Source organism: Vicugna pacos, chromosome 6, assembly GCF_048564905.1.
Source record: "Vicugna pacos chromosome 6, VicPac4, whole genome shotgun sequence".
NCBI classification, from domain to species: Eukaryota; Metazoa; Chordata; class Mammalia; order Artiodactyla; family Camelidae; genus Vicugna; species Vicugna pacos.
In genome coordinates, this window is record NC_132992.1 from 88,937,520 (window position 1) to 89,009,608 (window position 72,089).

At 46.5% G+C, this 72,089-nt stretch overlaps 2 long non-coding RNA genes across 2 annotated transcripts; one reads left to right on the top strand and one right to left on the bottom strand.

The window, feature by feature from the left end:
* The first annotated feature begins 21,299 nt into the window (after positions 1 to 21,299).
* On the top strand, positions 21,300 to 23,830 carry LOC140697191 (uncharacterized). Its single transcript, XR_012074038.1, has 2 exons — positions 21,300 to 21,438; positions 23,496 to 23,830. It is a non-coding gene; the product is annotated as an uncharacterized lncRNA (long non-coding RNA).
* Positions 23,831 to 42,722: 18,892 nt separating this feature from the next.
* Positions 42,723 to 48,384, bottom strand: LOC140697192 (uncharacterized). Its single transcript, XR_012074039.1, has 3 exons — positions 47,954 to 48,384; positions 46,666 to 46,864; positions 42,723 to 43,041 (listed from the first exon to the last, which is right to left on the bottom strand). It is a non-coding gene; the product is annotated as an uncharacterized lncRNA (long non-coding RNA).
* Between the last annotated feature and the right edge of the window lie 23,705 nt (positions 48,385 to 72,089).

Consider the following 72,089-nt stretch of genomic DNA (forward strand, 5'->3'; position numbering starts at 1 on the left):
TTGGCCAATATAACATGAGCAAGAGGGATGTCTCTTTCTTCTGAGCAGAAGCTAAAGACCATTCCATGAAGCTGCCGTGCTCTCTTTTCCCATTACCAGGGGAACGGTATCCTCCGAGAGGAGTTCCAGAGTGAAGAGACACATACATGGAACTGAGGCACAGACCCTCAGCTCGTAAGTAATAGGAAAAAATCTACCTTTGTGGTGTGTTTACCATAACATAGCCTCAGAAAGCTGAAATATGCACGCTGAGTTTATGAGGTACATTTTGGACAATCACGCAGCATCCTGTCAAGTCCCAAAGCGTCATCTCAGGTTTAGAAGTGGTCCTTCCTTCCATCATCCACCTTTGCTGTTCTTCCATTTTTGATTGAGACGAGATCCCCGCAACTTCCTTTATACTGGTTCTCAACTGCAGGAAAGTAAAAGCCATAAGCTTCTGTGATGTCTTGGGGAGCAAAAGAGCCTCAAAACCAAAATGAGGGAGACATAGAAGTTCTGGAATGTGAAAAAGTCAGGAATGGGCATGACCCCTTCCCTGGGACTTCTGACTCCTCCTGAGACTGTCACCTGTGGCCCCTCACTGCTGTGAGATGGCCTTCTATGTTCTCACTCCTTCCTTTAGAATAAGCAGCGTTCACCGGCTCCTACTCTGTGCGAGCTGGACTCCTCTTGACCTGCTTTCTCTCATATCCCACATCTATTCCACTTCCCACATCAAGCCCTCTCTGTCTCCTGCATCCCCACCACTTCTGTTGAAGCCACCAGGATCTTCCACCTGCCCTACTGCCAGAGCCTCCTAACGAGTCTTTCTGTCTCAGCTTTTATCCCCAGGCCCCTACGATGCACGTGTGCAAAACTTCCAAATGAATGCGTGGTCAGGCTTTGTGTCAGGCCTGTAGCACTGTGTTATTATAGAGGATACAGACCCTAAGCATATAATTACACAAATAGATTAATTTCAAATTGTTCTCAAGTTCAGGTCCAGTGTTCACCACTTGAAAGCCATTACTTGAGAGGCAAGTGTTAGTAGAAAGGAAAGTTTGCTTTATTGTGGAGGCTGACAACCAGAGAAAGTGGACTCACGTCCAAAGGCCAATTTCCTACTGCAGATCAGAGGGCAAGAGCTTTTAAAGGGGAGTTTCAGGGGTGCACAGGACAGGGAGGTGCCTACATGCATAACAGGACAGTCAGTTCTGACAGTCATCTTGAAATTAGTCACGTGGCAGTCTGCTCAGTGTCATCTTGATTGCTGTAAGTACAGTTAACCTTCAGCTCCAGGGTCGGTTTGTCCCATTTCCTTTAGGCCAGTTCTTAGAATTGCGGCAGCTTATGTCATGGTTACAGTTGGTCGTCGTGCAGTTAACTCCTTCCACCTGGTGGGTGTTTCAGTCTCTACAAACCAGCTCACAGGACATGGCTCAGAATATGACCTGTGGCCCTTGAGGAGGAGCTAAAGGTCCTTGGCTTTGTTTAATGTGTCAACTATGATTGTTTGGTCTTGTTTGACTGCTTTCCTTTGCTTCTGCATTTTTTCACTTCTGTGATTAAATTTGTTCTTTGGCTAAATTTTTTGTATAGATGAAAGGCAAGCTGAGGACATGGGGGTGGCTGGCCCTATCCTGAGAAAGCCGCATAGGGTCCTGATCCATTTCAAAGGTACAGAAGAAACAAATGAGGGGTTGGGTGGAAAGGAGGGAGCTGTTTTAAATAGAGGTAGGGGACTTCTCCAAGGGGGGTCACATTCAAGTGGAGATGACAGTGCAGAGAAGGGAGGCAGGGCCTGACCAGCAATGCAATAGGAATCTAAGAGCCAGATAGGGCAGATCGACCATTGAGAAATGCTCTCTCCCGTGGCCTGACAGATGCATCACTGACAAAGGACATTTGGCTGGCGATGTCCGGTGACTCCCTGCCATGTGATTCCTCTCCAGCTTGCTCCCTGGAATGGAAGCTTTGTATTCCGGGTCACTGTTGAGAACATTGGTCTTTTTGGTTGCTCAGCTGGACTTCTGACCACCAGAGATGTGAGCTGATACCTGGGTGTTGTTTTAAGTCCCTAGGTCGTGGTGGTTGGTTACACAGCCTAGAAAAATGAATACCTTCGGATGAACCATGGAACACAAATGCCCTCATTTTGCAGATGAAGAAACTGAGGCCCAGCATGGCTGGTCATCTTGCCCAAGATCAGCCTGTCGGTGTCAGGGAAGGGACTTAACTGAATCCTGCTAAGCTCCCTGTCTATTGCCTTTTTGTGCCACACAACCATGTGTTTTTAAATAAAAGAGCCCTGGGTACGTATTTCTTATTCAGATTACTCAACCATTTGATCCATTTAGTTATTTAAAGGTGAAGAAATTGCTTAAATCATGGCAAAAGGAGCATACATGATTACGGCCTTCCTCAGCCCTTAATGGACGAGCTGAGCTGAAGCTTGCGTGTTATGTGGTTAATGACGTGACAGCCAGTCTGCAAGGTCCCATGTCTTTGGTCCTCCTTACAGTTGCAAAGGTGACAAGCTCTATGGATTATTGATACCTAACTCTCATTATGATAACAGACCCTAGTAAATTGCAAGGAAATGCCAAAAGCAAAATGATGATCACATCTACACCACTAATGTCCTTGTGTTCCTAAAGCTGCCTTCCTTACATGACTTGTGATTTCAGAATGAATTGGAGTCACAGCCCAGGAATAATTCAGCCCTCCCCCATCTGGACCTGCGTTTGAGTCAACAGCACATGACACACATTGAGCTTGTGGCTTTATTGTTGAAATTCCGTAATCTAGGAGGCACTCTTGGTCAGAAGTAGCTCATTATTAAAATGTACTATTACGTTCACGTGTGATTATTATTTTAATTCAGCGCTTTGTTGACTTACACAAGGAGCCCCCAACTCTTCCAGGCGCCACACTCCATTTTCCTACAGTAAAGTTAATTTATACCACGATGATAAAAAATTTGATTTATTTTACAACAGATCAGTAATTGTGCTCTACAAATAAGTTCGTAATGATAATCAACAGCATTTTCAACATAATTTAATTTGTCTTCTCCCGAGAGGTAGTTAAATGCAGTAATAATAACACCAGTGTTATGGACTCCGTAGCAGTTAATCATGGTCTGAATATGCAGACAGCACCAATATTGTATTGACAGAAATTAAATTAACCATCAGCTTGGGCAATCAGTGGCTATACAGCTATTAAAAGCAATAAAGGCAACAAACCCCAACCATCGCCAATTACATTTTGACGTATACAAGGGACAGGAAAGATGCTTTCGATGGGAGGTTTTTATTTCAGTGGAAGTAAGACAGGAGAGAGAGAACCTTGAACTTTCTGAGCCCCTTCTCCCAGCTTTGCTGAGCAGGGATGCCCTCTCACGTGCGGCCTCTTTTTGTTAAGAGACGAAACTGAGTGACCAGGATTCATAGTTTGTTCAATTTTGAGACATCTCTCTAATCCACCTTGTGTCCTGGTGCGCCCACCACAGTTTTCTACTTTTTTTGTTCTCATGCTGTGACCTCTGACACAGGTACATTATGAGGACTTGATTTTAAGGGAGCAGGTTAGGCAGAAGGGAAAAGAAAGTAGAGGAAAGAGAAATTGAGTATTTTTGTGCTTAAAAATTTTTTTTATTGAAATACAGTCAATGACAATGTGTTAATTTCTGGTGTACGGCACAATGTCCCAGGCAAGCATAAACATACAGATATTCACTGTTTTTGCACGTATAAAGATTCTCATTTAATAAGTGCAGTGTATCAAGACAGTGTTGTACCGTTATCGGGGCGGATTCTGGGCTGGTTTAATTCAGTGCCCAACCTGACACAAACAATGGGCAGGTGGGAGGTCTTTGTTTTTTTTTTTTTCTATTGTTTCCTCTTTTTCTTCCTTCTTTCCCTCTGTCCTTGTTCATGGTGCCACCCTCCTAATTGGGGGGGGGGTGTCAATCATCCTCAGCCTTTGAGGTTGAAGGTTGTGCATATGAGGTTGGTTGTATGAGGACCCTGGATGAACTCCAGGCTCCAGGTGGGTTTACCCCACTGAACGGTCACCGGGTAACATATTGGGTGTGGCTGATAAGAATACGTTCCTATCGGGCATCAAGTGGCAGACACACCAATGAGGCTGCTGCTCACTAACATTGGGAGAGTACCCTCAGCTGGGGACTGGACCGTCTGTGGATCTAGATGTGGCTCTCATGCAGCTCTGTGGTTCTGGGAACAGACAAGATCTCAGGTTGAGGCTGGATGGGATCTGGATGCCAATGTGATCTGTCTAAACTATTTCCCTGAGTCCCGCGGACCTCTCTTTCCCTTGTGATCTGCTGCGTCTCCTCCTGGAGAATATTTGAGGTTGGCAAAGTTGTTTGGCTCTGTGGTAGACAAAATTTTGATACCCTCTTTCCCCAAAAATGTCTGCATCCTTATACCAGGAACCAGTGGCTATATTATCTTTCGTGGTGAAAGGGACTTTGTGGATATGATTAAAGATCTTGAGATGGGGAGGGTATCCTACATTGTCTGGATGGACCCAGCGTCATTCAGAGGTCTTTATGAGGGAGAGGGAAGAGTTGCAGAGAGGAGGGGGCTGGAAGCAGAGGGAGAGCAGGAGATGTGATGATGGTCAGAATCAGAGAGAGATTTGAAGATGCTACCCTGCTGACTTTGAATATGGAGGATGGGGCCATGTGCCAAGGGATGTAAGTGGCCTCTACAAGCTGGAAAATGCAAGAAATGGAGTCTCTCCTAGATCCTCCAGGTGACCACAGGCTTGACGAATTCTTGAGTTCAGCCCAGTGCAACCCACGTCAGGCTTGTGACCTCCAAACTATAAGGTAACAAATTTATTCTGTTCTAAGTCATTAAGTTTGTGATAATTTGTTATGGGAGAAACAGGAAATGAAATGAATACAGCTTATCTTTTTAAAAACTTATTATTTACAAAATGCAGACTTGCCTCAATTCATGGCACTGTGCAGATACTGCGTTTTTTACAAATTTGAGGATTGTGGTAAGCCTGTGCTGTAAGATGATGGTTAACATATTTTAGCAATAAAGTATTTTTAAATTAAGGCAGGTACATTGTATTTTTGGACATAATGCTGTTGACACTTAATTGACTATAGTTTAGTGTAACATGAGTCTTATAGGCGATAGGAAACCAAAAAATTTCATCATTTATTTTGATATTCCCTTTATCCCCATGGTCTGGAATGCACTCTGCGATATCGTGAGATCTGCCTGTGTGTTGCACAGATGGAGTCTTTCGTGCCTTTGGCATTTTAAACCCCAAAGCTCAGGTGCTTGCAAATCCCAGGCGTTGGCTTTTGAAACAGGCCAGTGGTTTCTCTGATTTCCTGCCATGTAACCTTCACCTGAGTGGACGGAAGCCCCTGATAGGATGGCAGAAAGGACAAACAAAACATGGAAAAGAAAATTCAGCCCACTTCTCAAAATGTCATTCTGGAGCGACGTCACAGCATAGTTCTGGGTAAAATATACTGTGATATCTGGGTGTTCCCTGCTCCCAAAGATACTAAGTCCCAACCCGTCCTGCTGGTGACTTGATGCAGGGCTGTGCCCTCCCAGATGCACAGAGAAATGGTCTGGTTTGGCCACAGGCAGGGCCACCAACTCAGTCCAGTGTGCCTGTGACTCCCCTGGCCTTAGCACTGAAAGCCCTGTGTCCCCAGAACTTCCTCAGTCCCTGGTAAGCTGGGACCGTTGGACATCCCAGCCACAGATCATAAAAATCACCATTATGCATATGGGGAAACAGGAGTGACAGGGGTTGGTGACTGGGGAAGAGTCCAGCCCACAGCCTTGTCCATGTGCATGCAGCCCCTGTCCCTCTGCCCAAGCTCTGCATTCCTGTGACTCTTCAGCCAGCTGGTCTAACTCTCGCCATGCTCCAAAACCTCGTGGGAAACAGGGGTTCAGTTGCCGGCCCCTGAGCCTGCAGGAGGTGGGTGGTCACTGTCGTCCCTTCTGGTGAAGAGCACTCAAGATAGTTTCCTCCCAGATCACCCCACTTAGAAACTCTGCTGTAAGACGGGTAGTGTCTCTGGGCATGTTAAGCCTATTTCACTTATGCCTTTGCTACCAGTTAAGCTCCTGGATGCTGGGGCAGGCAGAGAAGGGAGAAGGAATTGTCCTTTGGGAGCATTTCATTTAAATGTTTTTCAGAAGCGCACACCTCCACGCACGAAAAGTACACTGGCGAGAGTTTCGGTCCCGTATCAGGGAGGTTATAACCTAAAGGAGGGACATCATGACAGACAAACACAGATAACGGGATGTTCACACCCCAGACAGCAGAGCTGGAAGGCGGTTTCTGAAGCTGTCCAAAGTTTATCCTTCAAAGCACTGACTGGCCTACACACAGCAACACCACCGTCACCTAACCCAAAGAGCTTTTCCCAAGGACTGGGTCAGGGGACTGTGCTTGGTTTGCACATGTGGTTATTGCCTTAATTCCAATGTTATTTTTTCTCCATATACAATCAAATAATTAAAGCCATATCACAAGGATGTAGTAATGAGGCTATCTTTGTTAAGCATAATTCTCACCACTCTTACTCTAAATGGGATACTAAATTGAATAAAAGTCATGACTGTTGTCTCTAATTCTGTGTAATAATATTAAATAAAAAATCAATATTGAATATATTTGAATAGATAATGTTTAATTAAAAAAAAAAAAGGACCCCAGAGGAAGGTCATCAGGTTGGTTTTGGACCAGGTGGAGAGGTCATGGAAGGCTTCTCAAAGGGGGCTGAGACTAAAGACCTGGAAGAATAAGCTGGACAAAGAGGGTTGCCATCCACTGGGATTATCCCGCCACAAGCCTGGGAGAGGGTGGCTGTTCAATAAAAGAATGCCCCCTTTAATTCTAATTCGAAAAGATACATGTGCCCCAATGTTCACAGCAGCACTGTTTACAACCTAAATGTCCATCGATGGATGACTGGATAAAGAAGTTGTATACACACACACACACACACACACACATACATACACACACACTGGAATACTACGCAGCCACAAAAAGGAATAAATTATGCCATTTGCAGCAACATGGATGCACCTGGAGATCATCATTCTAAGGGAACTAAGCCAGAAAGAGAAAGACAAATATCCTATGATACCATTTGCATGTGCAATGTTAAAAAAATGACACAAATGAACTTCTTTACGAAATAGAAACAGACTCACAGACATGGAAAACTAACTTACGGTTACTGAGGGGAAAGAGGGTGGGAAGGGATAAACTGGGAGTCTGAGATTTGTAGATACTAACTACTATATATGAACAAGAAACAAGTTTCTTGTGTATATGAAAAAGAATATGAAAAGGAATATATGCATGTATACATATGACTGAACCATTATGTTGTACACCAGAAACTGACACAACATTGTACACTGACTATACTTCAATTTAAAAAAAAACATGTGGGGGCAAAAAAAAGAATGTTCCTTTTAGTGGATAAACACACTTGACCCCAGAGACTTTCAAAGGCTTGCTCCAAGTCTCCAAGCTTTCTAGTGGTGGATTCTGATCAGAACACAGATCTTTTTGTTCCAAATCCAACACTCTTTCCACTTTGGGAGAGGTGGACTCTGTCTCTTCAAGAGGGCACTGGATGGGCAAAAGGAAGGTGGCGCCGCTGGGTCCCTTGAGGACCAAGTCAACAGCTCTTGAATGGCAGTGACTTTACGTCTCAAACTACTTTTCCCTGCTTTGAAGCTGAGAGAATTCCCACCCATGTTTCCTGGCTCAGTTTGAGATTATTTGGAAGGTCCTATCACCAGGGGAGGGGGCATCTCTGACACTGTTTGGATTTTGCTGCAGGATTATTTCAAAATAAGGCCAACGTTCGATCTCTTTAAACGAATCCCACTTGCATTTTGTTTATTACGTACATTTATGTGTCTATAGAAATTGACTACACATTATGATTTGGTCTGAGTTTCTCCAGAGTTCTTGACTTAGAGAAAAAATGGTTATGATTTCAATTCCAGGCATTGCTCATCTACAGGGGTTAAGGTCTTATTTGAAAAATGACCTTAACATGGAAATTTTATTTAGAAAGGGGAATTCAAGTGATTTATGACCTCTGAATTTATGAGCATTAAAAGCATACATCCGGCAGAAGCTACCCAGGTTGGAGTTAGTATCGGACTTGAAATTTAACTCGTGAATCAGCTTGGAGTTCTGAGTCGAAGAATATAATCTTCTATCTTTCTTTTGCAAAGCCGTGTGGACTTGACATTAAATCATTTCAGCTTCTTATGATTTATGAAAGAACAATCAACTAAAACCTTAAAGAAAATAAAAACGTTTGTGACATTTATAGAATTATTGGTAGAACTCGGTTTGAGCTTTAATTCAAGGGATTACTTGGATTCATATATTATAGAAACATGACAATAGTGCAAGTATTTGTCAGTAATAAAATGCGTTTTAAGACAATATATTGGACCCTGAAGAATATCAATAGGGTGTAAAGTGAGGGGCCGGCATTGGGGCGGTAGTTTTTTATGGCCCCTTGGCTTGCCCTGATGAAGGGGTCAGTGTGTGGAGGTAAAGCCATGAATTGATCTGGGAAGACATTTTCTAGATTATGGAGACCTTCAGGATCAAGGAACATAACTCTTTCTTTCAGCAGATAAAGCATATGAAACTCAAAGAGGGTAGATGACATGTCTGGCGCTGCACAGATGATTCAAGAAACTGATGTCAAGAGCAGTTTTCAGACAGCCTATGGTGGTACCCAATCTGGGAAGATCTTCTAGACCACGCGGAGCAATTACTTCGATTTATTTTTCCAGTCAATACTGAACCCCTACCATGTGCCTAAATGTGCCAGGCTCAGAAGAGGTCGGGATGAATTAACACAGCCATACCTGATGTCAGGAAGGCTGCAGTTTGGTTGGCTTATGTCCCATCTATAATTGTGAAACAGAAAAAGAAATCATTGTGAGTCTGTCAGGTTTGGGGGTGCGGTTCCGTGGAAGGAGAGAGAGTCTGTCTATTTGGAGATAATGGGTTTGGGTAAATACAAATTCAGCGCACGTCAACTGCTTTTGAGAGAAGTCTGAAGGCCAGTGAGGGTTTTGAAAGGAGACACAGGAGGTGATATTCCTGGCAAAGGACCGGAGGGACCAAAGTACAGAGTTTTCAAATTAGAGACGTGAGTTTAGGAAGAACCCACTGTGCTGTGTGGGAGTGGAGGAGATGTGGAAGCAGGTGGGGAGTGTGGGAATTAATCCTTGATTAACGGGTCCTTGAGTGTCATGAGGAAGACTCTGGATTTAGGTATTAGATCAGGGGTGGTAGGCTATGGCTTGTGGTCCAAATCTGGCCCACCACCTGCTTTTATGAATAAAGTTTTATTGGAACACAGACATGCCTATTAACTTCAGTATTGTCCATGGCTGTGTTCATAATACAATGGCAGAGTTAAATAGTTGTGATGGAGACCTTGTGCCCAGCCAAGCCTGAAATGTTTGCTACCTGGTCTTTAAAGAAAAAACTTGCTGCCTCCTTTGTCAGTCGTCGGGGAGCCGGGTGGAAGTTTTGAGTGGAAAGATGGATCTGTGGTTCTCTCCAGGGGGAGGTACTGTGTGGGGAGAGATCAGACGACCATTTTCCTCTTACTTTCTGCTCCTTTTTCCTTCTTCTCTCTGGTGCCAGAGGTGCGTTGTCAAATGTTTAACAATCTGCTCTTTGTTGAAGGGGAGCTCACATCTGACTTACAGAGTTTGTAGATTTCGATGGTGTGAATATTCTCATCAGAGCTGCTTTTAAACTACGCGTATGAGGTCGCTGAACGCATGTCTGGAAGAGATGCATACAGTCAGCCTGGCATCCTCTGTAGAGAAACCCGGTTATTCAGCCAACAAACCTGGAAACCTCACAGAGATAAGGTTCAACATGAAACTCTCACTTTCTCGGTGTCCCTGGTAGGGGCACTATCACTTTTCTGGTCAGAGAGCCTGTTACCAGCAACAGACGTGACCCTAAGTGACACAGCAGAAGAGCAATGTGTAGAAAGCACAGGGGAGGGTCTGCAGGGAGGAAAGGATGAATGACCGATTTTCTGGAAAGATCAGAAATGGAGTCACACTGAGGACTTATCCAGAAGGACCCAACAGATTGTCTCCTTGTCTGGAAGGCCACCAGGCAATGCTAATGGAGGCTGTCAGGTGAGACCCTTTGTGTGGGACTTTATTTGAGCAGCATCCTGGCTAAGTGATTTGCCAAGCTGAATACTATGAATGGATTAGGTTAAATCCGGTATCCAGCACCTGTCACAGAAGTGCTTACTGTGTGCTAGGCACTGTCCTGGGCACAGGGTTACAAATATAAGCAAAAAACAAATGCTACCCTCAAGACCTTGAAAATTGAGGAAGGAGAAAGGCAAATGTTCAGGCAACTGCAGTTCAGGGTGGTGGTGGACAGGGCTGTACACTGTATGGTGCTGCCAGCCCAGAGCCCAGAGTCCATGACCTACCATTCTCACAGATACACCTTCTGACATCTACATTTTCACTGAGGCTTCTAAGAAGGGATTATATAAAACATGGATGAAAAGTCAAGACTTCAGTGCTAGGATAATTTTCTCTCTTCCTGAATGCTGTGCTAAAGCTTTTTGTCAGACCATGAGACTTTTGTGACCTATCCTGTTTCCCTTTTTGCCTTGACAGCTAGGAAGCTCCCACTTAATTAAATCTAGTACTTTACCACCCATAGCCATACCTGTCCTAGATTTTTAGTGCAATTCTCTGTCCTCTATTACTGAGTTCTTTTCTGGTTCTCTTATATCTGTGCCTTTTAAAACAAATTGGTTGAAGTTCTTTCCAGAAACAAATTATATGTAATAGTTATAGGAAATAAGTTGAGAATTTAGCTATCATGGCATATTTTATGAGAGTCCATTCTAGATCTGATGTGATTCTTATATTTTTAGAGCTGAATTTTCTTCACTGGTGAACAGTTTTAAGTGGACAGCCTATAAAATCGCATGATGGAAGTGTACAGGTGCTTATGCCAAAGTCATTGCTGCCCCTTCCCCCACCTCTGTAATTAATCCAGCTGTTCTATTTGCCTGCTTTGACTTGCTGCTCCCAACTCCCTCCTCCCATCTGAGGGGGATATATGCCTCCCTTTGGGATATATACCTCAGCACCTAGTACTCACCTCAATCCCCCTTTACCTAAACTGTGGTGAACTTGCTCTTCTGATTCTCGGGATCACGGTACTTGCATTTACTGCTCTGTTCCTACAGCTGGTGCTACAGCTTCCCACCCAGAGCAAGTGGGCTGGCACTGCTCCCTGCCTGTTCACCTAGCAAGGTTCAGGCAGGAGTAGGCTAAGAGATGTTTTGAATATGCAGGAATTCACCTGGGAGAGGTGAGCCTTAAACTGGTGAACACCCAGCACCAACCCCATCTTCAGGGTCAGCAGGGAAGTGATCTCCCTGGATAAATGTCAGTTCCAGAAGCCGTGAAAACCTCAAAGAGGGTCACAGAAGGTGGACTGGCAATTTGGACGGCTTCTGGGGGCTAAAGGAGATGCCACCTGAAGCCATCAGAAACCAACAGAGCCATGGAGCTATGTGAAGTGTCTTTTTCCTCCTTCCTTCCTCTTCAGCCACATTTTAATGCTTCCCCCTTCAAGGTCACTGTCTCATCTTTCCTTTGCAAGGTCCTTCTCAGTGAAGGATGAAGAAGGACTGATGCATGACATAGAAAGTTACTTCTCTGGCAAATGCACTGGCTGTAGATTTCCTTCCTGTCACACTGGTGCCCATTCCTTACCATCAGGGTGACTTGTTAGATGTGGGTCCTCTTCTGAGTGAAGGGGAAATAGGTAGAGAGCATTGCCATCAAACAGCAGGTCACTGTAGCTACTCTGGTTGCCTCACTTGGCAATAAAAAGCAACATTGTTATCTAGAAATGGCACGTCTTCCCTGGGCTCTAAAATATTAAACACATATGCACACACATACACAGAGATAAATAGAAGGCATCCATCGCTTGCCTAAGCCAGAGACACTGCCAATATATAATCAACCAAGAGACTTTTTCCAGGTAATATTTCCTTCTTTACAAACATCCACCCGTACATTACTGCACTGACAGCAGAATTCATATTGCAAGTGTTTTTATTTTCCGTAGCAGTTATCCGAAGAACTTTCTGCCTTGCAGAGTGGCGGGTTTGCATGCACGGACGTAAGGCCATGGCTGACTCTCTGTTATGACATCCTTCTTCCCTGATGAGGAAAGACGGGGTATTTGTCTGGTTTCTCTGTCACTGGTGAGTTTTCCTCCCTTCTTCCCCCACGAAGATATATGTCATAACAGAGATCAGCAGTCAGGTAATTTCTCTTTCTCTATGCAGAAGATAAAAACACTGCCAATTGCTCACAAGAAGTTGGTACGGAGAGGGCAGAAGATTTCACTTGCCACCTGCCCGTTGGAAAATGGAGCACACAGAGAGCAGCCTGGCCTGCTCAAGCAGCCGTGGCTCCCTTGAGTGGCTTCCTCATTCCCGTAGGGAGCAGCTGTCCTGAACGAGCCCATACTTCTCAAGTCCTCTCTCAAACTCCTCCCCTCTAACAGTGCGTTTACCTGTGACCTGTCATCCCATCCACCTGACTTCTTCTTGATTGCCTGTGTTCTCTTTCTGCAGCTTCCTCATCTTTTCCCCCTTGTGTCTGAGAAATGGGTCTGTTTCTTCCTCCTCATGCCAAGTCTTGCCCTTGTGTTCTTCATCCAGTTCCTTCAATCATCTTTAGCAACTTGCTCCATTCTGTTAAGCCCAATTTCTCCAGCATATGGAACCTCTCTCAGCTAGCCATCGATGAGTTCTAGCCGGCAATTCCAGTGGGCCACGTCTAACTAAGGCATGACCTGCTTGCCTTTTCTCAACAATCAATCTGCACGCACTCATCTTTTTCACTCATCTTACTTTACCTCCTAATCCGTATGCATCTGACATCCTTCTTTGTGTTCTCTCTTTCCTTGGCTTCTGGGATATTACCTTCCCCTGTTTCTTGGGGTGTGCACTTTGCTTATTTTGCTGGTTTCTCTTTCTCCGTCTGCTCCTTAAGTGTAGGTTTTGTGCCAGCTGAGGGTGAATTCACCTGTAAGTAACAGAACAGCCAAGGAGCAGTGACTTAAACAAAGGGAAGCACAAGACGTCTGAAGATGAACCGGGACTGGCATTGCTTTTCTCCTCAATGATGCCATGTCAGACCCTGAGCGGGCTGGTTTTCATCCTCATGCCTGCAAGATGGCTGCCATCTAAGGCTTCTTGTCCTCACACCAGCATCCAAAGCAGGAAAGACATACAAGCACAGAAACCATGCTGCTTTTTATCTTTCCCAGCAACCCCAGCAGAATTTTCCTTGGGTCTCAGTGGATAGAACTGTGTTATGTTCCAAACTGCTCACCTTAAAAGTTGGAAACAGGGTGTGAGCAAATGGAAAAGGGGTTGACATCATTGTCAAGATGAACCAATAAAGATTCATCTCCTGGGGCTGGGAGAAGGGTGAGTCCTTTCAGAGATCAAGGAGTCACCGTGTGTAGTGGGTTGGATTGTGTCCCTCAGAAACATCTGTCCAAGTCCTTACCTCCCATCCTCTTGAACGTGACCCGATCTAGACAAAAGGTGTTTGCAGATGTAACTAAGTTAATGATCTCAAGATGAGACCATCCTGGATTTAGGGTAGCCCTAAAGTTAATGACTGGTGTCTTTAGGAAAGAGACTGAGACTTGAGACATAGAGAGACAAGAGGAGAGACGGAAGGAAGAAGATCACGTGAAGATAGACACAGACGCCAGAGTGGTACAACTGCAACCAAGGACGACCAGCAGCTGCCAGAAGGGAGGGCTCTGTCCTGGAGACTTTGGGTCGGGGGAAGCCCTGCTGACACCTTGATTTTAGACTTCTGGGCTCAGAACTGGGAGAATTCCCATTGTTTCTAGCCACACAGTTTATGGTCATTTGTTATGGTGGCCACAGGAAACTAACACGTCATTCCAGTAACTGAACCCCAAATTGGAGCTCTGTGAGCAGGGAAGACAATATAGACTAGGAATGGCTGGTGGGCGTAGAAATCTATTGTCTTTGGCTGTTTTGTTTCATAACATAATTCCTCGGATTGACTTCCCCCACTTCTATGACCTCAGCTTTCACCTTCAAGCCAGAGACCCTCCAATCTCGGTCTGTACCATCCTCTTCTCACCTGACCTCCAGACCCACCTTTCATTTATGGCTGACTCCCACTGACTCCTCCTGGATGTCTCGTGGGCACCCCAGACTTAGCATGTCTTGAACCAAATCAACCTTCCTTCCTGAAACCTGTTGTGTTTCTGTCTCATCAACCCCATTCCCTGAGCACAAACCAGGGCTTCTGCCTCCACCAGATAACTGGTGGAAGTGCCAAGAACTCCTCTGCAAGTTGGCCTTTGAACCTAATCTTGAAACTGCATCACCCTTTCCTATTCTGGATCTCCTGTGAGTTACTCCTGCCTCCATATCTGCACTCTCTAGAATGAGGTTTAAGCATGTGGACTCCATGCCTGCTTTATTTAAAGAGTCAGCCACAGGACATCGAGATGCCATTGGGACAATGCCTTATATTCAGTGTTTTAGCAACTCTCCCAAATCTTTGGATGTTAAATATTGTTGGTGAGTCAAATTTGAAGCAAGGATTTTCACGTCTCTTCTCATAAGTTTCAGAGTCCGTTCCGTTAAAGGAGTCCTGAACGTGCGGAGACATCTAATAACCTGTTACGATCTATAACAGCTTCGTGTGAATTGGGACTTTTTTCTACTGTGTGGGGCTGGGGCAGATTGAGACAACGATTGATTCAGAATCCCTACTTTCACAGTATTTTGTCTGTCAAAATAACCTGATTGTTTACATTTGCCGGCTTCCTGTTCTAGTACACGTACCAGAAATACGAACTGATGGCAATCCCGCTTCATCCGTTGGGTAACTGGGGTCAGGTCTAGGTCAGAAGAACGCAAGTTGGCTGTTTAAAAAGTATAACACCATTGGCTTGTAAGAGGAAGTTTTCCAATCTTCTGAAACCTCATTGCCCTGCACTTCCTCATGTACCCAGAGCTGGGCTCATGCGGATCAAATCTATGTTCTCCATACTCCATGCCTTTGCCCTTGCTGTTCCATGAGCCTGGAACCTCATATGTCTCCTCAGCCCTCCTTAGGCGTCAGGGCGCAAAGCCTGCGTCCATCTCAAACGTAGGTTTACCACTGTTATTACTCATGTAGCTGCTTCCACACAAAGGGATCCAGCTCTCCCCCTTAAGGTAAAGGCCATGTTAATTTACTTATTTATTTATCATTTATTTACCAATTCATCACTCACAAATACAGATGGAGCCCGTACTACGACAACATAGTAGTAATAAGATGCAGGAGCTCATAGTTTTGTGGGAGAGACAAACATATTTAAGCAAATATGATATTATGCTGAGTATTGTTAATGGCGTGTGGGAAATGGGGTCCTTGGAGTGACGGTGAGGAGAGCAGGAGTGGGGAGGGGTGAGGAGATGTAACGTTGCCTTGGGAGTGAGAGAGGCTTCCTGGAGGGAGTGATCTAAAGGAGATTTGAAGGACAAGAAGAGTTAGCCAGGGAGAAGCCATGAGTGATTCCCATCTATGTACCCTAACATCTATCACATGTCGAGTACATGCTAGGGGATCAATAAATGCTTATGAAATCCATAGAGGGGTGGATGGGTGAGTGAATAAACAAGTGGATGTTAGTTGATGGATGGATGGAAGGATAAATGGATAGATGGATGGATGGATGTATAAACTAAATGAAAGAGTGGTTGGACAAACTAAATGAATGAATAGGCAAATTAATGGATGAATGGATGAATGGATAATTAGATGGATGGATGGATAATTGGATGGGTGGATGGATAAACTAAATGAAAGGATGGTTGAAGAAACTAAATGAATGGAAAGGTGGATGAATGGAAGGACAGGTGGATATACGGATCATGGATAGATGACCAGCCTGGGTAATTTCCAGGGCAAGATTTTGCCATATGGGCAATATTTTTCCAGCTATTACATTATACACATCCTCATTACTCTACACACTGAATATTCTCCATATGAATTTGGACAATGTTTTAGTAAAGAAAAGAAAGAGAAAGTTTCCATTTGTCCCATGGGTGTATTTTGGGCTCTGAGCCTGGGGCTGGTTGCTAAGATCCCGAGGAGCTCACGTATGAGCAGATGGTGACAGCACAGAGTGACAAAGGCTGTGGGTGCAGGGAGTCACGGAGAAGAGAAGCAGATTGGACTCCTCTGGTCTGATCTGCTCCCCCGATCTGGGGTCGCTTGGCACAGCTCCCCCCCTTTCAGGATCTTACCTGCAGTCATCACTGTGCTGTTTTGTTTGGCTTCTGCCTGTCCCTGGCAATGTTAAGCTCCATGAGGGCAGGGGCCGTGTCTGGCTTTGCTCAGCTGTTTGTCCCCGGCACTAACCACAATATCTGCCAGAGGTTCTCAACAAATAAACAATGACTGGCCATTAAATAAATAAAATAAAAAGAAGCTTTCCAGAAATGAGCTGTGTTCTTGTAGATAAAAGGAAGTTGTTCAGGCTGGAGAGGTCGGAAGGGGTTTCCTGGTGGAAGGAGGAGCAGGTGCAAGGTTTCAGAGGTTCAGGGCGGGCAGCTGGGTCAGCCAGGGTACCAGGGCCGCAGGGAGCGATGAGTGGGCCAGGCAGGCAGGGCCCGGCCCTGAGAGGTGGGACAGCATCTCTCTGGGAACTGAAGGCTTTTAAACTGGAGAGTGGGAGCCTCTGCTTGATCTTTTTCGTAGTCCTTCTCGGCACTGAGTAGATGAGAGATGGGGCAGGTCTGCTAGGTGATCACAGAGGAACAAACTCTCCATTGTAATAGGAGAGGTTGTCCCTGCTGCGAGATCTTGAGAAAAATCCTAAACCCATCCAGGCCTCAATTGTCCCATCTGCAAGCTGAGAGGTTGACCATACAGCTCTGAGGTCTCCGCAGCTCTGAACATGCTCTGACCTTAGTATGGAAGCCAGCTCTCTGTTTGACGAACCCACTAACATCCCCCTCAAGCACCACCCTGTGGATAATGGTTCTTTTAAAGCCATTCAGCGCTGTATTGACAGAAATTAAATTAGCCATCAGCGTGGGCAATCAGCGGCTATGGGGCTGTTAGAGATAATAAAGGCGATGCTCTCGAACACAGCGAGGGGAGGGGCAGCTGCTTCTGACAGGAAAGGCTGCGTGGAGGGCTTTTCCCACTCCCCGCAAGGCGCAGGTTCAAACCTCACCGCCAGGCTGTCCTTCCCAATTGGGACAGATACTGGGAGCTGATGTGCCCTTGGAGACACTGCCATGGGGAGGGATGCTGAAAGCCTAGTGAATTTAGGCATACTGGGGTGCAGTCAGGGGTCCTGGGCAGTGGGGGGGCCAGACATACTCACAGGCTCCCTCCAGACTGGCAGCTGAGACGTGGCGGGGAGATCCACAGGTGTGGAAACTTCTGCTCTGCTCCTGGCTTACTGTGCAATTTAGGGCAAGGGCGCTCACCTCTCTGACCCTCAGACTCCTCTTCCCTGCCTAGTAAGCATAACAGGAACTGGGTCACTCGGACTTTTTGATAGTTTTAAGATGATTTATGCCCGGTACCTGGCTGAGTGGGGGTTCAGTAAATGTTATTTTCCTTCCCACAATGAGTGCCAGAGCTGGGCGAGGACTTTGGCTCTGACAACGGGCCCAGCGCTATTTCATCCCCTTGCGCTGGACCAGAGCCTGGGCCCCCTTCCCCGTGTGCACCTAGGCTGTGTGTGGAGGATGCAGTAGTTGGCAGGGCAAAAGCAACAGCTGGGGAACTGGAAGCCTCGGCTCTGTTCCTTGAGTCCGTTCCTATGTGTGTGGCTGGACAAGCAAGAGGACGTCTCCGACCCTCTGTTTTATCCTCTATAAAAGGAGGGATGGTGAAAATTAAATACGACCGTACAGTTACTCCTGCTTTAATGCTTATTTTGAAAACACCAATTTGTCCCAACACAACCTAGCTAGCCCAGCTTGGATTTGATATTTGCATACATGCAATTTCATCCCTGAGACACGCTCCCTGAACGCTAGAGGAAACAGAAAAAATTCAGGGCCCAGATGGGCGGAGCCACATCAGAACACACAGCAGATACGCTCACCTCTCCATCATCCACCTGCTCCCTCAGTTCCCTGTGTGCTAGAGTCACATCCATCCACCTCTAACTTTCCCACAGACTCCAGATAACCTGCTTCCACTGCTCACAGTAACCCATGAGCTGCACCCCATCCAATGTCCACTTCCACAAGCAAACTCCAGGCCTTTTCTTAGGAAAAACACCATATTTATTGCAGTATTTGTGCATTTCTCAAGAATTTGACAGATGTAAAGCTGTGCTAGGATTTTTAAAAATTCTTATCTATTTTAAAATATAAAGGCCAAATTCACATAACCTACAGTCAACCATATTAAAACGTAAAATTTCATAGCATTTAGTACATTCACAGTGTTGTACAACCATTACCTATAATAAGTTCCATTTTTATCACCCCCAATTTCAATATCTTATCTTCTTATAATGGGTTACTGACAACATTTTTGAATGTGCAGCCTCAACCCCTTTTTCTCCACAGGCCCTGTGGTTTTTCTTGTGTGATTTTTCAAAGTAGATGGTTTTATAGCAAAACTGAGTCTATGTAAGACTGAATCTACATATTTGATGAGTCTGCATTCACCAGAGTAATAGAACCAATGGGAGATAGAAATAAATACAGGTATATTACAGATAGATAGATTATATAGTTATTTAAGTATAATTAATAAAGATTATATCTACAATGGAATGTTACTCCCCCATAAAAAGAATGAAATATTGCCATTTGCAGCAATATGGATGGACCTAGAGATTATCATACTAAGCGAAGCAAGGCAGAGAAAGACAAACATTATGTGTCACTTACATGGGAATCTAAAAAATAATACAAATGAATTTGCAAAACAGAAACAGACTCACAGACATAGAAAACAACTTATGATTGCCAAAGGGAAAAAGAGAGGGGGAGGGATGAATTAGGAGTTTGGGATTAACAGATACACACTACTATATATAAAATAATCCTCAAATTGATATGGAATCACAAAAGACTCAAAATTGCCAAAGCAATACCGAAGGAAAAGAACAAAGCTGGAAGAATAAGCTTCCCAGACTTCAGACAATACGGTAATCAAAACAGCGTGGTCTTGGTACACAAACACTACAATACATAAAATAAACCAACAGCAAGGATTTGCTGTATAGTGCATATACAGGAAACCATATTCAATACCTTGTGGTAACCTCCAGGCATGGAAAGAGGAGGAGATCCTGACTTCGTTTCTGGGTGTCTCCCTCTTGCCACCCTCCTCTGGATGCTGACCTGGTCCTTAGGTGCTATCTCCCATCATCCTTCCCCCTTTCTCCTCAACTCACTCCAATATGGCACCTACGCTATCCACTCCTTTGGTATCTGATGACCTCCATGTTGTCACATAGAGTGAGTACTTTTCTGTCTTTCTGTTGTTTGACAAACTCTCTTGGAGGCCCCATAGGCACCTTAAATGTTGCCTGTCCAAAACTGAGCTTATTTTCTTTACCAAACCTGTTATAAGTTTGCAATCTCAGAAAATGGCTCCATAGCAATAATGCCTATAGATGCACCAAAACGCAGACTGGGGTGGAGCACTAATAAGGTATTTGGATGTGCTCTGGAAACTCTGAATGACCATTTGCTTACTTATAACAATAACAGGTTTCAATAAATACTTAAGGAATTATGTACCCTCATGGTGACCTGTTTTGTGGTTACATTATACAGTTCTTCATCCTTTTATATTCCAGTGGCCAACCCCATAGCCAACATGTTAAAGTGTGTGTGTGTGTGTGTGTGTGTGTGTGTATTTATAAATAATTTATCTCCCCAGCTTTTATCACCTGGAATAATTTACTCTTTCCAAAGCCAAAAAAACTTATTTCAAAGTGATCTGGCTCCAAGCTGAGTGTGGCCATGGTATTTCCAAAAGAGCTAGAGTCAGATGGAAAGTCCAGATGATTGATTCAATTCATTTCCTAATTTAGGCAGGATATTATTATTGCTTCTTTTCCACAACTTGGAGGTAAGAGCTTTGATAATATTAATAGTAATAATATTAACATTGATAATGATTACTCTGGGTCAGATACTACTCTAAGTTCTTTACATATATTAACTTTTTTGATTCTTGTAACAGAGAGATACTATTATTATACACACTTTATAGGGGAGGAAACTGGCCTAAAATCACACAAGGGGTAAGTGATGGAGCCAGGTTCTGAGCCAAGCAGTGTGTGTGTTCTGAATCACCACGTTTTACTGTCTCATTGAAGAGCTTGTATCACACACACACACACACACACACACTTTATATACTTGCCTGCAGGATGCCCTCTCCAATGCCCTGGAAGTTTCCTGGTTGCTTCTGCCTCCTTCTGAAGCACAAGGCAGAAAGACAGCAAGGCGGCAGTTAACAATCTCTGAGTTTGAATTTTGACTCAGCACAGCTCACGCACATGACCTTGGGTGAGTTACTTATCATCTCTGAGTCTTAGTTTCCCCATGTGTAAAATGAGGATAATAACATTGTTGAGAGGCTGTATGAAATTAAACGTTGGCCCCGCTCTTAGTGTGATGTCTAGCACGCAGTCAGCCCTCTATAGACAGTGGTAACTATTATGATGCTATTATTGTTGTTGCCATTTTTGCGCTGTTCCCTGTCAAGGCCTCGTTCCAATATTTGTCCTCAGGACCCAGGATAAGACTTAGCATTTCACAGGTACTTAATTGCACACTTGTTGAATGGAACATGATATCTTTAGGTGGACTCAATGAATCATTCCATGCCTCATTCAAGGCAGATGACCATCCTTTTCAAAAAACAAGCTTAGGTTGGTATTTTCCTTTCTAAGTGAATGTTAACAACAGTTGAAAATATGTGTTCAATATATTTTTTGTGCTGCCAGTTCTTAGTTATCTTTTAATTATAAGTACTTTTTATTGAATGTTAAACAGTCAAGATTGTCTTTGTGCGAAGAGTGGGGAGGTTGCCATGGAGAGGTTCACGTTGCTATGTGACTCTTGTGTCAGAACCGGAATCAAAATGGTAACGGTCATGTCAATTCTGATAAAAAAAAAAGGATCCCCAACAGCTTCATTCAAAAGGGGAGCTTCTATTTCTTCCTTTTTTGTCATTGTGCCAAGAATAACAGAAGGGGAAATATTTGATTTTGTAAAGAGGCAGACAATGGGGCCAGCTGCCTGCACTGCTGATGGTGAGAAAGTTCATACCAATTTGCTGAGGAGTCGGGGTGGCCCCCTTTCTGCCAATTGGTTGATCCATGGGAGGGTTTCTTCCTTTCTTCCTTCCTTTCTTTCCTTTCTTTCCTTTCTTTCTGTCTTTCTGTCTTGCTCTCTCTCTCCCTTTCTCTCCCTCTCTCTCCCCCTCTCTTTCTCCCTTCCTCCCTCTCTCCCTCCCCCTCTCCTTCCTTCCTATTGGAATCTGGTCATTTTTGGCTTTGACTCAACATCTCAGGTGGGTTTAGAGACCATGCTTCTTCAGCCCTATCTGTTGGATCCATCCCACCAAGCAAGGTCCAAGATCTTGCTTGGGTGCTGCAGATTACAAAGAAGTGTAGACTCACCTTGAATGTTCCCAGCTGGCTCAGCTCTGGACAGAGCAAGAACACTACCCCAGGACTTGAACTTCTATTTTGCACACACAGATGTACTGACAAAGTAATCATTGTGTCCCAGAGGGTTTTGCTCTATCCCAGACTCTGAACATCTCTGTTACTTTCCAGCCAGTGCACCTGGGCACATGCTCTTTCTTTCTCCTGGAATACCTTCCCTTCTTTCTTGCTATCTAGCCTATTTTCCCCTTCTTTAAGACCCAGATTTAGTCTTTAATTATTCCTTGCAGCCTAGCATAATGGTCAAGTGTACAGACCCTGGAGTCAGAATGTGTGCACTGCCAGGTACCAGCTGAGTGACTTGGGTACATGGACAACTTTGCCATGCTCAGATGCTCTGAGTACCAGTCAGGGAAGGGAAGGTTGCCGTCTCCTCTTTCCACGCCTGGTCCAGCAGGCTCTCACGAATGCACTGTGGCTTTCTGGGCACTGCTAGGTTTCATGATCAGTTTATCAAGGGGTTAGAGTTTTAGTAGCAAAGGATGAGAGATGAAGTCAGTGGGTCAATTGGCATTACATGTGGGAAGGTATTATTTTGTCCAAATACTAGCTGTTAAATGGACTGCATCTGAGAGATCTTTCTTCTGAAGAGGGTTTTGCTCTGAGTTAATGTCTCAGAATACCAGCGTTTCCTGGTCCATCTGGCTGGATACAATAATTTCTTTTTTGAAGTGGTTTGTAATCATGTTTCAGTCTGGGCTGCCTGAATGTTTAGCTCATGAAGTCAACCTCTGCTAAGCTCCTGTTACGTGGCCAGCACACATGTAGCTCCTGCAAAGCTACATGATGAATATAAAAATGGAGGCTACATATTTTGGTGCTTGGGCCCAACAAGGAAGATGCTAGGGGTTAAAGTGTGCCCACCCCAAAGACGGCAACATCCTAACATCTGCCACCTGTGAATGTGATCTTATTTGGAAATGAGGTCTTTGCAGATGATCAAGTTATGATGAGGCCATTAAGGTGGGCCCTAATCCAATATGACTCCATCCTCATAAAAACTTGCACACACATGGAGACAATGTCACTTGAAGAGGGAGGCAGACACCAGGTAACACACCTACAAGCCAAGGAACACCACAGATGGCCAGCACACCATCGGAAGCCAGGGGAGAGGCCTGGAACAGATTGTCCCTCACAGCCCCAGAAGAAACCAGTCTTATTGACACTAGGATCTCTGGCTTCTGGACTCCACATTGGAGATAAAATTTTGTTGCTTGAGCCACTCAGTTTGCACTACTTGGTTATGGCACCTAATAGATCAGGTGTTAAACGGGGTTAAGTGTTCCAAGAGTGGGAGAGACAATAGATGGTACACAGGAAGGCTTCCTGGAGGAGGTGGCACTATACTGGGCTTCAAAAGATACTACAATTGAGATCTGTAGAGATAAAGTGTGGAGCTGAGCAGAAGATGTCAGGGCTAAGGATGTGAGTGACAGGCTTTTTCAGTCTGATTTCTTCTGATGGAATTGTCTTCATCAGCAGTTACTTGTTGAATTAGGTCACGGTGCCTCATTAAAAAAGAAACTGCCCCTTTTCCTCCATGGAGTTCCTTGATCCCAGCTAACTCCCATGGGAGGTTTTGACTTGGGAAAGTGACCTGTTGAACAGAAAGGTAAAAGTATGTACACATATTTCAGGGCCAGAATCCATGGAGCTGTCTGTCCATCTGGAAAATCCACCGTGGGTGGGACTGCTGGAGATTTTCAGCGACAAGGGATCCCGTTTCTCACTGGACACAGCCACCGGCAGCAACAATATTCCAGGCTGTCAATTCCGAGACAGAAGCTTCCGAAGAGCTCTCTGGATGTCTGCTTGCTTGGAATTGTGAAGTGTTAACTCGTTGCATCCTGGGGGGCACGGGGGTCAAGGGATTCTCGTCACAACACCAAAAACCAGAATCAATATAGCTTCAGTGTGATCAATGGATCAAACTAATGTAAAAAAATTGACAGCTGAGGGCCGGCTGTGGGGACACGAGAGCTCTTTGCACTGTCTAAATCTAAGTCCAAATTCTCCCTAAATCTAAGTCTATTTTGAGATCTAAAGCTCATCAAAACAGCAAAGGACCCCAGGTTGTCCGCCCTTCCCCACCTTTCCACCTGCAGCCACGTTTTCCCTGAGCCCTGCTCCCTGGGCCGTGGGTTTGATGATTTCTGATGGACCCTGGTAGTTGTGTGTGTCCTTGAGGTCTCTGTTGATGTGAGTTCGCACACACCCACTGGTACTGGGTGTCTGTGTGTGTTGGGACATGGAACGTGTGTGTTCCCCACATCTAGGCACAGGGATGAGTGAGTGTTGTGTAGCACGTCCGTCCTGCATGTGTGTGTTTGGATGTGTCTGTGGGGTGTTGGCATTTGTGTATGTGTGTGTGCGCGCTCACTTTAGAGGATGTTAATCCATCTTCACCTTAGATCGTGGTCCTTAAAGCACCACATTTTCCAAATTGTTCCAACCTTCACCCAAACTGAAAACTGCAACTTCATCTTTCTCCCTCTTGCCCTTTGAGCTGCTGCATCCTTTTTTACTCTCTTTCCTGTCCATGACATCATCCAAACCCTCATTGAAGGAAAGCGGTGATTTAAAAAAAAAAAAAAGGCTCCCTGGCAACCAAAATACCTTTAAGTGTAGCATAATTACCACCGCTCTGCCCCTTTTCCCTCCCCCGCTGGGACAATTCCACAAACCCTACAACATACACTTAAATCTTCAACTTCTCAGAGACACTACACGCAGATGGGAAAGATTTGATTAAAATTACAGTGCTTTAGGTTCAACTTCTCCTATTAAGAAAAAAAAAAAAAGCAGATCGGGTGCTGGACTATTTTTCCCTTCGCAGAGAAATAAGTAGGCCACGGTAATTACCCAGGGCCCCGCTGCGCGCCCTCAAAGGCTCCCCGGCGGTGTTTCCCTGCTACCTGTCTTTGCAGAAATGTTGACATCAACATGAATGATAACTGTGCCAGCGCAGAGCGGCCCGGGCTCTTTCTCTCTCTCTCTTCTTCCCTTCCTTCCTTCTTCCTTCTTTCCTTCCTACTTTCCTTACTTTACAAAAAATCTCTTTGTCAGTTTTTTAAAAGTGTCCCCAAAGGCAAGGAGGGGAGGAGGGAAAAGCGGCTGCGTCCTCTGCCTGTGCGTGACAGGCATCTCTGTGGGCACGGGGATGTGCTCCTGCATCCCAGTAGCCCTCCTCTGCTTCTGGGGCCGGTCCCTGAAGGGGGATGAGTGGAGAGCCTCCCCCACCCTCCGGGCTGCAGTGCCCACCTCCTCCAGGAAGCCTTCCTGAGAGCCCCTCGCTCCCTTCCGGGAAGCCCTCGGAGCTTTCCCCAGCCCTGGGGTAGGGGGTGGAGGGCTCTCTCTCCCTGTTATTTGCTGCTGTTGCTCTTTCAGGGCACATCTCCCCTCTGCTCGGGCCTGGGAGCTCTGGGCGTGCAGAGACTGGGACGTGGCCATTTCGGAAGCCCCGTGGTGTCAGCACCCAGCGGGGCTCAGCACACTGACCTCTCCAGTTAGGTGCAGTCGGCACAGGGCCCAGGACAGTTTAAGGAGCCCAGGAAAATATTTTACTATTAATTTATTTTAAAATAAAAAGGGAAAAAGATAATAACATAATACCAATATGGGCAAAATACATCTTAAAATCTGTTTTTATGAAGGAAGGGGCCCACAGAGGCAACAGTACCCATAGCCCAGGAGCGTCGGACGTGGCCCCGGGCTCAGTGGTCCTTGCAGCCTGGCTGTGTGCACTTCCCCTCCTGGAGGCCAGCTTCCAGAACAGGCACTGCAACCTGTCAGGGGCTCTGTCTAGGCCTCAGAAGCTCTCTTTACACAGACCCAACCCAGCGGGTTGACGGAGCTGGTTAAGTCTAGTCCATGTCTTAGGCATCTCAGGATTCATTTGGTTTCATTATCCTAGGGTTCATCCATCACTCAGGCTACCTCTGTTTGGCTCTGCACTTGAAGGTCAGAATGAAGTGGGGACTCCCCAGGTCTGGGGTCAGAGGACACGTCTTCTGGGCCTGGGGCCAAGACTCGCTTGCTGGTGACCCTCGGGGTGGCACTCTGCTCTGCGGACATCAGTTTCCTCATCTGTCCAATGGGCAGCCTGGGCTCTCCCAGTGTTTCACTCGGGGTTACTCTGTGGATGGGCGGGTTAAGGCTGGAAGGCCCTGGTTCGCTAGAGGACCTCACTCAGTAGTGATGACAGTGTTTTGTGGAAAAGCAAACAGCGGAGACAATTCACAGTGGAAATGGGAGAGAGGTCCAGAAAACAGAACCTAAGAGGAGTTTGGTGACCCCTGTCTGGGTCCCCGCCTCGGCTGGCTGGGGTACCACTCTGGCTGGAGCCACTGGGGACCAAACAGCCCCTTGGCTCCCAGCTCCCAAGAAAGCCGGCTTGGTGGACACCAGCCCCTCCATCTCTGCGCAGTGCGGGCTGGGACGCCACGTGGCAAAGGGGAACGCCATCATCGGCCCGGAGGAAGGCCACTGGCTTCTCCACCTTGTTGGCCTCTGACTAGCTGCGTGACCCTGGGAAAGTTGCTTTCCCTCTCTGGTTCTCAGCCTCCTTAATCATTGACTTATATAATAAATGAATACCGGGCACTGGCCTGGCTCTTGGGGAGGCCATGCGAAACTGGTTCTCCATCCAGCAGAGCCTGGTGGGGGCCTGGGGTCATTTTCAGCACTGAGCTTGATGGTTCGGTGGCCTGTTCCCAACCCCAGGGAGCTCTGGTCTTCCCCAGGCAGGCCCAAGCCGGCTTTCTCCCCCTCCCCTCACTGCCTGGTGCACTCTCCCTGCTTTCTCAGCAGGGCTTCCAAATGTCCAGCTCCCGGGGCTGTTTTGTGCCCAATGCTGGCATTCGGGTTAGAACATGAGACAGCTAGCATTGTGGGGTCCAGCCTGGGGAAGGAAGGCTGCTCGGCCGATGTGGGCACCTTAGTTGGCAAAGGGCACTGGGCCAGGCAGAGCCGGAAGTCTTTCCTCTTTGAGTTGGACGGGAGGAGTGGCTGGGGTGTGACCCGGGGCATCCAGGCAGCCTCACCCCACAGCAGTGACTCGATGAGGACCTTCTCAGTAGGACTCAAGAATAGACTTGGAGAGGGGGAGGGCAGAGCTCAGTGGTAGAGTGAGTACGTAGTGTGCACAAAGTCCTCGGTTCGATCCCCAGCACCTCCACTAAAAATAAAATAAGAAATTAATTAAAAAATACATAAAGAAACCTAATTACTTCCCCCCAAAAAATACAAGAATAGAGTTGGAAAAAATCATGACCTACCCCTCAGTTTCCATTCATTCTGAGTCCTTTCTTGCTTTCCAATGAGATTTGGGGAATCCCACACTCTCTCATCCAACAGATAAATGGGTGCAAGTCAATATGCAGTGGAAGGCAAATCATATTAATTAAGCATCATCTCAAATCTTCCCGCCATTTGCTGGGTTGGATGACCGTTCTGATCTTCATTTGACAGAAGTTGAAACTGAGGGAGGTTTCGTCGATCCCCCGTGGTCACACAGCCATCAGATGGCGGAGCTGAGATTCAAACTGACCTGCGTCCAGTCCAAAGACTCTGGAGGGGGTGCGTATGTGTGTGTCCTGTATAAAGATGGGTGCTGACGACCAGAACTGAATTATGCACTGCCACTGTGGTTACTAATGATGCAATGAATGAGTTGAGCATTTTGTATTTAAGTTGGATGAGGGCTGGAGCAGGTAGGTAATATTTACCAGATGGTAGAGGTAGGTTGCATTTCTGCTAACCCTATGGAGGAAGCAACGCTGTTTTTTTCCCTTTTCACAGATTGGGAAACTGAGATGCAGAAAGGTCATATGTGCTGCTTACAGTCACCACCTGGTAAGTCATGAAGTCAGTGTCCAATTCACTTCACACACACACAATCGGTTCCATTCAGCAAGTACTCACTGTCTTTGCTGGACTTGACGCAGTGTTGGGTGTAAGTTACACACACACACACACACACAGAGGCAGCCTCCCCTACCAGCAACTTCAGAGGTGCTGGGGTACCAGGCAATCCGTATCTGGCTGGTACCTGCTTTTGATACTCCTTGGCAACTTGGCAAGTTCTCTTCTTTCCCTACTTACTGTGGTTCCATGACAGTAGGTGATAATTTTTTCTTTTCTTTTTTCTTTTTTAATACTGTAACAGTACTAAAGACAATTTTAGAAAAACAAAACAACTCCTTTAGTAACATTCTATCCAGCCCCTTTCCACGAAACTATTTTCATTTCCACATAATTCTTCAAATGTTTCACATAATTGTAATCCGATTGTATATTTTGATTTGAGTTTGACTTTACATTATTTAGATTCTCATCATGAACTTTTCATTATGTTTTCGCATAGGCCTCAGATTGATCACTTTTAATCACTGAGTGGTACTCCGCTTGGAGATTATCCCAGTGTATTCAGCCATTTGTTCTAAGCTGAACTTAAAGCTTGCTTCAATTTACACTTTTTTATTACAAAGAAGAGGCATTTATTTACTATTTGTATTTATTCTTGTTTGAAGTCTGCCATTGTCTTTAACCCAGTTATTTATTGGACTCTCGATATTTTTATTTACAAACCTGAATGTAAACATATAAAACGTCTTTATGTCCTGTCTTATTAAGTATTTTCTCCTACTTCTGGCGTCCTATTATTTCTGTTTCTGCTTTTACCTTAATGCTGTTTAATTTTTATATATTGTAAAGTATTAATCTTTTCCTTTGTGGTTTCTTCCAATGTGTCAAAGCTTGTGACCTTCCACAATTCTGATAAATTGTTGGTTTTAACTAGTACTTACATTTTTTCATATTTCAGTCTATCCATCAGACTCATTCTAGCTTACAGAATGTAATTTGAGTCTAAATTGATTTCCTCCTAAATCACTAAGTAATTATTCTGAACTCTTTTATTAAATAAGCATTCTCTTATTTCTCATTTTTGAGTCACTCAGTAGTGATTAATTATTATATGCCAGGCACGTGTGTGGTGTTAGGGATATACTGAGCAGGACAGATACCTGGTCCCGCCGCCCGCTGTCTGTCTGGGCTTCCAACTTCATCCCACCAACTGGTTTGTCGAGCCCCCACATTCTTTCCCCAAAATATGGTGGTGTTTTGTACCATATTTTGATACGCGACAAAACAAGTCATGGGTGCCCCTCTTTTCAAAGTACTACTCAGGAAAAGTTTATCTCGCTTTTCCCAGCTGAATCTCATCATCTTTTTACCTGAAAATGGGCACACGTTGTCTCCCAGGCCAGACTTGTTCAGTGAGCAGTTATCTGAAACAAGGTGCTGTCATCTGTAGCGACAATCGTGGATGCCAAGTTAGGAGACCTCAAGAAATGCTTGCGATTGGCTGACCTGAGGGCCTGTGGGGTTCATTTGTACCTTCCCTGGAGGTGGGTCCAAACTCAGAGTACCCACCACCAGTGCAGAAACTTCTGGTTGGAGATTACTGATCTGTTTTAAAGCTTCAACTGATTTCGAACCTTCTTTCCAATGATCCTGCCAAGCATCTACCCATTCTGTGCTTGAATACTCTTAATGACAGGGAACTCACTTCTTGGTTTTGTTGCCTTCCCTATTAAAGCTCCGAGAAGATGAAAAGTTTGCTTTGTGACCCTGAAAAATAAGGCGGGAGGGCAGATAAACTTGTCTGGATGGCTTTGAGTTGTGTGTTCCCAAGACAGGGCATCTGAGAGCTCTTGAGCAAATAGCAAGTAGAAATGCCTCTCTGAGACACTACTGACTCCCTTCTGCCCTGGGAAAAGCAGAGCTACCTTTTAACTCCTGAAGGGCAATATGCATTAGCCATGCTTGAGCCTCAGTCCCTTCCACTGCGCTTAGTCCTGCGCCGTCACCTTCGTACAAGGGAGCTACACTGCACCATTCCGGGGGAGCGCCTACAAGCCAGAATGCGCCTTGCTTCTTGATTTTTCTTTCCTTTTTTTTTTTTTAATCTCAATGGATATTTTTATTTCTCCTCCCCATTTACGTTTTCTGTAAGTTTTTTGCCTTTTCTTTGAGACAGAATAAGTAACTCCGGAGAACACAATTGGAATGGACTTTTCCTTAAGTCTTCAAAAAAAAAAAATAATTGAAAGAGAAAAAGAGAGAGAGAGAGAAAGAGATGGAAATATAAAATCAAGTCCGTCTGGATTTGGTTCCAGTTTCAGTAAAGTTTCAGGCCCGGGCTTCTTTTAGCCAAGCCATTTGTCCTACCCCTATTTATACAACAGGATGCAAAACACTCCTGCCTCGTGTCCTCCTGTCTGTCAGAAAGAAATCTGTCTTGGAAGAGAAGCCAGTAGCTCAAATGTCTTTTTTTTTTTCCTCCGGTTGTGTTTTACTTGCCCCGAAGTGTACTCAACACGGAACTACGGTGTCCGGTTAGGGTGCAGGGCGGCGCCCAGCAGGTCAGCGGGGCGAGAGGCAAGCTTGGAGGCAGAAGATCTGGAGGCCAGACTCGATCTCTCATCGGCTCTGCAGTCTTGGTTAAGTGGCCTTCTTCAGCGTCCTCCTCTGGTAAGTGGGATCCACAGCAGTCTTAACGCCCAGCCCTCAGGAATGCGAGTTCCTCGGAACTGTGCCATGATAGTGATAATCACAACAGCAACAGCAACGACTATAATAATACCGCGATTTTTCTGTGGCAGGCGTTGTGCTGAGTGTAGGAGCTCATGCGACCCTCATCTTGACCTGAGAGGAAGAATTATCACCGTCCCCAGTTCACAAATTAAAGGTTGAGCCTCTCAACTTGGCTCTCCCTCCAAGGCGCACACAACACCTTGCAGGTCCCAGAGTCACACCATCACCCATGGGGAATACCTTCCAATGACAAGCAAAAAACCCAACGCCTGGAAAGTCCAGCTTGTCCCTCAGAGACCAGCACCAGCCTCCAAGCGCGAGTCTCCTTGGTCGACTTTTGTATTATTTAGGGCACTGCTAAGCACCCTAACAGACCCCAACCTTCCAAAGACTAGGGTGATAGACATTTATAGAAGTAGGAGACCTCAGAAATCATCTCACTGAACGCTTACGTAACACACAGGTGTGGGTGTTTGTGTTTGGCCGTGGCCTTCCTCCACTTCGTGGTTCAGGGACCCAGGGTCCTTCGACCTGGTGGCTCTGCCCTCCTCCACCCAGCTGGTGGGTCAGAAGAGATGATGGAGAAGTGCACTGGCTTCGTAACTGCCACTTACATTTCATTGGTGGCAGCTGGTCACGCGGGCCCACCTAGATGCAAAGGAGCCAGGGAAATGTAGTCCTGAGCCAGCCCGTGACAATTCTCACCTCTGGATGAAGGTGCTCAGATTTTGGTAGACAGTTCACCGTCTCTGCCGCAACACCTCCCCCACTTCCTTCCGCCTGTATCGCAGACATTCGAGGCAGAGAGAGTCATCACCTGACCTTCTTCCTGAAGTGAAGCTAAAACACTGCAAGTCACACATCAAGTTATTTGGAGACTTGGAACCAACCTCACAAGGACTTCACCACAAGGGTCATGGAAGATTCCAGAACACTCCCGTAGAAGCAAGTAGACCTCCTGTCCCATAAATGATCTCAGCCTGTGTCCTGGAAGCGTGTCCCTGTGTCCCCCTTGCCTCTCTTCTGTGTGGTATTTCCTCTAACCTGGTTTTCCTTTTTAGAATTTCACACCAGGATTAAAAATGAAGTGCATTCTTCCCACATCTGCCCCGCCTCCCCCTCTGCATTGCTGGGGCCCAGGGATTTCAAGGCAGGATCATTGTGTTTGATGGGAAAGCTGTAACTCGGAATAAACATGATAAATACAAAACTCATTTTTATTTGCAAAGAGAGGGAAAAAGGGGGAAAAAAGGTCAACCTTAGAAGCAAAGATACACACACACACACACACACACACACATGCACACGCGCACATCCAACTGGGGCAAGCTGAGGTAAACATGTCATTTTGTTTAAAAAATAAGGATTCCCCACCCCCATCCCAGTCAATAAGTAGGGCTCATAATTACTCATTGAATAAAAGCATAAACTAGTTTCAAAAAATCTAAACTCTGTGTCAAAGAGAAAGAGACAGCATGTTTAAGTTACTTACTGATTTTGTTTTAAAGAGATTCCTGTCTATTTATTTACTGGAGTAGAAACTTGTTATCTATTTTACATATGATCATTAGTAACTTACTGATACCCTCATGTTTTCAAATTTTAGAGCCGGATGCAAATTTAGGAATCATCTGAATCATTTTATAGATGAGAGGAGACTGGGAGACAGAGCTGTGATAGAACTGTTTCTAAAACGCTTTCTCCTTCCTCCCTCGCTCCCTTCGTTCCTTCTCTGCTTCCTTCCTTGTTGAGGGAGGTACGGGGATGGAACCCAGGACCCAGAGCTAGGCAGGTGCTCTCCCACTGAGCTAGGTCACCCACTCTGCCGCCAGCTACTTTCTCTTTGGCTGCCAGATCTATCTTCCCAAAGTAAATACCCGACAAATAGCACCATTGCTTGGAAGCCTTGAGATCACCATCACCCACCAGGTGACAGCCGACTCCCCTCCATGGATTCAACCCTGTCCCCACTGGCTTCTCCCGCCACTGCCTGCCTCCCGGGCCCTTGCGCTGCTGGACTCACCCATCTTGCCAGTCACGTGGACACAGAAGGTGCCATTGCCTGGCATTTGCATAATTTCAACTCCTTCCTTTGAAGTCAACTCCAGCCAACAGAGGAAATTCCCTTTCCTGGCTTCCTGCAATGTGCCTTGACCAATCACAGCTCAATTACCACGTGGTACCTGGAAGTTTGTATACGTTATGGTTTCTCCACTCGTCCTTCTAAGACTTTAAGACTGCCGGATGCTATCTTTATATGATGACCCCCCCACCAAACTGTGGGCTCCTGAGAAAAGCACGGCTGTGTTTTATTGTTTTATTGATTATTCTCTTCCCAGGGTCTGGTGTAATACCATGTTCTTTAGTAGATGCTCCCAAAACATTTGTGTGAGTAGAGTCCACGACTGGGCTGAGGTGTCCTGTTTACTAAGCCCAGAGCCCCTGTGGCGTTCTCTTTGCTTGGAATCTGCATGGCTGGCCTCCCCCATCACCTTGGGGCTTGAAATGCATCCATCTGAGTGACTTTTCCTGACCTCCTGGTCTAAAAAACTCCCATCACTGTCAGAGTTCCCCAGACAAACAGAAGCAATAGGAAATATATATATATATATATATATATATATATATATATATACACACACACACGCACGCACACACACACACACATATATAAGGAACTAGCTCATGGGATTATGGAGGCTGACAAATCCTACAACCTGCTATCTGCAAGCTGGAGTCCAAGAGCAGGCAGTGCATGGTGCAGCTCTGGTCCAAGTCCAAGGCCTGAAAACCAGGAAAGCCAATAATAATCTAAGTCCCCACCCGGGTGCAGGAGAAAACCAGTGTCCCAGCTTGAAAATGGTCCAGCAGAGAGAACAAATTCTCCCTCCCCCCACCTTTTTGTTCTGTGCAGACCCTCAGGGGACGGGCTGAGACCCACCCACGCTGGGGGGTGGGGCAGCCACTTTACTCTGTCTATCTATTCAAATGCTAATCTCACCCAGAAAGGCCTCCCAGACACACCCTGAAATAAAATTTAACCGAATATTTGGGCTCCCTGGGACCCCGTCAGGTTGACGTAAAATTAACCATCACGTTGTCTCTTTAACCTGCTTTGTTTTCTTTGTAGCACCTCTCGCCACCTACCCGGGTCAACCTGGATTTCTGTACATATTCATTGCGTCTCCCCAGCACTGGAAGGTTAGCATCGCGGGAGTGAACCCTCAGTCTTTTGTGCTCACTATTCAATTCCCGATGCCTAGAAGCAGGCCTGGCACGTAGTAGGTGGTCAAGAATTATCTGTGAAGTGAACGGATGAATCATGTAACTGACTCGCATACTAATCCAGGATGGTCTCCCAGACCAGACCTCTTGGTTTTTGTTCTCTGAAAAAGAGGCGAGGGAAAAGAACATTACACTACATCTTTCTCAAAACTTCAGTGTCCGGGAAAAACAAAAACAAGCAACGACAGCAAAAGTAAACAATTGGACCAAACCCTCCCCCAGACCCGCAGCGATGCCTCCCAGTACGGCCAAGGCGGGTCCTTTGAAATCTGACTCAATGGACACGTGCTGGGGGAAGAAACGAGGAAGAAATGGCAGATTTCTCTGCTTAATTTTTATATACCAACTTGCTAGTTAACAGTGGGAGAAATCAATAAACTTTAATAGAAGGCTATTACTTGAGGGTGGTAGTAAACTGAAGAATAAAGAATAATAGCTTTTCAACCTTTTATCAGTCTGGGGAGCTAGTTTAATATGCGCAGAAAATACGTTACAACAATTTTTATAATTACGCAGTCCAGACCTCTCTAAAGATTTTCCAGGAAATAAGTCATGCGCAAAGAATCCAACCCAAATAGATGGTGTAAAAACCGTGGCTGCAGTGGGAGAGGGCAGGCCAGCTAATTCGATCAAGAACTGGACATTTATATTAAAAATGCCACTGGGCTCGAAACTGGCAGGAGAAGCCCACTGCTGACTTCTTTAACTGGTCTTTCTTTAACCAAGTGGACTGATCATCCCCCCCTTAGAATCACCCAGACGGTAGACAAATATGCTTGAGATTTAAGTATACACAATCTTTAACCTCAGCGAAAGTTGAATGATGTGCTATGAAACCGTTCCTGGGCGCAGCTCAAATGCAGGGCTCCACAAAGGAGCCCCATTAATCCTAATTTAACGTGCATCTGGTCACAATTTGGAAGAGGAAACAGGCCAAGAACTGAAGAAACAGCCTGCGTTCATGCACACACACAGCTCTAGCATCCACGTCGAGGACCACGGGGCGGCCTCCAGCCTCTCAGCTCTCGAGCCTGCGGGGCTGGTCCAGATATGACTGCACGTTTCTACTCAACCTGGCTTTTGTACCCTTCATACTGGGCACCCCTGACCTGATCTCCACTCTGCTGAGAAAGCAACTGTAGGGGTGGAGAACAAACCCCCCAAATGCGTCACTTTTGCATAAGGAATCTTTTGAGCTAAAGGCAATGGATACCCTGTAGGTTTCAGAGAAACGGCTGCCCCTCCCATAACCACCTAGAAGAATTCAAAGCGGGGATTTTTTTTCCCAGAAAAGAGTCATTACAGGAGATACATTTTATCTGAGGGGCCCCATCTAGGTGGCGGGGCAAACATCTAGTTACCAAACATCCTCTCTTCCCCTCACTGTCCTGTGAATATCCCTCGGTCCTTGGAAGCCCTAGGCCCCCCTCCTAGCGTGGCATAGGAACCTCATTTTACCTTCCTGTCTCAGACCCTCTCATGTAGGTGGGCTCCTGTATGTAAAAAATTAAATTTGATTTTCTCCAATTAATCGGTTTCATGTCCATTTAATCCGTGGACCAGTCAGAAGAACCTAGAAGGATAGGGGAGAAAGTTTTTTCCTCCCCGACACGATCATTCTACCTGGAAAATCTTGTCAGTGTCTCTCCTGGAACTGCTGAGGGTCCACAGGGCAAAGTTCAAGGTCAAGGCCTCAGAGAGCAGGGCTGGGACCCTCGTGAGGCCAGTGAGGTAGTGGAAAGTTTAAGAGGTGCAGAAAAACCCAGCCATCAAGATAAATAGCATGAATGCACTCTTTTCTAAGTTAAAAATTTGCAAAAAAAAGTCCATGATGAACAAAAATGATCAAAATTTTAAATAAATAGTGGCTCAGGCATGCTGAGCTATTTTGGAACCTGAGGCAAAAGGCAAAAACAAGTCAGACCGACCTTGTTCGTCAGATCAGGCAAGCTTCAGGCTTTTGTTCATCCTGGACTTTGCATTCATTTTGCATTCTTAGACAGCATTGCATTAAAATATTACTTCTCTTAATAACAGAGTTTCTCAGGACCCCCTTAACAATTCTGCAGCCACAGTGGGCATCTGCCTTGCCCCAGCTCTGGTCTCAGCCCTGCCAGAATTAGAGCCTTTTGCCTCTGTGGCCCCAGCGTCCTTTGTTCATCACATCCTGTGACACCAGAGAGGTGGCTGCGGTGGGTGTCACCTCCCTTCTACTGAGAGGACGGGGCTATTTCAGCTCACGTTTGCATCTCCCTTGGACCTCACCCAGGGCCGTAGGCTCCGAGATGTCGAATTAGAACACTCAGACTGCAGAGGGCGGCATTAATAGATGCTCCCACTACCCCAGCCCGCACCAGATAGCCTCATAGCTATGCCTTCTCTGCCCCCAACTCCCCCATCCACTCCAAGCCACACTGGACTTCTCAGTGTTCCTCCATGTTGCCCTGAAGCTGAAGACCTTTGCTGATCCTGTTTTCTGAGCCTGGAGTTCCCTTCCTTTTCTCCCCTACCACGGCGCCAGAGAAAGGCTGAGCACCGGCGACCGCCACCTGCGGGTCCAGCGGCATTGTTACCACTCAGTAGACGTGTATCTCCAGCATGTTGTCCAGCCTCCCTGTGCCTCAGTTTCCTCTTCTGTAAAACGAGTCAAGGGTAGTGCCTACCTGATACGGTTCTGGAGGATTAAATAAATCAATGTCTGTAAAGCTTTAGAACCAAGCTGGCAGGCAGTAACTTAGAGAAACCAACCAGGCAGAGCGCAGGAGCTGGACCTGGAAACAGTGGCTGTTCCCATGACTTGGGCAAGAAAAGACAGTGCATCCCCAGGCCCAGGCAGAGTGCTTGTCAGGGGACGACTGGCTTCATAGCCAGCCCATGGCATCCTGGAGAGTGAGTCCCCTACCCACGTCTCTGGCTGTGACCCCTCTAAGGGGATCCGGGACTGCAGGGTCAGGGGGCAATCTATGAAGATCAGCCTGCGGGGCTCAGTGCAGAGAAAAGAGGGTTGGACAGTGGCCTCGGGGGCTAGGGAGTGATCAGGTAATATTCTAACTAGGACAAGATCTTCCTCTCCTGTGTGGGGGACCGAATGAACCCAACTTCTTGCTGAAGCAGGTACACTCTGTTCCACTGTGCACACGGTGCCCACTGCATCTTGCAAAGAGGCTATGGAAGACGGTGAAAGTACCCTGCTTGCTGGAGAAACGGGGTGGGGGGAAGGGGAGGGGATATCTCTGCAGCCTTCTCAGGTTTCTGTTTTTCTTGAGCAAAAAAAAAACTTGCTCACTGGGGCAGGTTTCCCCCAAGCTCTCACGGTTCTGATGATAATAGGTTTGTGGATGCTGGTGAATTAGTCTGAGCCCGTCCAACCATCTTCAGCTCACATTAATCACACCCTTTTACTCAAAACAGTACAACTCTGATCTAAACCAATTAAGCCTGTGCTGTTTAGACAAAGAGATTAATATAGCTCTGAAAAGCATAACCTTTGGCCATAGAGGTGTCTTAAGATAATGAGCTTGATTCAGTGGGTTGGCATTGTGGAGAGGTATGTTTTGGAAGAAGATATCTATTTGCAGATTCTAAATCAGCAGGCAAAGAAGTGCACCCAGGCAAGCCATTCCTGGTTGTACACACGCAGGTGTAAAGGAGGTTACGGGAGCCCGGTTTAGAGCTGATGGTTTGGAAATGCGGAGACTCTTTCTCTTGGAAAATCCAGCTGACTCTGACAAAGAAACAGAATGGAAAATCTAGCAAAATAATTGTGGCTATAATGTGAAGCTTAAATATATAGTGTATTAGAAGCATTGCTCAGTGTGCAATCCTTTCTGCTTTCACGGAAATGGAGGCGTGGCTTTACAGTGTGTCTGTGTAAAAAGGGGCACTGGACCGGGAGTCCTATGTGTGGAGCTGGGTTTTGGTTTAATGCTTGAGTGCCGCCACATGCCAGATGCTAAGGATTGGCAGGGGAGTGGAACCCGGTCCCTGCCTTCGAGGTACCTGCGGTCCAGTGGAGAACGGGGACCCGCAAACAAAAACATCACTACCATAGAGAGGCTTCCTGGGAGCCCAAGATGGGGACACCGAGCCCACTGGGGGTCTTCCACCAAAGCTCCTGGGAGCAAGAAAGCCCTGCATTGAATCTTGAAAGATACAGAGAAGATCTCCTGGCAGGGAAGCGCTGGAAGGATTCTAGGCAGGTGGAGAGAATGGTGGAAGCAAACGCACGAAACAGCAAAGCATGACAGGGAAGCGTTCGCCTTCCCTCTGAACCGCGGGAGCCGACGTGTGAGGTTGCGACAGATGTAGGTAACACGCGAGGTCAGAGGGGCAGGACCGTGGTCCCTAAATTAGGGTCCTTGGAGGTGATTTTCTAAGCAATGGGAATAAAAGGGATTGGAGCCCAAGGTCCAGTCCGCTCTACTTCTGGAAGGCCACCTTGGTTACCACCAGTTGGCAGTGAAGCCAAGTTATTCTACTATCTAACCTCAGATTTCTCATCTGTGAAATGGGTGTGTGATACTATGATTTCGGAGGCCGGGACAAGCATGGACCAACCACGTTCTTTTTCGTCTTTATTTTTGATGCTTTGCTCTCTTGGGGCCTTGCTGGCCCTGCAGGGACGGCCCTTCCCAGGGCTGCCTGGCTCCTAGAGCTGGCCAACAGCTGGCTCTAACAGCACCAGCCTTTCATATGCAAACTGAGCAATCCAGAGCCCCCACCTCCAAGCACCTACTGTGTTAGTTTTCACACTCCAGACCCCTCTGCCCCTGCCCTCCTCACCCCAGGGCCAGGGACCAGCCCACTAGGGCCGGCCCCCGGACCTCAGAGCCAGCTGCAATTATTCAAGCCTGCCAATCCAGAATGAGAAAGGGCAATATACGACATCACTTATATGGGGAATATAAAAAAATGAGACAAATGAACTTATGTACAAAACAGGAACAGACTCACAGACAGAAAAAAAACGTATGGTTTGTTTCTTTGGGAAAAGGTGGGAGGGAGGGATAAATTAGGAGTTTGGGATTTGCAGATACTAACTACTATATATAAAATAGGTAAACAACAAGGCCCCACTGTGCAGCACAGGGAACCATATTCAATACCTTGTAAAAACCTATCACGAAAAAGAATATGAAAAAAATACATCTATGTGCAACTGAATCACGAAGCTGGGCACCAGAAATTAACACAACATTGTAAACTGACTCTACATCAATTTAAAAAAAAAAAATGCAAAAAAAAAAAAAAACCCACAAACCAGCCAGTTGTAAACCTGCTCACCCACTTTTTGCTCCTTCTGTGAAACCACAATGGAAGATCTTGCTCACGGGCCCCCCACCAGACGCACAGCCTCCTGACCGGGGTGGGGCCCACCATGGAGTGGGGTGCTCCCCCTTCTTGAGCTCTGTGGGTCTAACAAGCTGTCTTTCGATGGCAATTGTTTCCTGATTTGTTCGCCTGTAACACCTGAATAAGAACAGAACTTAGATCTTAAGACACAGCCGTGTTCTTGAGGGAGTGCCTAAGTCTCCTGGCCCAGTGAGTGGAGCTCAAATCCAGCCTTGGGCTAAACCAGGTCCCGGCGGAGGGTGTGCGTGTTTCCAGTTTCCACAGAAGCCCCCTGTGGGCTAGCAGCAGCCCTGTGTCAAGTCATCTCAGCCCTTTGAACCTCAGCGTTCTCGTTTAGACAATCTGGACCTTGGACTAAACACTGACTGTGGTTCCCAGATTTGAGACTCTGTGACAGTAGAGTTACTCTGCGGGATCTGAGATGAATCTGTGCCCCAAGTTTCCCATGTGTCAACCGGGCATTCTTTCCCCACTCCTGTCCCTCCTGGTCCTACTGGCACAGAGTGGGAGAAGCTATCTGAAGTGCTTTGTAAACCGTAAAGCGTGGTCGTGACGGTGGCCTGCTACGAGCATTACTGCTGAGAAGGAACTCGATCCTGGCCGTAGGTGTGTGAGACATTCAGGGCAGTGGCCTATGATTTAGCAAATTATCTCTTCAGTGTGCTAAAGAGTCCGCCAGGAGTTTGCTCACTGCGGGATGAGGGAACAATAAAGGCCCCGCTATATTCATGGCTTAATTATCATGATTATCTCACATTTGTATAAAAGTCTTTGCTTTCAGGACCTCAAAGTACTTGATAAACATTAAGCCTCCTGGTCCCCCAGGGGAGACATTAAATTGAGGCAGAACTTGCAGATCCCTCTTCTTCCTGGCTCGAAAGTGGTTTCCTCCCGTCCAGGTGAGGAGGAGAGAGAATCTGAGCATCTCTTGTGGTTGTGCACGTTTGATGGCAGAGATTTGGGTTTTGCAGGTTCGGGGCCAAGGTGAAAAGATCAAGAACAGGAAGAACTACCATTTGTGGAGAACTGAGCAGACCCTGGCCCTGCGTTAGATCCTGTCACAATAGTAACTATCCTCCAGTTCACAGGTGGAGACTGCAGCTCAGAGAGGTTGAGCTGTATGCCCAAGGTTGCACAGCCAGTGAGAGGTAGACACACACACGTAGGATGAGGATCTGTATGTCTCACTAAGGTCCAAGTGGCCATTCTGGACACTGACCGCAGCTGCCCTCCAGGTCCTGCTTGCTTCATGTACTTTTCTTTGCTTTGGGGGAGTCAGACCAAATTCCTACCACTTTGGCCTTGAGATAGAGTAGAGGGGGCGATGGGGAACTTTCCAAGAAGAGGCAGGGAGGAGGTCCGTGCTGGCCCAGGCAGAGGACCCCGCTGCCCCCTCAGTCCTAGCCAGACCTACACCTCCGCTGCCACCGTTCTGGTGACTGTGGCTGCAGAGAAGTTACCCCGAAACTCAGCAGTTTAGAACAACTAGTTTTATTATACTCGCACGTTCTTTACCAAAAGAATTTGGTAAAATGACAGCTGGGCCTCTTTCCCCGATCTGTGATCTCTGGGGCCTCAAGACTCCAACATCAGAAGACTCAAGGGCTGTGGGCGGAGCACGTTCTCCTAGCCCCTCGCTATGGCCTGGGCTTCCCCGCAGCGTGGTGGCCTCGGGACAGTCAGGCTTCACCCGCGGCTGCTCGGGGCTCCAGGCATGAATGTTCAGGAAAACAAAGTGAGAGCTACTGGCTTCTTTTTTGACCAAGTCACACAGGGTCACGTCTGTTGTCTGCTACTGAGTGTGAGTGAGTCACAGGGGCCAGCCCAGCTTAGAATATCTGGGTGTCAGCGGGGCCATGCTCCCCCCAGGGCTCTGGGCTCTTCTAGCTTCTGGGGGTGCCAGGCATGGAGGCTGTATGACTCCCATCTCTGCCTCCATCTCCACATAGCCTCCCTGGGTAACCGTCTTTTTTTCTGTTTTTCATGAGGATGCCCATCTTTGGAATTAGGGCCCTCTGTAATGTGAGATGTTCTCATCTCAAAATCCTTACCTTAATTACATCTGCAAAGAGTCTTATTCTGGCATTCTGAGGTCCCAAGTGGACACTGTCCCCCACATCTCAATGGGAGGAGGGCCAAAGAATTTAAGGACATGTTTTCAAGCAGCCAGAGCTCTGCTCAGACTCCTTCCTCATCTTCGAGAGAGTCACACGAGAGATGAGGGCTTGGGCTCCATGCTCCTATGGGCGATCACTGTAACCACCTTCCATCCAGAGGAGCTGTGAATTTGGAAAATACATCCGTGTGGCCTGCGTGCTGGGAGGCGTCACAGGTGCCTTTGCAAATATTGCGTCTTCGTCAACATCCGTTTGACGCCATCATGTTTTAAGTTCGAGGAGGATTCCGTTGGCAAAGTGATTAGCTCCGGGGGCAGAAATCCTTCCAGTGACTAGTGTTTTTCCCTTTGATACATCTCCAAATTGATGTTTCCATCTCATTGTTTTTGTATTTGTTTTTTAACTTTATCTAAAGATTTTTTTTAAAAATGAGAATTACTTAACAAAAGGAAAACTCCAACCACTCTCTTATGTAAAGCTAATGTGACAATGCAAGTGTCAACAAGGGGGCAAGATCTGTCTCAGGGAAATCTTGAAACCTCTAAGTGGAATTTGCATAAAATAGTTCTGGTATTATTATTCACTATTCTTTCCGTGACAGATATGTCAGGGCCTTGAAACCTAAAAGAACAATTATGCTATTGTATCTCTCGGAGGATTCAAGGGGTGTGTCTTTGGTGGAAAAAGTGCTATTAGAGCTTTGAAAGCAGTTAAAAGGCAGCCCAAGGGACTCTTTAGCTAGTCATTTTATAAAGAATGCCTCAGCTTTAAGTGTCTTAAAGTACGTTTATTCAACTCGTACTTTCGGCTTTAAAAAAAAAACCTACTAATAATTAATGGCTGTACTTTTTTTTTAACGTTTGCATTAGCTATAAATAAAAACTCTCGATGAAGTCACCGTTGATTAAGTTAAATGATGATTCTTATGTGCTGGGACCCATATCTCTGTCAAGGGTCTTGCAAAGAATTACCTGTAAGCTTTTTCTTTCTTTCTTTTTTTCTTTTAATTTAGCTCACATTGCAGAAGTCATTGCCATTGCCAATTCTGGACCGAATCAGAAACTAATCAGTAAATCCTTCCCTGGCACAAGCTGGCTTAACGTAATGCGTCTGAACGTTAAAAACCGAAGCATCGATAACGCATGTCTCCCTGCAGCTGCGCGGGGGTGCGGTAGGCAGTGATCTGACTTTAATTTCCTCTGAAACCTGCTGATTATGTTATTCTCCGGTTCGGCTGGGCTTCACTGAGAAAAAGGCAATGCCAATTTTGATGGGAATAGTTTGGAAGTTCTAGAAAGACAGAGAGGCACAAAAATGCCTCTGTCACATCGGATGATAAGTCGGTATAAAAAAATGAAGGGAACAGGAAACTTTCAGTCCAAATGCTGCAAAGATCGTGGGGTCAGGGAAATTTTTATCCTGATGTACGAGAAGTGACATGCACAGGAGCAGGGGAGTGGTCTGTGTTTTTAACGAGCGCCGCGTGGTGCTGATTTAGTGTACTTCATTAAATCAACAGACGATATTCATTTATTTTCATTCATGCATTCTTTCACTTTGTATTTACTGAGAGCTGGGAGGGTCCCTTGAAACCCTAGTTTGACCTGTTATTTTCTGAACAAGCAAAGGACAGGTTCTGAGTGGGGAAAACTCAGTCCAGTCACCCCATGATGAAGGGCAGAAGAGAAATGTATCTTTCATAGTTGCAAAATCCTGGATGGCACAGGGTCACCTTAAATCAGGACCACATTTCCCATGCTCTCATGCAGCCGTGGGTGTCCTTGTAATAAAGTTCTTGACTCCGCGGAGTACCAGACCAGTCTTGGACTACCTGCCACATATATATAGATATATGTTATATATCTATAATTATACATATATAATTTCTTAGTCTTTTTTAGTTTTTCTTTAATTTTATTTTTTATTGACGTGTAGTCGACTTACAGTGTTAGTTTCAGGTGCACAGCAAAGCGATGCAGTTATACATACACACACATAAATATTTTCAGATTCTCTTCCATTACAGCTCATTACAAGAAATTGAATATAGTTCCCTGTGCTCTGCAGTAGGTCCTTGTTGTTTATCTATTTTATATATAATAGTATGTCTGTTAATCCCAAACTCCTAATTTATCCCTCCCCCTTCCTTTCCCCTTTGGTAACCATAGTTTATTTTCTATGTCCATGAGTCTATTTATGGTTTGCAAATAAAATTTGTATCTTTTTTTAGATTCCACATTTAAGTGATACCATATGATATTTGTCTTTCTTTGTCTGACTTACTTCACTTAATAGGATAATCTCTACATCCATCTATACATCTATATATATACATCCTTAAGTACCACAAGTGTTGTGAGCCAAGCAGTGTGAGCTAAATGGGTTATTTAGGCCATTATTAATAGTCTATCCCACTCCAAGCATGATGGCATCTCAGCTAGAATCTGGTTGTCTTGAATACTCTGCGAGACTCTGTACCCCGTGATGGACGGCTACGTCATTCTCTTACAAATCTCCGGCACCCAGCACAGAGTGTGGCACACTCAGAGGTTGCTCCATCAAGTTTTCTAAGAAATCAGTGGACAAACGACACCGTGGAGAGCTGAACAGGAGAAGGTGGTCGGCAACTCTACGCTTCCACGGTGTGCCCTGGGTGCACTCAGCGGAGAAGTCCACGTCTCAGCTTGACATTTTGGTCTGACCCCACATTACCACGTATTGTTTGATGACAAAATGATTTATTAAAATCTCCTGGATCTGCCTTTCTCCCTCTCTCTTTTTCCTTACTGGTGTTGTGTCTCAATGTGATAGAAACACAGCATAAATCTTGGCTCTTGCCAACCGCTGTTAGGTTGAAATTGCCTGTATTGTCTTGACATATGTTGGAGTCTTTAAATTAACAGAGAAGAGAATTGATTTTAAAAATGGCATTTGCATTAAGGGCTATAAATGGGCAATTTGGGAAGCATGATGATGTACATGGGAAGTTATGCACAAATACCACAATTTGCATAGCAGTGGGGTTGTGACTCCATGAAAGATACCTTCCTATACGTCCACCGCAGACATACTTTATGCTGTGGGAAGTGTTTATGTGGCATAATTTGCACATCCAAGACTCCAAGTAAGCCATAAGATCACTATCAATCTGGGCAAGCTATGGAGTCTCGAATTCTGGGTGAATTTTAGGCATTTTTTTATTTTGTTTTGCTACTTTTTTTGTTTTTCTTTCTGACTTTTTGAATGTCTTAATACCTTTGCCACAGTTTTGGTAAAAAATTATTTTTACCTGTGACTGTCTGGCTTCTTTAAGGATGTCAGCTTAAGCAAATTGCATGGCACCCACAAAGGAGGAAAACACTGTTAGGTTCCTAGATTATTATATCAAAACCTGGACTTCCTGTCTTCAACTACTTGACACCTTCATTCTCTCAGCCCCTTTAGCTGTCGGCCTCTTGTCTCAGCCTCTAACTGTGGGTCTGCTTTTAAGCCCACGGGCGGCTTGGTTCGTCTTCTTCTGGCTTAGGAGTGCTGTGAACTTCTGGCAACCCATTTCCTCACTCAATTATCCATCTGACCATTGTCCCCTCATCTGCCTAATACGTACTGTTCAGAGTAGAGGAGAGAGAGATGGATGAGATGGAATCCCTCCCCTTAGAAGAGCTCGCAGGTTAGTGAAGGATTCAGACAAGGAGAGAGGTTAATTCCAATATGGCAGAGTGAGGCTGATCAAGGGAAGCACAGAAAGACTTGAAGCCCTAGTAGGAGTCAGCCAGGGAGCGCGGCAGCAGCTGCAGTGAAGGCACGAGAAAGGCTAGGAATTCTCAGTAGGACACGTTAGAAAAAGTTTCAGAAAAACAGATACTGGTTTACAGACACAGATTTCCAAACACTTAGCAAGATGGGTGCTTTTTCATCATCATGATCATGATGATCATCACCGTTATTGGTTTGTCTCCAGGAAGAGAACTCATGTTTTTGGAGAAGAGCACACCTGGCTGTGCACAGAATGTTTATCTCTGGCTGTGAGCTTAACACCTACGAGTGGCCGTGGGGCCTGGCTGGGGAGGTGGCAAAATTCAATGATTCATGCTCACAGGTAAGCTGGTTTATTCCCTCCTGTTTTGGACACGCAGTTCCAGAATCATGTTCCTAGTTCAAAGAAATCATTAAATTCTAAAACAAATTCCTGGCCTATGCAAAGCCCTTATTCCCTTGATTCTAGCCTCCCACCTCCCAACTATAAAGGTTTCCATTGCATTTTTATGACAATAAGTACAAGAACTGAGAATAATAATAATGACAATAAACACATAGTTTTGACCACCTAATAAGCATCACTCCAGGGCTTTGATTATTAATATTCTCTACAGCTCTATGAGATTAGAACCGTTGGTTATTCCCACTTTACAGATGAGAAAACTGAGGTAGAAGGAGTAAGATCACCCACCCAAGGTCACACAGTAAGTGAGGGGCCAAGATTTGAACCCTGGTTTCTGAGTTCAGGGCCGAGGCTCTGATGCCCCGGGTACTGCTTCAGGGACATGCTCTGATTTTGCACCTAATCTCCATCTTACAGACGAAGAAACTGAACTCAGCAACTTGAGCTAATAACCAGCCTCTGGTCGTGCGTCTGTAGCCAAGGCATGGCTCCAAGTGGTCCTAGAATCATCTCCATTCTCTTTCCCAACTTCAAGCTCCTTGCAAGGCAAACAACACATGATTACCACCACGCTGATACTGCAAATTACCTGGGCAGCTTTTATGAGGGGAGGTGGGGAGATGGGCTCCCAAATTAGGCTGACATTTTCCACCTGAAAAGTGTGGGGATTTGTCACAGTGTGGGCGTCCTGTGCCCTCTGCCATCCCCTCTCGTGCTCTGACTCAGCTCCACCACTCTTTCTATTCCGAGCCTCTCTGCTCTCCCAGCACCTCTCAACCACACGGCTGGGAATGCATCAGCCATCAGACTCCTGTCCCTTCTTGCCTCATGGTGTCCCTTTGACCCTGGGACATTCTCCCCCCACCGACTCCACTTCCGCTCATCTTCACTTTTGAAAGCCCCTTCCCCTCCCGCAGCAGCAGGAGCCTGCAGCATCCCACCCACACTGTCCAAGTTAAACTGAGCCGTGCCAGTCAGACGGTGAAGTGACTGGTATGACGGGAGACTGAAGCTATTGAGTGAAAGGAAAAGAACGTTTAAGTAGGCGGAAGGTGAGATTGTTGAAGGAATAGAAAATGACTAAGCAGATGGGCGATGGGCAGCCCGTTGTGTCTAAGCACCCCCAAACCAAGGGGACACTGTTAAATAGGGTTTTAGGAAAGAGACTGAGCCACTGGGGGATATGAGATGAAAAAGCAAGAATTATGAGAATATTAGCAACTGCACCATGCTGGCGTCAAGCAAGGCTTCTTGAGTCTGGAGACCCTGCTTCTAAAACAATTCCTGTCTCACCTGGGTTATGTGGCGTCTCTCTGGTAGCGTGTGCAGCAGGCCACGTACATCTCTCCTCCCGGGAATTCCACCCAGTCTTTGCCCTGAAGAAGCCAAAGGCTCCTAAATAATCACCGAAGAATGAGGCTTGTTCTGCTGTAGAAGGCTGGTTTTCTTCCTGGTACCCACAGGTCCACCATGCGGTTGATCCCCTTGAGTTCTGCAGAGGACGAAGAGGTACAGTCCTTTCTGTGAGCTCTCCAGCCATACATACATTTAAACTTTCTCTTAGACTTGAAATCCTATATGATGCCACACTTTCTTGGTGTCTATATTTTTGAACTCTCTGGTCCTCTTCTGAAATGCTTTTCTTTCTGGGAAATTATTATTCATCCTTCAACCCCCAGGCCACCTCCTCCATGAAGACTTCACTGCCTTCCCTTGTTCTGGTACCCAACTGGAGTGAAGGATCACCACGTCTATTCCTTTTTGTCTCACATGCCTCAGGTGCTTTGCACCTGCCATCCCCTCTGCTCTTTGTCATGTGCTCTGTCTCAACACTTCTGATCTGTGTTGATGTCTGAGCTAAGAGGTCACATCTGTGGGGGGGCTCCCTGTCCCCCTCTGGGACTTGGCCTGGTTCTGGCTGCTGCCTGGGTCTGTATTTGCAGGGGATGAGGGGCAGCTTCATGTGTAGTTGACCTTGCCCCTGGTCAGCTGGAGCTGTCTTTAGGGCTCCAGACTTGGTACTGTTATGTCACAGGCAATAACTAAATGTGTTTTCACCTTCTCTGGGTCAAGAGCCCCTTTGAAATGTAAACACAAGATCTGCCTGAAGATCTGAATTCCTGTTCTCTACACACAGGTCTCTGCTGGAAGTTTCTAGATGGATACTTTGCCTGTCTCTGAGCATCATTGACATAGTACTTCATTCCAGGATCACAGCATCTTACATGGGCTTGAATACCAAACATCACATAAAAACACCTAACACCCAGTGTGCCTTGAACGCCAACTATGAGTCAGTCATTCTAGAGAATTCCATGCACACCATCTCTGTCACGTGTCATCACGCTCTGTGAGGGAACTATGAACTTACTGCTTATATATAGATCCAGAGTGGTCAAACCACAGCTCCTGAGCTGAAGCATGCCTGCCACCCGCTTTTGTAAACCAGGCTTGGCCGGAGCACAGACCACGCCCACTGTTTGACAAATCGTTGAAGCCTGCTTCCGAAGTACCAGGCAGAGCTGAGTAGCTGGGACAGAGATCACGTGGCCTTCCCCGACTCCCTCCCTACCAGACTCACTTGTTTACTCTCTGGCTTTTTCAGGAAGTAGTTTGCTGACCTCTGGTAAGGATGGCAAAGCTGAGCTCAAAGAGGTTACACACCATCCTCTGTCTGACCAAGTCCATGGCTGAGGGTCATTGTCCTGTATCCTGGATGTCATAGCTACACGTTGCTTCAATCTTCGGGTGGACTCAGGGCTCCCCGTATGTTCTTGGGGCCTCCGCTTCCCCAGCTGGGAGATGAAGAGGTTGGATTTGAGGATCGAGTGGCCCAGGAGGTGCAGATGCTGTGGCTGGGGGCTCTGCATTTCTGTGTCCAAAGCACCGGGGGTGGGGAAGGGGGTGGTTAGGGGACTAAGAGGACCGTGCAGGTTGCTGGGTGTGGTCCCAGGATGCCACGTGAAGAACTCCCCCGGAAGGCAGCGCTGCCTGGTTCACAGGTCGGTTCTGGCCGTCTGTCGGAGGGAGTCTCCGGCATCACCGCGACGGCCGTTCACAGAGCCAGGGGCCTGGGGATGCAGGCCGCTCTGTCAGCGCCGTCTCCATCCGCTCTTCTCGCCGTTTGCCTCCCAGCGGCACTCAGGGCGGTGATTCTCATCTACAAAGCGGGGCAGCCGGACCTGAGCGCTCGCACCCCGGGCAGGCCCCGGAAGCCGCCCCGCGCATGCGCTCGGCTCTGCCCGCGCTGCAGGCGGCCCGCCCCGGGTCCGGGCTGGCTTCGGGTCCGCGGCGCTCACGACGACGTGGGCCACTCTCTCCGCCTTTTATCTCCATTCTCCCCCGGAGGCGGAAGCCTTTCTACTCGGCATTCGCTCCTTTGAGAAGGATTTCATTAAAAAAAAAAAAAAAGTCGGACACACACACACAGAAACGAGAAAAGCTGGGGAAATGGGATGAGGAACGGGTAGATGGTATCAATCTCCTGACCGTGGTGTGGTCCCATAGGGATGCAAGATATGGTTATTGGGGGGAAACCAGGTGGAAGGTTCACCAGACTTCTCTGCATTAGTTCTTAAAACCGCATGTGAAGCTACCATGATCTCCAAATCAAAACTTTAATTAAAAAAAAAAATAAGTTGGTGCTGACTATAGGTTCCCAGGAGTTGTCGTGTTTTATTAAGTCAGGATGTCAGTGAATCTGTGCGTTTTTCAGAGGAATAAGTGGGACTTCTGTAGCAGGAGCAACATCATGTACTTATTGAAGTTTCAATTTTTTTTTTTTTAATTTGGGAAGAATCCCGAATCTCTTTGAGAATCTGTTAAATTCCGTGAACCCCTTCCCTCACTGACATACGTGTGTGTGCTCGTGCGTGCAGCTGTACACATGTGGGCGTGATCACACGCTCGGAGATGGTTTATGGATGGTGTTCACACAAGGACCCCACAGACAGACACACACAGAGCCAGGGGTGCTTTCGGAGCCCTGAACTGCCTTCCCTTCCAAGCAGCATGGCTCTGCTTTGATCTGCTTCATACTTTGGATATTTGTTTAAGACTTCATTTGGAAAAGGATTTTCACTACTTCAAAAACAATTTAGCATCGATGATGTCTTAGGAAGAAAGAGCAGAGGATGAGATGTGGGGAACAGAGGACCCACGTCTGTATAATTGTCAGCACTGGGTTTTGGTTTCTGCATCTCCAGATCGGTTTTGGGGGACAGGCGGATGGTACCGATTTCTGCTTCACAGAGCACCATGTGGATGTAGCACCTGTCTTACCTTCCTTGCTAGACCTGCCCTGTTGATGCTGGACATGGCTTTGCTATTTGCGAGAGGGTGTCCAGGAGGTGGGTCAGTGGGCATCTCAGAGCCGGCCCACCAGCTCCCGTCTCATCTGTGCCCGAGGCAGCAATCCACGACCCAGCCCAGCTCCTCCATGCCCTGTCTCCCCTTCCCCACCCCCTCTCTCTCTGCCACCAAGAAAGAAATGATGACAAGTGGAGAGGGGGAAAAAAATAACACTTATAAAACTTTCCCTAGTCTTGGGGAATTTACTTTGAAATTTGTGCCGGATAGAGTAATTAGTAAACTCTTGCTCTTAATAGTGTTTCGCAGACGTAATTTTTTCACACCTTCCCTGACTTTGACACTGCGGCTTTTGAAACTTCATTTTGCACTGTGCTTCATTGTTCTTTAATCTGCTACACTCTGCATTGAGTATCACGGAAATTTCGCACTTACTATGTCAATAACATCTGGCAAAATTGCCACCTATTAAGAGTAAGTGTTCTTTTTTCACCGGTGAGAAATGTGATGGTGTATTATATTGGTTTCCCTTGAGAGGCTAAGGAGACAATTTTAAAGCAGACAAATGCATTAAAGAAATAACCTGAACTCTAAGAAAAGGTTACCGAAAGTCAGAAACTTTTTTTTTCTTTTCTTCTTCTGGATTTATTTATTTATTTCTGGGGGGAGGGGGTGAGAGCAGCTGCTCTGTGGGGCGAGTTTCACTGCAAGGATGTCTCGGATGTCTCCTCGGGCGGGAATGTCCCCTCACGTGGCTCCTACTCAAAATCAGAGACCTTCTGCACCCAAGCCTTTGCAGGACAGGCCAGCTAAGGGTGCCAGGACCCTGGACCTGGGGCTGCAGTGACAGAGCAGTGCAGAGCTGCCTGACCTGGCTCTGCCACCCATTAGCTGTGTGTTGTTGGGCAACTCACTGAACTTTAGGACCCTCGGTCTCTTCCTCTGGACAATGGAGATCATCACTGCCTTTCCGTGTTGGCCTGAAGATCAGTGGTATTTGTCAGGGGTCCTGGATGCACTGGCGAGCAGGTAAGTGGTACCTGGTACTGTCATGACTACTTAGCATCATTAAAACTTTGTAGCTATTTGCTTGTTTCAAGCCCAAGCCACTGGGGTCCACAGCTATCTGTGAGCCATAAATCCACATCCCCAAATTATGCATCAAGGTGTCCCAGTGTGACTGGAGCAGGAAGGGGATTGCGGCTCCTCTCTCCGCAGGCCTCCAGCTCATCATCCCAGCAAGGGCACCATCAAAGACGGAGCAGCCTCACCGTCTGCCAGCTGTTCACCGGGAGCACAGAGTGAAGGCAACCCTGGCAAAGACCCCGGCCGGCAACCCCGACAAGGTGACGTTCTCGAAAACTGGAGTCCCATTCCTTGCCTGGCTCCGTTCTGTGTCCAGGGACCCGGTGGGTCTGGCCCGGGCATGCACTGGGGCCGAGGTAGGTTAATGCTGACGTAATAGTGACACAGTTGTGACAATGGCCATGCCGTTCTGAGCGCTTGAGGTGACTTGCCTCAGGCCCTAGTCTCACTTCTCGACTCCTGGGGTGCTCAGCAGCCCTAGGGAGGAGGTTGTCCCCCTGTCCCCACTCCACAGCTGGAGAAACAAAGTCATGGAGCAGCCAAGAAATTTGCCCGAGTTCTTGTACATCAGTTTCACACTAAAGTTTGCTTTTCCTGGTCTGGTGTTCAAGGCACATGGCCTGATCCTTGTCTCTTTCTTTCAAACTCCATCATTCCCCTGTTTGCACCTATAATCCAAGCAGTTTCCTGAATATCTGTGCGCCCATCTCCCTGGCTTTCACGTGTGCAGTTTTCTCTGCCCAGAATCCCTTCTTCGGCTCTGCTGACTCATTCATTCAGTCATTCTTTTTTCCAGTGATGAGGATGTTGAAAAACAGGGACTCGCTTATTAACTTCTGTTCATTTCAATGTCCTCATCTTTACAATTAACTTCTGTGGAAGTTCTGTTAAGCTTCCTAGGACTTAGTAAATCAGAAGTCGCAAATTGGCAGTCCTTGAGCCACAAGCCCTTGTAAGGTGTTTAAAAAATTGCATCAGTGACCAACGTATACAAGTTGGGACATTTCATGAGACAAATGTAGATTTCTCATTTCTACTGAGTGAAATGAGAGCTTTGGCCACCTAGAGCCCACATCTGTGCAATGCAAACACTGGCCCTGTTCACAGGGGGCATGCGCTTTGCAGATTGCCACAGACCCCAGTCTTCCCTGGCACCTCACTGTGGTCTCTGTTCATGAAAGACACCAGTCTGCTCTCTGGTGGCACTTGAGTTACAGCCCTTGCAAATAGTTACTTAAATTCCCTAGATGATCATTTCTTCATATGTACTCATATGTTGAGCACACCTGTCTGGTGCCAGGCCTGTGCTAGATGCCAGGCATACAGAAACAGATGAACTCAGTCTTCAAGACTCTTTTCTGATGTGACCTCTTCCAGGAAGCCTTCCTTGATATGCCTGACTGGATTGGAGGCCCAGGCCAGGTCCTCCCGGAGCCCTGGGGTTTGGTTGTCTTTATAGTCATCAACCAAATGGAAATGGTCAGTTTCTTTGTCTCTTTCTCACCGAAGATGGGCAGTCCTCAATCACAGGCACTGTGTCTTATTTGTCTTTGAATTCCCAGCCTTACACAGGGCCTGGTGGAGAGCTGAGCTTCGGGGCTTGCTTCTCTCATGAATGGATGGATGGACGAATGAACAGAGACAAAAAATGAACGTACCAGACCCTCCACTGCTCATCTTTGAACCAGGGAGGCTGAGTAAGTTGTGTCTTGAGCTGTTTCCTGCTCGAAAATTCCAAGTCTCAGTTGAAAAAACATCAATATTTAGATGACTGTATTTTCTTTCCAAATGCCCACAATATTTTATGTCCTGATAATATTTACGGGTTGTCCTCAGAGATAACTAATTGGATTTGCCATCCCGCTCACAGGGAAAACGTATGGAGGACGGTCCCTCATTACTCACACGGGAAGGTGATAGCTCACTACCCAAACTTACATCGCGGTGATTCAGAGAACGCCGAAATGGTGCGGGAAGGAATAATGTCCCTGCTGTCACCCTGGTCTTTCTCTCGCATTTACCACTTGGACAGAGCCATTTGCATCTGAATTGAACCCGCATTAAAATTTCGAGTGTATGTACTGCCGGTTATCAACAAAGGGGTTCCCAGCTGCGGAAGCAGGTCCCCTCATCTTCCAAGGGCTGCCTTCCTCTGCGACCTCACAGTTCCCAAGGCCACTTGTCTCTCCTGCTCTTTAGGTCAAGGGCGCATTCCCTGAAAGGGGCAGGACCAGCAGTTCATGAGATGCAAACGCAGAATTACTGAGCTCTCGGCATCCTGTTTCTCTTTGCAACCTCCTCCTGTCCCCGGTTTTCATCCTGGTTCCTTTATCTTCCTTGTGTCTTTCTATGCTTCTAAGCTCTTTTTCTCTTCGAGGGAAAAATAAAATTTAAAGTGCTGTGTTGAAGCAGTTGTTTGATTCTGTCTCCCTGACCGGACTTCATCTTTCTGAGGACGGGGACTGGGCCTAACTTACTTTGATATGTGTGTCTAGCAGAGTGTGACAGCATCATCGACAAAGAAAGAACGAACGAAGGAGGGAGTGATGGAAATCTGGCCTTGGCCGTTGCTCAGGTGTCTGCACAAGCCAAGCACAGGGCTGGCCTTACTGCATATGTGATTTCATTCAATCCTCACGACACTGTAGCAGGAATTCGTTTCTTTTCTCTTTTTGGTTATTATTATTGTTACTGTCACTATTGCTAATTTTGTAGGTAAGAAAACTGAAGTGCAGAGAGTTTAAGTGACTTGCCCAGTGTGGATAAGAGGTGGAACCAGGGCTCAAACCCAGGAAAATTTGCCAGTGCTGATTATAGAAATGGTAGAACTCCATCGTGTGTGTGGGCGTCTGTGTGTGTGTTTGTGTGTCTCTTGAGATTGGTCATAACTTGAATGTTATAAAGCCAGGATCTCTCTGGCTCCAGGGCCGGTCATAGGATGTAACTGCTCACTTTCCGTGCAGCCATCAGAGAGGACACATCATCGGGGCTGGCCTGGCCGCACCGAGGGCCCTGCGGTGCGGGGACTTGGTGATATGCGCTTCAGGGAGCTCCGGGGACCCCGTTTACTGATGCTTGCTTCTCAGGGATTCCTTGTTATCTCTACTTGTTGACCTTTCACCCTAAACTCCTGCTGAGTTCTGTCATGGTCTTGGGTTTGGTGCTTAGGGGACAGGCTGAGCTTTCTTTCAGCCTAGAAAGGCTTGCTGTCAAATTCCTGTGAAACCCCCATGGGAGAGGGTGAAGGAAAAAAGAACCTGAGAAAATTATTTACATTTGGAGATGCAAGCACCCTTTGGCCTCAAACGTAAAACTTTCATAAAGCAACTCTTGGCCAAGCAAAAAACAGGGTTCTACAGAATGAGGATTGAAGTGGGTAGAATTCTAAGATGCCCCCCACTAAATTCCTGTCCCTGGTGTACACACCTTTCATAACCTTGTCATCTTGAATGTGACAGGACCTATGTCTGTGATGAATGTCACTCCCATGGTCAGGTTACATGGCAGAGGGGAAGGGATTTTGCAGATGTAATTAAGGTTCCTAATCAGTTGACTTGGATGAGTTAGTGAAAAGGGAGATTGTCCTGTCTGACCTGGCCAGGTGAGATTTTAAAAGCAGAGAGATTTCATAACTGAATCACTTTGCTGCACACCTGAAACTAACACAACATTGTAAATCAATTAGGCTTCCATTAAAAAAAAAAGGGAGATTTTCTGCTCATCTATTTCTCTATTATAATAGGAACTATGGCATGTGACAAGGATCTGATAGAAGCCCCCAAACACAAGGAACTGCATTCTGCCAACAACCTGTGAGCTTGGAAGAGGACGTCGAGCCTGAGAGGGGATTGTAGTTCCAGCCAAAGCCTTGGTTTCAACCTGGTGAGACTGAGAAGGGGGCCTAGCCAGCTGGGCCTGAGACTCCTGACCCAAGGAAAGTGTGAGTAATGGATTTATATTGTTTTAAGCCTCTAAGTTTATGATAACTTATTACAGACCAGTATGAAAATAAATCCGGGATGCATCAGTTAGGTGCTGCTGCAGCAAACCTAGTAACAAACGACTACAAGACTTTATGGTTTACATTGAGTATTTGTTTGAGGTTTTTTGTTTGTTTGTTTGTTTGTTTGTTTTGGAGGTGGGGAGGTAATTAGATTTATTTATTTATTTAATTTATTTCAAGGAGGTATTGGGGCTAGAAGCCAGGGCCTCATGCACGCTAGGTGTGCACTCTACTACTGAGCTTTCCCCTTCCCCTACAGCAATGAGTATTTAATGCTCACGCACCTGTTGGCCAGGATAGCCCTGCTCTTTTCCTCCAGGACATACGTGTTCCTATCCTGGTAGTGGCAGAAGAGTAAAAGAAAAAAAAAAAATGGGATCATGGAACATCTCTGGGGCTCAGGCTCAGAACTGACACAGTGTCACTTCTGCTCAGACGATATTGGCCAAAACAAATCTGATGGCCAAGACCAATGTTAAAAGGAGGAGGAGTCCATTGCACCCTTGCTGAGGCCATAGAAACAGGGAGGGTGAGAAACTGCAGCCAACAGTGCAATCTAGCACAGCAGAAACTGGCAATGGTGACAGACATATTTATTGGTGATGATAAACAAGGCCAGTGGCCTCTGGACTTGTCCACTCAAACACAGAAGATGACAGGAAACTGCATTTTGCTAGGACAGGATTCCGTTAACATCAGTGCAGTTCACCCAGATGACACTCCCCTCCGCCTCCCCGATAATCTAATTCTAATTTATAATCGAATGCGGGAGTTTGACTTGCAAGGAGCATGATTGTCATGCCATTTCCTTGATTTGCATATAGTGTTCACCAAGCTGGCGATCTGGGGAGGATGCCTCATCCAGGGACAGCACTTTGGCTGCTCTCCAAATTGTAAGAGGCTGTAGATCAAGAACCACATTTCAGCCTCTATTCTGATGTCTTAGGATGAAGACAGGCAGGTTCAGGGTGGCTCATCCAAAGGGCATCTTTGTGGAAACAGGAATGCATTCATTCATTCATGGAAATATTTAAGGAGTACCTGGTAGGTGTCGGGCAGTGTACTGGACCCTGGGGATGGAGATGCAAATAAGACACCGTTGGGGTCCTTAAGGGATTGTCCTTGGAGAAGGAAGCTAGTCTTTGAATATAATCAATAGTGATACTGGGTGGGAGACACCAGAGGAAAACGTGGCAGGTCTCGGGACCACTCAGAGAAGGAAGGGAGGGATTATCAGCAACAGCTTCATGGACAGATACACTTGGTCTTGGAGACAAGGAGCATCTCTAGGGGAGGACATGGGACTGTCTTGGCTGACAAAGGAAGCAATGTCTATGGATGTTCTGAATGGTTTGGAGATCACAGACCTTGGAGCATCGTTGAAAACTATGGATCTTCTCCCGGGACCCAGGAGGCTTATGTCTGAGTGCACAAGTATTTGTGTACAATCTCAGAGTTTCTCAATCTGTCAGCAAGAGTGTTCTCTTTTGGGGATGCACTTAGCGTTTCCATTCATTCTATATTTTTCTCCCAAGAGACTCATCTGCCCTGGGAGCCCTAGGCAGACCCCAGCACCCAGAGGAGACTGCATCCTGCCATCTCCTGATTGGCTAGGTGTTGCCTGCACCTGCCAGGATGCTGGCTCAAGTGCCAGGTCCTCCCAGGGGCCTTGAGGGTGAGGCAGGGTTCCCTCCAAAGTCTGTGGGCTCAGGCATGTCAGCCGGTGAGATGCGGGGGAGGCTGACTCTGTGTCACCTCCTGAGGGACAAGAGGTTGACTCTCCACGCAGACGCTCAGGGGAGCGCACCTTTCTGTCAGTCACAGGAGCCTTCATTTGTACCCTGCGATTATTTTTCTCTTAATTTGTCTGAGTCTCTGTCTCCCTGTCTGACTGCTGATTGTTCAGTTTCTGCCAAGAGGGAGAGAAGAGCCCGGAATGAACCCAGAACTTCTGCCATGTAAGGCAGGAACTCAATTTAACAGATCTCAGAAGAATCCTGACAGCCGGCCCAGGACGGGCGAGGCTCTGTCGCAGGTAGGAGAGCCGGTTCCTGGATCACAACCCTGACCCGAGTCTGCTCCGGAGTTGTCCTTGGCTCCCCTCGCCCCGATGGCCCAGATTTGGCCATGTGCCTTTTTTTTTATTCTCCATAGCACAGAAGAGACCAGGCTTATCATCACCAGCAACGACAGCAGTAAGGACTTGATCACAGCCGGGGAAGGCGACAGGGGTACAAAGGAGAGTCTTTCCAAACCCTGACATTCCCAGCTTGCCCTTGCCTTCAGGCTGGTGTGCTCGCTGCTCCCAGCCCAGAAACCTGACCCCTGACCTCCACTTGCCAGAATCCTCCTTGGTGCTGGGATCTCCCCTCCAAAGCCACTGCTCCCCCATCTCTGGAGCTAAATTTGCCCCAGCTGCCCAACTCCCGACTCCACCAAACCACCCTGTGTCCGTCCCCTCCCAGCACTTCCTGCAAATGGAAACAGACTTGTTCTTTTATTTTCTCTTTTATTCCAAATAGAACATAAGCCGCTCTCGTAGCACCAGTGCCTAGAAGAAATAACCAATGATTATTTCCTGCTTTAAAAATGGTGAGTGTTCTGGTTTGCTTTCTGGGACTTAGAGGCCCCAGACCAAACTTTGGATTTTCTTTGAAATTTCTCAGTACTTACCTCTCCAACTCTGAACTTGACCCCTCTCAGTGACTCGCCCTCTACACCCAGACAAATGTACCCCCGCATGTACACACACATGCACGCACACAAATACACAACACACACAAACGCACAGACACACATGCACACATAAAGACACACCCCCTCGCTCATCCAGGGGAGAAAGCCTTCACCCCGTCAGTCACGAATCACTGCGTCCAGGAGCGACTTGCCCACGAGGACCTGACCCGGGGAAGGGGGTGGGTGGGGGGCTGGGGGAGCTGTCTTTCTTTCAGAGCTCACAGGTCAGGGACTGAGAAACAAAAGCCAAGTCAATGTCTTGAGTTTCCCTGCTGATAATGATCACCTAAGTTCTCGATGTTTTTCCCTGGGAAAGATGGTAGGAATAAGACCTGTGTCGTGTGCCATCCTCCTCACATTTTTATGAATGGAAAAGGCAGGACTGAAGCAGGATGAGCAGGAGTGTTTCAAATTGACTCCCGAGGTTTATAGGAGCCACAGTGGTCGGTTTATCTGCCTTTACCAGCCGCCTGACAGCCAACTAGGAGGTCAAGGCTTGAGCCTTTAACATCCCGTTATGCGTCCTGGTCATGATGGCTTAATTATCCCTTCTTTGTCTTCGAGTGACTTTATGAGGCCGTAAGAGGAGCCTTAAAGAGCTCATCGGTGACAGAGGGTACTGCCTTTGTGACTGTCTGGCCCCACGCCTGCTGCGATGGGCAGGAGCAGAGGGAGGATGGGGGGCAGCCGGGACGACCCAGTGGGGTTTCATCACTTTCACAGTTTGGCAGAAAAACTCTCATTTGTATGGTTTTGTTGGTTTTCAGAATGACTTTTTGTAGTGTCCCTTTTCAGGATTTCCACCTCATATGGTATCTTTCCAAGGCTTTCCTTGTGTGCATTGCATCCCGGGTGGTGGGATGGTGCTCGGAAGGAGGGCTGAATGGGCACCCACATCACTGCATCCGACCCAGAGATGGAAACGGTGCCTCAGTTTCCCTAGACACAGAAGCAGGACAGTGATCCCCGATGCTGCCTTCCTTGGGGACCCTTCAGATGACTGAATGATATCATGGGTGTGAAAATGCTTCATGGGTTAAATTTTGATGAAAGTAAAGAAAAACAGCATTCGCCCTTTGCGGTCAGTATACCCCTGTGTGTTTGCACTCACTGCCTCAGGGGAGCACAAATGCTTGCCCTTTTCTACTTTCCTGGCACTTCCATACACAGACTCACAGGTTGCATGCCTGGCTCTCTCTGACTGATTGCCCTCAACCGACCTTTGATCACGTGCCTGGCTGGCTACACATCTCTCACTGGACCCTGTGCCCCTGGGGCAAGGACTGAGTCTCACTCTCCCCTGCGTCCTCAGGGCGCTGCCGAGGGCCCAACACTTACCACGTGCCCCGTGATGGGTGGAATTGTGGGCCCCCCATCCACACTTCCATGTCCTAACCCCCAGGAGCCCAGAATGTGACTGTATTGGGAAATGTGGTCTTTCCAGGGGTGATTAAGTTCAGTGAGGTCATGAGGGGGAGTGCTGATCCAGTAGGGCTGGTGTTCTTATAAGAAGAGGAGATTTGGGCACAGACAAGTACAGAGGGAAGACGAGGTGAGGACACAGGGAGAAGACGGTCGTCTGCAAATCGAGAAGCGAGGACTCAGAAGGGAAGAAGCAGCCGACCCTCCCCCACCCGCCGCAGGCCAGCACCATCACCTTGGACTCCGGCTCCCAGCACTGTGAGAAAATGACCTCACGTTGCTTAAGGCACCCAGTCTGTGGCCTTTATGGCGGGCCTCGGAGACTAATACATGCACATTTTTGATATAGAAGAACCACCTGCATGCACTGGTGTCTCTGATTGTGGAAGGAGGAGGTGGAGCGAGTGGGCCAGGTTCGGAGCACCTCCTGTCGGCCGAGCCCCATGTTAGAAGTTTTCCAGCATTGTCTCCTTCTAAGTTAGTTCTTTCATTTCCCAGAGGAGGAAGGTGTGAGTGAGGAAGATTAAGTACCTTCTCCAGGAGCGAGTGAGTGCCTGCGTAGCTCTCTTCCAAGCTCCTGTAGACAGCTGCTCCTTGGGGTGGATTCCTGCACGTTTCTCAAGGCCACCTCGAGGTGATGGTGTCCAAAAGTAAACTGCTTGTCCCTGTGGCTCCTCACCTCCAGTCTTTCCTGCTCCCTCAATGAATTCTCCACCCACCTGGCATTTTTTCACGGCAGATTCCTCACCTCCCATCCCCAGTACAGGGGCCACCCAATCCTCTCCTCCTGAACCGCCCCACACTCCAGGTCCTCCTCCCATTCGGCCTGCCCCACATCACTCTTCGACTGCTAATGCCACCACCCTCTCTCCACTCCCTGCCTCGTTTCTCCATATGTTGCCCTGGTGCTACCCCTCACTCTTCAGGGTGGTTTCCCTCCATCAGGAATTTCAGAATTAGGAAAGACCTTTTAAGTATGATACAAAATCCAGAAACTATAAAGGTAAAGATGGATGCATTTTACTTTTTATGCATTTGAAACTTCTGTTCTGCACCACATGTGATGTATCCTAGACTGATTGCCTTAATATATAAAGAGCTCCTGCAAATCATTAAGGTGCATCCTCTTTGCAGGACAAGCTGGCCGTATATATCAAACTTAACATGATTTGTACTCTTGAAGCTGGAAGTTCCACTTTAGCAATTTAGCTTTCAGATGCATTGACACATAGTCACAAAAATGTGCTTTTTGTGGCTTTGTTTGGGGTAGTGATTGATTGGAAACAGCCTAACATAGATTTGTAGATTAAATAAAATACAAAATATCCTTACAAGACAATGCCACACAGCCATTAGAAAGAAAGCAGCAAATCTATATATCTATATATAGAATGCTCAGTATATTATCATTCATCAGTGAGGAGAGCTATTGCTTTTTGGTGGAAAATTGGTAGAGATGGGGGAAGACTTTGTTTTGGTACTGCTGATTTTTTAACAATACGTGGGATTTACTTATTTTTAAAAAATGGTGCTAATTTTATAGTAATATATTTAATGATGTAAATCTGCATTTGATTCACAAGTATAAATGTAAACATATTTCTGTGGCCATATAAAATAACTTGTAATTATATTATATATTGTATCTGTAATATGGCTTATAACTATGGCTAATGTTCCATAACCTAGCCTTTTTAGTATCATATTATATATACATATATATTATATACATACACATACATATATTATATATATTAATAATGATATAAATACTAATGTAAATATTTGTATTTCAGCTCTAAACATAGATTAAAAGCTGGAAGGAAATATAATGAAAAGTTACTATTGGTTTTCTCCAAGTGCTAAAACTATAATTTTTATTCTTGTTGTGCATACAGATACATTTAAAATTTGCATTATGAAATACACCAATTTCTATGTATTTCTCTATATGTTTATCATCAGCATAGAAAGTCTAGGCCGGTTGTTTAGTTTTCTTGTTGTTTAGTTTTCTTTCATTATTTCTGCCTGTTTCAAAATACCTAAGAACACAGTTATACTTGATTCTGTAAATACGGTTTCATTTACATGCAGCAAATCACTTTCACGTGCAGTATCTCATTGGGTGCCCCCAGCACGCTGGAGGTGGCCAGAATCTGCATTAAAGCTCCCATTTTACAGATAAGAAGACTGAGGTCCAGTCTAGTTTAATGAGAGGGTGAGCGGCAGAGCTAGAGGTTCTTGGCCAACCTGCAATTTGGACCCCTCTCTTTGGGCAGAGTTTCAGGAAGGAGCAGGGCTGTCTGGTCCTGGAGCCTGACTGTCTGGCCTTGCACTTGAAGGTGCCCTGCCATTAGGGAGTGGAGGGAGGAGACACTTACAAGACAGTCACCCAGAACCACTGACTTATCCCAACTGCTTTTTCTTCTCTGTTCTTCACTTTGCTCCTGTGTCTTTAAAAAACATGAGCATAGTTCAGCAAATGGATGGATGTATCACACACAAGAGTGATGAAAAATTAAGAGAACTGGTGTGTTTATTCCCCCCACTTTCCTTGCCTCTCTGTAAAGTGCAAAAACCTGAGATTCTGAAACTGGAGCTCCCCATTGGACCCGCGCCTGTCACGTTCATGGGTGAGTTTTCAGTTGGGCTGGTTCCTGCGCCCCCTTGGAGCTGAGACCGCTGCCTGCACTTTGCTGTTTAACCTCCCACCCGCCTGGAGGCGGAGGCTGCGTCCTCTCCCTCCCAGCAGGACACCCAGTGCGCGAAGCTCTCCGCTGGCTTTGCATCCTTTGAGCCCCTGTGTGGTCTCCCCCACCCTCGCTGCCCCCTTATTTGATCATTTAGCTGCATCCCCTGTTCTTCCAGAATGTGCCAAGCGGGCTTCCCACCCCGCCCCCGCCAAGTGTCAAACTTGCTCCCCCCTCGACTTGAATTTCTTTTCCCCTGGAAGAACATGCGGTTTCCGCCCTTGCTTCTTTTGGTCCTCACTAAAATGTCACCTGCCGTTGTGGGAGCGCTTTCTTAAGCACGGTGCACGGAGTACTAATGCGGCACACGGGGACCCCGTGGGAGTCCACGTCCCCCTCGTGACCCCCCCACGGCACGTATCGTCTGGGGCGCGGGGCGCATCACCTCCCCCACAGCACACACCAGAGCAGGAGCCCCTCGAGGACAAGGACTTCATCCTTTGTGGCTGGATGTGATGACTGACGCAACACTCCTTTGAGATCGCCAGGTGCTGTGTTTACAGGAGGGGTTATTTTCACCAGCCCCGCTTCCCCTGACCTTTGAACTCCTGTTGGAAGGACCTGGACCTTTCAGTTTGGCGTTTAAATTGTACACCATCTCCTGTTACAACTTAAAGTGTTCTGGGTTGACTTATTTACTTATCGGATAAACATTCATTCAGCCCCAACTATGTATTAAGCTCCTCCAAAATCCAAAACTGTTCTTTAAGAGCACAGAATAGGTATCATGCCAGTTCCCACCCCCTCTTTTTTTTAAGTCTCTCACCTCATTCCTAGGACAGTGCAGGTGGAGAGTCAGCCCTGGATCAAATGGAACCATGACAAAAACAAGTCGCTGGGTTATGCATCGTTTGTACGCAACACGGGCACCAAACGCCTGTAGGTTAATGAATTAGGAACATGGGTTTCTTGGTGCAAATATGCTCCCAGCTTAGTTAAGAGGTTCTTCAGTTTGAATTTGTTTGGATGAAAACAAGAGGGTTCCAAATTTCTGTGTAAATCTGAAACCAGAGAAGTTTCACACAGTGGCACATTTCAAAAAAAAAAAAAAAAGTTCTGCTTTTGCTCCCGTTTGGTAAGTATTCTGTGTATCTGAAAGGAGAAAAAACAAATTCCCGCGTAGTTTCCAATTGCAAAATGATTCTCCATCTTCTCTCCGAAGCCCTTTCGGTGCAGTGAGTTTGTGAGTGTAGACTGGCTTCCTGAGGTGTGTGCACAATTCTGGGACGTCGAGAGTCACTTTTGTGATATGTCAGCTCCGAAAAACACCGTGGAACCTGTCGGAACATTTGCGCCACATCAATGCAAAATGTTCCCTCTCACCCGTGTCACCAGGAACCTTTCTGTGAGACTTAAAACCCACCCAGGCCTATCTGAATGGTTTCCGAGCTGTTTCTACACACACACACACACACACACACATCTTTATCTTTCTGTCATTCTCTGCGTTATCCACATTCTTAAAACCTGGAGGATTGCCAATTTTTTTTTTTCAAAAAAGAAAAAAAATCAAAAGTTTTCAGTCATTGAAATTCATGACAGATAACAGAGAGTCTTTTTCTTCCTCTTTTCTTTTTTAGAACAACATGTTCCTAGAAAAGTGCAGTGGGGAAGCTTGGAAACCCAGCATGCCTGTGAATGTGAGGTAACGTGGTCTGGTGACATGTGGCCGCCCTGGGCTGACAAGGACCAGGGTCTGGCCTCTAAGTTGCGGGGAAATGAGGGCCGGATGCCACGTCCTGGTGTGGCCATGACAGGTGGCCCTTTGGGGCCCTTTTGTTGAGCACCTGTGCTTTCCTGCTGTCAGCAAGGTGAGCCCAGGTAGATATGCTGGGGGGAGCGCGGTCCGGGGCTCCTCGGGTTTAGCTGATTACTTATTCCAGCAGTAAGATGTCTTCTGTTCACGACCAAATGTGGTGGCCTCTGCCGATTTACGCCCCCAGGCAAATTTCAAGGAGCCCCTGCAGTCTGATACAATTGATGCTTTAATATCCGAGAAAAGGTTTGGTATTTTTATTTTGTTCAAGTGTTTGCCTTCGGACTGATATTGCCATTGCTTTGAATAAATTCCTTTGATAAATTTTCTCCTCGGAAGCGATGTCTTTTCCTTTTCAAGGCCACACCAAGAATGTACCTTTGGCTTATTCGTGGAAACGTGGTTGGTGTCTTCGAGCTCCTGGTGAATTCATTACTGCACGGCACAATTTTAAAAGCACGGCTTCTGGGCATTAATATCTTTCCATGTGTGTTTGTGTCCAAATGAGAGCACTTCATCTCGATGAGCTATATGAGGGTCCTCGTAGAATATTACACTTTCACCTTCTCATGAGCATTTAAAGTCTTAAGTAAATACGTATAAATTGGGGGTAATTATACTACTTCTAGTTTCCTCATTTCTTTCCTCCGGACTGCCCGAAGAACGTGGCCGAGATAATGCAAACCCATCTAGCAGGGCTGGGACTACAATAAGGCAAGTGAAGCAGGCATTGCAGGTGAAAAATTTAAGGAAGTGCCTCAAATTCAGTAATCAAGAGAAATAAACACTAAATGCAATATTTCTAAAAAAAAGTGTTAAATGCAATATTTCTTTAAAAAATCAAAATGAATGTACAAACAGCCAGGATGAACAAAACCCCTAAATTTTAAATAAAGATGGAACCTGATCCTGCCCACTGCTATTAGAAGAATGAAATTCATATGCAGGTTTCTGATAACTTGACGGCTGTTCGCGGAAATCCCTCGGAGGGAAACGATTATCAACAATTTTTATTTTAGGATAAAATGTGACAAGCACAAGGGTAAGTTCTGAAAATCAAATCCCCTCCTCCTTGCTCTCGAGGTGACCGCATCAGAAACTTGAGTGATTCCTAGCTGAATCTGTTTTCCAGTCCTGGACAAATACTTTTTTATTTCTTAAAGCATCTCGCAGGGGGAGCTAGGGAGTAGCACGCTGTGGAAAGAAGCTCTTTATAAAGAGACTTTTTTGTTGTTGTTGTTGCTGCATTTTGATAGCAACTTTTGAGCAGGGCCCAGACTGGGTGGATGGTTAGTAAAGGTCATTGTCAAGGACGTGGGTTCAATTAGTATGCAGATCAGAGGCAGGGAGTTCAAAGGTATTGTTCCAATTCAATCACATTAGCCAGGGCAGAAATGAACAAACAGCATGACCTTAATCACCAAGCCTTACCCATTGTGTGTATGTGTGTGTGTGTGTGTGTGAGAGAGAGACGTGTAAGGGTCTGGCTGACTGTGTGAAGATATAAGAAAGCTCCCCTCCCTTATTGTTTGTGAAATATAATATATACGTTTCCTTCCATATATATTTGAGGGATGATTTAATTGAAGGTGAACAGACTGGATTCCTTTTTCAATGCATGCCTTCACACATACCCAGACACATTAAAACGCCTTGGGAAAAAAAATCACTCATATAATGCCAAGGTAAGTTTTTTTCCCTCTTACTCGCAGACAATCCTATTCGAAATGTGCACAATTCTTTCAAGTTCCCGCAAGTGAGAGGACTTGAAATTCCACATTCTGAAATACCATCTCTTCAGCCTAAATATACCTTTCAGCTGCGTGGTTAGAGCTATCATGGAGATAAATGAGGAAATTTTGAATTTTTAAAACATCACAGGAAGAATAATTCCCCCCCCCTCTCTTCTCAGAGGAAAACCCAATTATTTTCCTGATTTGCTGGTGTTCCACGCTGGAATGTGGGCAAACCAATAGATGCCACACAGTCCCCGTGTCCTTAAAAACACACAGTACGGGGTTGGGGGGGGACAGGAACACTGACGCGTCATGTAAATAAGGTGCGAGTTTCATCTGTAATTGTATCTACAGCGCACGCCAGGTGCTTTTGTAGTTCGGGTGGGAAGGAGGACCGACACGGGGATTAGCCTCTGACAAAGTGTGACATTTAAACAGGTTCGCCTGGTTCTGTAACAGTCTGCCCTCCGAGTCGCTGTTTATCTGCGTTCACGTGCAAGTTTGCTGCATCCGTTTGGATTAACATTGGCTAAACCAACTACTCAGAGATGACTTGGTGGGAGAGGGTTACCCCGGTAGCTGGAGGCTGCGCTGGGGGAGAGAGCCACCTCCTCGTCTTCATTTCCCTCTCAAACCAAACATGATCGGTAACTAAGGCTTTCCGAATCCAGCCCCGGCGCCCACCTCTGGCCCTGGGAAGACAGTTAATCATAGCTCTGGAAGATGAAAGATGCTCGGGGAGCGCAACTCTTGCAGGCAAAGCTGCACCCCAGGGGGTCATGAATACCGGGGGAGGAACCATGCTTCCTCCCTGCAATTACGTATTGGGACACTTTCGGTTTTACACTCGCTATCAGGTAAACACAGGACATCTCACCCGTGAAGGGTGATTCTCGCTTCTAAAAGGAGGAAACAATTTATTAAAATCTTGCTCGGGGAGAAAAAAAATGATAAGAATTCCTATTGATAGAAACAAACAATCTGGGGTTTTTCCTGTGGAAATATATTTCCTCTCAAAACAGTTTTGGCAGTTGGATGATGATTATTATTACTATTATTAATTTTGGCTTGAAATGGACTGTTTCCAAAGCAGTGAAAGTAAGTGCGGGTTTCAAAAGATGCTTTTCCCATGACATCTTCCCTCATATATTTTTAGTGGTACTTTTATCTGCGACGCAATTAAATACATTTTAAAATGTAATCTGCCGCCCTAGTCCCGTAAAAAAAAGATTCCTTTACTGTTTGGTATTTTATTTGAAAATATTAAGCCACTGGAATAAAAAAAAGGCAAAAACTAAAAACAAAACATGGTTCTTAAAGCCCAGCGTTTACACAGTTATTCAAAGTCACCATTTCTCCTTCGATCCTACTATTGTGATATTCTCCCTGAATTTTGGTCTAAGATAGGCACTTCCTTCTTCTTTTCTCTTCCTCTAAACAAGGTCATAGATTTCCCCCCACCCCCAAATGAGAACCAGAAGCCCCCCGTACAAGATTAAGTAAGTCCTTACAGTGTTACAAAAGTGAGTGCTTCTCTCCTATAATAAAAGGTGTTTAAAAGGTTCGCTACAGCTTTAAACAGAATTACAATTTACTTCTTTCAAGTGTCCAGGCCATAAATTCTTCTCAATTCCCTCTCTCTCTCCTTGTCGGAATTAATGAGATCAGATCTGATCAGGGCGCTGATGTGTTCAGCGCCAAATCACACAACAGCGCGCGCACCGTAATGGAATTTGCATCTAATGCATACATAAATCAAACATCTTTCTGGACATTTTCATATGCATAATGTCATTTCATCCAGTTCTCTCTGTGCAGAGGGGGAGATTTTTCTCTCTGAGAGAATGACTTTCTTTAATGCTTTCATTTTATTTTCGCTGACTGCAGTCCCGGAGAATGCGCTTGGTCGGAGAATCTTTCGGGGCGCGGTTGACAGTTCCTTTTCCAAGAGGGGTCCTTCACATTTATCATGCCTCTTCCTCGGGGGCTTTGTTATGCAAATGTGGCTGAAATTGATAATTCCAAAGTGCTTCATTTCGGCTCCTCGGCGGTTGGAGATGGTAGATAAAAAGAAACTGACAAGACACACTGATTGCCCTCAATGCATGTAACTCTCTTGCTAACAAGGCTGGATATTGTTAAAAATTCCTATTGTTATGAGGGTGGCGCTCCCATTATGCAGGCCTTGCAAATTTCTGATTTGAATATTAACCCTTTAATCACCCTACCCCCATCGCCCCTCCAAAAAAAAAAAAATGCCATCAAATGGCTTAAGGACCCCAAACATCAAATTATTCGTCTATTACAGTGAACAGCTGGGATACACTGGAAACACTTCATTAATCATTTGTTCCCAAGGTAAACTTTACATTTATTTTCCCATGCAAAGAGAGGGGCTTATCTTTAGCAAAGGGGGAGCCGCCCCAGCGCTAAGTAAAGACGTTGATACTGTATCTCCTTGCGTGTGGACAAAGGAGGAGAAGTTAATCATGGAGAACAACAGTTTGTGAAAGGAACCTGGCCTTCCCCCCACCTCCTGATCTTCTGCAAAAAGCATTATCAGTGTTTTAACTTGCCCACACTCCTCCATTTCTGTTCAGACCAAGGAAGGCCTTAGGGGAGGGGATCTTCTGTTACTGAGCTAAGTTTATTTTACCTGTCTGACCAGATGCAGGGGAAAAAAAAACAAAACTCCTGGCGTCCCCATCCCACGACGGGACGCAGAAATCTGAATACCATTTCCAGGGAGGAATTGCAAATTGAGGCAGCTGCCGGTATTAGCATACCAATAAGATGCTGGGCGAGAACCGGGTTTGTAAGGCGGTGTTGAGGGCTGGGAGCTGGGGGTTGCGACAGCCACAGGGGCCAAAATGCAGCCCTGGCACATTTCTGCTCAAAACGGAGGTGGGGCCCTCCCCATCCCAAGACCAGAAAGCAGGCTCGAAGGCCTTCTGTTTCCAAACACAACACACGCACACACGTGTACGCGCACACGCGAGCACACACACACACCACAGAGTTACCATTTCCCCAGAAAGTGATCAGACCCAGTCATGGCTTCACTGATTGAAAAACAGAAACTCAACGGGAATTCGTCAGTCAGCTAATTAAAATTTGGCCACTAGGATTTTTCAGCAGCCTTCCCCATGGTGGCTATGTCTCCAGAAACGTCGCCAGGTAACGGGCCTGGCTGTTCCACCTTGCAGACATTTCGAATTTTGTTTTCTTTTGGAAATGTTGCTAGTTTAGGGGAAGAAAACCTGCAGGTCGATGAGTTACACTTAAAAAAAAAATTCTTATCCCTCTCCAACGAAGCCCCTGAGCTTGGAATAGAAAGTGTCCTGGGGCTTAGAGGCTAGAATCACCCTGATGGTGCCCTGCGCCTGACGCCCATCAGAGGCTGCATCCAAGTGTTCATCTTCTCAGTTCTGCAGCCTCGCAGACTGCTACCTGCCAGGTGATGGCAAGTAACAGGGACGCCGGGCACGGCAGGCCCTTCTCGACCCTTGTGGACTCAGGAGGGGACAAAGGGCAGGAGGGAGGTTTTTGGGAGATCACCTCCAGCAGGCATGCCCACGCCGAGTGCAGACAGGTGGACGACCTCGCGGGGGTGCAGAGACAGGACACCGTGGACGCCCCCCGGGACCACGCAGATATTCACAGACCCACGACACATACAGCCAAGGCAGGCTCTCAGGAGCCCTGGTCCCTCTCCTTGGCAGCCCCTCGCCTGCATGTCAGTCCAGGTAGGAAGACAAATTAAACCACTGTCACAGCACCCTGCCCGTGGTCTCTTCCCTGCCAGTGCCAGTTTTTTTCCCCATCACCTGCAAACACTAAGCTACATTTTAATGCTTTGTTATTTTGAGTACTCTCATCCTTGCCCCACCTTCAAGTAATTAAAAAAAAAATATTGTTTACTATAGAAGCAGATTTTGGTACAGTGGTGAAATCAGGAATCATCTGCCCATTTAGACTGTCCGTTGGGCCCACTGACTTGAGCATCTTTCCTGCTTTAATTACATGTTTCTGTCAAGTACCGATATTTATGCTAGCTGTTACTAATACCAGGAGCGCGGCCACGTTTGCGTAATTAAGATTGCAGCCCGCACTCCCTAAACTTACTGTGAGTCATTAAATCAGCAGGTTATAGTCAGAGTTGCCGTCAAAACAATGCTTATTCATTAATATCTGCTATGCAAATCGGCACCTGATCATCAGGGAGGTGGCTTGAACCTGCCCCGTCCAATCCCTGCCCCCTCGGAGGATTAACTGGGCTTTAAAAGCTTACACTTCCCTAGGAAAAGAGAAGCCTTATCTTTAGTTTCACAAGAAGCTTTTAGGATGCAAGATTTAAAGATGCGCCTGTATGCATTTAATGTCTATTTTATTTTCAATTACACTTTGCAGTGGATCTGAATACCTCACGTTATCTATAGATTGCATGATATCGTTGGGCACTTGAAAGCGAATTTTCCTGAGTCTATTTGATTTGAGCGTATTCTTTTCATCTATTGGCAGAGTGGTCCACCCCCCCCCACCCCAGTTTCTTTTTAATAAGAAAACTTGGTTGTTGATTTCCACCCCTGTACCGACTGATGCCCAGCAGGCACTGGGGTGTAATGACCCAGGGAGTCGGGCCCGTGGGCACTGGCCGGAGTTTCTCCACGTCCTGGGCCCTCGAGGCTCCTGCCCGGAGGCAGGGCCGGGGTGCCGCTTTGTGTGTGCAGAGGAAAGGTGCAGGAATGTCCTTGCTCGCTGGCATTTAATTTACCAGTTGCTCTGAGCTGGGGCTTTGGCAGATTCTGCTGGATTCTGAAAGACAGCTTGTCATGCTGAGGGCCTGCTGCCGACACGGAACCTGAGAAACTTGGCAGATATGCAAACAGTAACTGGGTTTGAGTTGTTTTGATTACAAGTTAAACAGAGAGTCATTGGCAGGGCCAACGTGTATCTGCTGAGGTTCCCACTCACTCCTTTTTCTTTCTCTTCTTTCTTTTTCTTTCTCCCTCTTGGCAAAATACACGGACAGGCCGGTGATTTCTGCAGAATCCCGGTGACTCCTTGGCTTGGCCCAGCTGGGGTTTTCGCGGGATGAGGAGGAAGGGGTTAGTTTCTCCCTCAGGGCTTGAGTTCTGCTGTGTTCAGAATGGGGTTAATAATGTGACATGTCCTGGATTCAGAGCCCTCGGCACAGTCAGAATGTCCCCTCCAGGTGGTCTCCCATGTCAGAGCCCAGTAGTTTGAAATTTCACATTCTTTGCAGCCGAGGGGAGGTTTTTTCAGATTCAAGAACTATTTGAGAGGACTTTCTAAAGCAAGCCTTGTTTCAAACGTTCGCCAGGAGAGAAACAGAGAAGGGGAGGAGTCGGCTGTGTTTCACTTTCATTTATTAAGTTGGGACTTTCAGCCCCTGGCTGTCCACTCCCGCCCGCGTGTTTGGGCCGATGGACATTTACGCGTGGGATGGGATGTCTTGCCTCCCGGATGCCGTATGTGGGGAAACAAGAAAGAAAGGAAAGAGAAGTAAGAAATCTCCACTGGCGGAGGAGGTGAGGGAAGGGCACCAGCCAGCCCTTTCTCTGCGTCCCCCTGTTGTCGGAGACCTCTGTCCCTTTCAGCAGGGGCTTTGCTTGACATCCTGTCTCGGCCCAGCTGCCCTAGCCATTTTAAGGCAGGACTGTGCTGATTCTGGAGTGAGGGCAAAATGACATCAAAGTGTTGCTGCCATTGTCTTGGGCTGGCTGGCTGGCGGCAGATTTCTGAGAGAGGCTGTTTTGCGTGGCAGCAAACAGTTGATTTGCAGAAATGAGACTCTTCCCCACCCCCCGCCCCCCACGCACACAAGTGGAAAGCTGAAACTCTGAACACTGTGACAGAGTTCTTGGAAATGACCCAAATATATCAAATCAGGCTTTTTTTTTTAATCCACCAATTTGACCATAAAAATACTTTACTGAAAAACATTAAAAAAAAAACAACAACCGGTACCGGGCTCAGTCATCTGTCTAAAGAAACTGAGTTCTGAAAGGGCCTCATTTGGACAAAGTTAATTACTGCACAATAATTGCATTTTAAATTCTGTTTCTTTCTAGATGCAGTAAATTGTAAAGCTCGTGATTAGGGAAAAAACGTAAGTTCCTGCGCGTACAACTTGTTAATTGCCTTTGTCAGAAACTGACATCCCACGGCTTCCTCTCCCCTTAAAGGAACAAAACTTCCTGAGTTGGTGGGAACACAGGCCCTGCAGACGAGGAGACGCTCGGAACTCCTGGACCGGAAGTGCTCAGCCCTGCACCTGCCCGTGGGGCCACGTGGGTGGCCAGCCTCCCAGCGCAGCCCTGAGCGTGTGCCGTGGGGGCCGGACGTCAAGAGGAAGGACATTCAGACCTGAGTGTCCCCTCTCTGTCACTCTCTTTCACGTGAACCCTGTTGCTTACCCCTCCCTGAGCCCTGTGTGTTAGCTGTCATGAAAGCTTCGGTTGTTTATTTGTTTTTAATCCTTTTTAACTGTGGTAATATGCACAGAACATACAAGTTACGATTGTCACCATTTTTAAGTGTACAATTCAGTGTCACTCATGACATCGACAGTCTAGGGCAACCATCATCAGTATCTGTTTCCAAAGGTTTTCATTACCCCAAGTAGAATCTCTATTCCCTGTGAAGCAATAATTGCACATCCCCCTTCCCCTCTGCCTCTGGGACCCTCTCGTCTACCTTCTGTCTTTATGGATTTGCCTTTTCTATATATTTCATGTAAGCGGATCCAGCCACTAGTCATCCTTTTGTATCTGGCTTATCTCACTTAGCATAATGTTTTCAAGGTTCATCCCTGTTGTCGCCTGTTTCAGAGCTTCATTCGTTTTTCAGGCTGAATAATACTCCATTGTTTGCAGAGGCCGCATTTTATTTATCTG